Source organism: Homalodisca vitripennis, unplaced genomic scaffold (assembly GCF_021130785.1).
Source record: "Homalodisca vitripennis isolate AUS2020 unplaced genomic scaffold, UT_GWSS_2.1 ScUCBcl_928;HRSCAF=3893, whole genome shotgun sequence".
Taxonomy (NCBI): domain Eukaryota; kingdom Metazoa; phylum Arthropoda; class Insecta; order Hemiptera; family Cicadellidae; genus Homalodisca; species Homalodisca vitripennis.
Window position 1 is genome coordinate 198,315 of NW_025777113.1, and position 72,089 is coordinate 270,403.

Here is a 72,089-nt window from a genome sequence, read left to right on the forward strand (position 1 = left end):
AATTTCTAGTACACAAGCAGCTCTTTTCTCTTTCGTAAACAGTACCATTGAAGCCTTGGATGAGTCAAGTTACACTGCAGGAGTTTTCTGTGACTTATCTAAGGCTTTTGATTGTGTAAACCACACTTTTGCTGACAAAGTTAAGAAGAATGGGTGTTAAAGGCACAGCTCTTACACTATTATATTCTTATTTATTTAACCGTAAACAGAGGACAGTTTATTACTAATAAATCAGGAAAATATTATTCTAATTGGGGAGATGTAAAACATGGTGTACCCCAAGGGTCAATATTAGGCCCATTGTTATTCATTATCTATGTCAATGACCTGCCAAATTACCTTCCTAAAGAAGTTTTTAGCCTCTTTTTATATGCAGATGATACAACTGCTCTAATTAGACAGAAAATGTTAAGTGACTTAGAACTTTACACCAAAGATGTCATTGACAAACTTCACAAAATTTTCCTTACTCACGGTCTGTTGTTAAATCGAGACAAGACTAATACATTACGCTTTAAATTTAAGAAATGATAATTTTTGTTAGGGGTTTAGTAATAATACACACGTAGTAGTAAAATTTTTAGGCATACATTTAGACACTAAATTAAATTTTTCTGACCATATCAATATGTTAAATAAGAAACTTAATTCAACCAGATATGCTTTGAGTATACTAGTTCGAATAACATCTTTGGAAGTTGGTTTAGCTGTATATTATGCCCATGTACACTCGATGTTGAGTTATGGAATTACTTTGTGGGGTAACTGCTCAGATGTGCAAAAAACTCTTTATTAGTCAAAAGTCAAATTATTAGAACAATAGGTCATTGCAACTCAAGAACAACATGTAAACCGTTATTTAAAAAATTTAACATCCTTACTTTGCCATGTATATACATTTTTGAAAATGCTTAAATTAGTACATAAGAATCCTGATCAATTTGAAAAATACAAATTTAATCATAGATACCACACAAGAAATTGTAATTTGTTTCAATATCCGGCACATAAACTAAAAAAATTTGAAACTAGTCCTCTTTATCTAGGTTTGAAATTATATAATAATATTCCACAGGCATATAAAAAAACTTCCCTTATCTACATTTACTAAAAAATTAAAAGAAGTACTTTGTCAAAAACATATTATAGTATAAATGAATTCTTTGAAGATAGTTTATGATGATAACGAATAGTAAAAATATATCTTTAAAATATCTACAATAGGTTTAGCCTTAGATTTAATCAATGTTTCTTTTTTTATGTTTTATAGATCAATGTGTCAAAAGTTATTTTTTATAAGTATGAAAGTAATGTTTTAGAATAAGTTTTAGTTATGTAGTTTTTAATCATTGACTATGTACCAGTTTTTTATTACATTGTGATACCAGAAAACGTATTGTACAATAAATATTTGTCTATTGTCTTGTCTATTGTCACTAATTTTTAAGTTTTATAACCGTAAGTTTCTTATTTCGCTATTATAATATTTCCTTATATCTCATTATTTGCTTATTTATGTTATGTTTTATATATATATATGAACATATATATATATATATATATATATATATATATATATATTATACAATATAAAAAATGAAGAGTAAACACACTCCAGATTTATTTCATAAAAACCATTAAGCCTTACTATTTTTTGACAGGAAAATCTATGAACACATTTAAATCCAGAAATTTTATTTAAGAATGCAACCTTTATTATTTGATTCTCTCTATACATATGGTTTTTAAATTATTAATAATGTTTATTACAAAAAGTTATTAAAAGAAAACAAACAACAATAAGTACCTACTTTTCTGAGAATTTTAACAACTTAAAATGGCAATTAATATGAGGAAATTGTGCGAGATATCATTACTAAGTGCTGATATTTGTTTTTAGTGGCTGCAAGATGTGGGTTTGGCTCCTTGAAAACCCATCTTGTGATATCTGCAATAGTGAAATGAAAACTCGTGTCAGAGGAGCAAACATGGTAGTGTTTATGTGCCAAAAAAGAGGCAAAAATACTCATACTGTCACAAAAATGCTTTTGCCAACACGTTCTTTGAAGGTTCTAAGTTTTGGCATGAGAAATATAGTTACTCTCATGCACTGTTTCTCTATGAACCAGACAAAACTATGCCTTTTTGATGTTAGAATGCAGTGATGAAAAGTATGATGTTTCCAACAAAACTAGTTGTGACTTGCTTCTTTCTGTAGAGAAATATATTTCATTTAGCTAGATGATAAGTTTGACAGAGAGGAAAAGTTGGGTGGCACTGGGGTTGTAGTAGAAGTTGATGAATGTAAAATAGAGCAAAAGAAAGTACAACCATGGGAGATAAGTTGAAGGAATCTGGGTGTTAGGATTAATAGAAACTGTACCTGAAGACAATAGAAGAGGGCACTGATACAGACTAGAGATCTGTCCCTAACAACAAGAGAGACGCGGAAACTCTGATACCTTTGATATTGAAACACGTGAAACCAGAAACCATAATAGTTAGACTTGTGGGAGTCTTACTTTCATTTAACTGATCATGGATTTGTAACATTTACTGTAAACCATTCTAAAAACTTCATTGATTCATTAACCGGTGCAAATACCCAAACTATTGAAAGTTCTTGGCGAGCAGTAAAAAGAAGTTTAAGAAGTGGAATACCGGCAGACTGTCTAGCGGACCATTTCTGTGAATTTTTGTATTGCAGGGAAATACATCTGTCTGGGGAGAGTCCTTTCATTCATTTTATAAAAGCTCACTGCTATCTTGGGCAAGTAAATACTGTATTGTAAAGATTATCTAATATGTTTTGTTATGTTTTATGTTATTGTTAAATTTAAAAGTCGTATTATTTTTGTGGTTAATAAATTATAATTCTTGTTGCTTATACAGGCAAGTAAATACTATATTGTACAGATGTTTTTTAAAAGTTTTGTCATGTTGGATGTTATTGTTAAATTTAGTTTATTATAAGTCGTATTATTCTTGTGGTTAATGAATTATAATTCTTGTTGGTTACAATTAACGATAATATTGAAACGTTTGATCAAAACAACTGAATGACGAGTGTAGGTTGCTTATTAAAGTCTACCCTTTCTAGGCCTATGTTTGGCAGTCCTTAATTTAATTTTACTTTTTAAACTAACTATGTCATTGCTAATATTACAACTCAATATCCAATAAATTGAATTTTAATTAACTTTTGAAGACACGTTACTGTAAAAACACTAATTTTTACTACTTTGTATAATAAAAGAAAACTTAAAAACACTCTCTGTTGTTATTTTATGCATTAAGGTTAAATACGAGTATTATTAAATAAAACTTTACGTAACACTCTATACAGATGAATAAAGGAAAAATTATAAAAAAATCAGTTCGGTAACAGTATTTCTAAGTACACATACAAACTGGGGAATAAAACCAATTTTGTATTACTTTTTTTTAATTTCATAGAATGTAAAGAATATGTCATATAAGGTTTATTTCTATGTTGATTTTAGTAACACCCATTAAACCCCATTTTTGTGTATTATAGAGTAATTTGCCACTGGATTTTTAATGTTTTTTTCAAAACTTAGTTGACCCTTTATAGATTGCCTAAATTATGTTTAATTCCCTTAACGCTCACTGGTCAAAACATCGACCACTTGGAAAACTTCCTTGTGCACACCCAAAAATACATTGTTTCATTTACGCACAGTGGTTGATATTTCAACCACTTTCAATTAAGGTAAGTTTGGCTCATACGGATGGGTGAATATAGTCCTTGTCAGCACTAGCCATTCTTGGAATTCAACCTGACATGTTTGGGACATGAAATAAACGTGAACGGAACTTGTACTGCACTCTATCGAGATAAACAACAAAAAGTGGCCCATTCTGCAACCAGCGTGTGTCTAGCAATAGTGACATCAGAGAAAATCCTGTTTCCCATTACAGTTTTAACTGCAGTGAGTAAAGTTGAGTTTTTAATACATTTAAATTATTTAGCATTGGTCGTGATATATGAGACTTTACATTATGCTTTGTTTTGAAATTAGCCATATAGACTCTTGAAACAAATTAAATATTACACTAAAAGAATTTTATCCCAAATTATGGTAATTTTATAATAATTATAAAAGATTTATCTTTATAGATTTTGAATTGGTGTTATACACTTTTAATGTGGATATTCTCCTAGAAGACAAAACTATCAGATAAGACGAATATCTTTGGGCATGTAAGTTATAAACAAAAACTAATGACTTTGCTTAAAAATTTACATGACATATTTAGAGATAATTTTTTAGTATAAACATATTGTATAAATTTAATGTATGACTATTGACAAATATAGGACTGTGCTTTATTAGACATATTTTGTATATTTAGACTTTAAAAATCACCTGGTAGTTTGATCCTCTAATTACTGGACACTATTTTTGTATATATATATATATATATATATATATATATATATATATATATATATATATATTTACATACAATGGGTAAACTATAGCTGTATTATTACCGCTAAGGATAAAATGGTTTAAAACTTTACTATAAGTTATTTCAATAAAATGTTTAACAATATTTTTATTTCAAAATATGTCCTCATCCTCTGATGATGAAGCAGCGTACCGGAGAAAAAGAAGAAGGGAAAGAGAGTATCTGGCCGATTTATTTTACACTCTGTCAACTAGTCGCCAGGAAGACTTCATTCTCAACGTAACCGATGACTTGGGGACAAATTCAGAAATAGGTGGTGACAGTGAAGCTGATGACTATATAGATACTACTAGAACTCCATCTTTTCTTCGTACATCAACACCAATGAGTCTAATGAACGTGAGCCATCAACATCTTGTAATACAGGTAGGCCTCGATCTACTACCAATACTCAACAATTCCCAGGTAACAATGACTCAGATGATTTCGTCGACGATAACAATGTTGACCCTACGTACGCCCTAATCCTGATATCTGTAACCGTGTTATTAGACGGTTAAAAAACATGCAGCCTTGTAGGCGTTGTTTCATCCTCAAGCGACGAATTGCTGAGCCTTCAAAGCAAACTCCTAATGTAAACAAAAATACTAACACGGAAGCAGCACTTGACCACAACAATATGAACGAAAGAGGACAATTCGTCATCATTTGTCTATTTGTCTTCTCTAAGTTAAGACATGAACCAACATCCTTCCAACAGTTTAATTTTTCTCAGCCGATGGGGTCCAAACTAGACATTGACATTACAACTCCCCTAAACGTTTTTCTCGTTATCATTGGACCATTTTTAGATCACATTGTTCTAGAGTCCAATAAATTTGCAGTACAAAATCATCACTCTTTAAATCTATCTGAAGAAGAATTGTTGGCATTCTTTGGTATGTTAATAATTATGGGCTTTCATGAGTTGCCAAGTAAGAGGCTATATTGGTCAAGTAAAAGGTTTTTTAGAGTAGAAGCTATCGCCAATGTTATATCACTCCGTAGATTTTTTATCGATACTACGGTTTTTGCACTTAAATGACAACGATGCTATGCGTAAGAGAGGAGAGGCAAATTTGACAGGTTGTACAAACTGCGACCTATTATTACCTTTTTGAAAAAAACGATTCATGGGGATTTGTTTAATCCATCAAGATTTTTAAGTGTAGATGAGAGTATGGTTGCCTTTAAAGGTAGAAGCTCTCTAAAGCAATATATCCCAAACAAACCCATAAAAAGGGGTTTCAAAGTGTGGGCGATTGCCTATGCTGTAACTGGTTTTTTTATCAACTTTGAAATCTATGAAGGAAAAGATACTTTGAGAGCAAAAGAAGAGACTTTGGGAGAACATGTAGTTTTTAGGATTGGCAAAATCCTTTGAACATTTGGGTTATTGTATTTTTTTTTACAGATTTTTTATTAACCTCTTTTTACTTAAAAAGCTGTTGTCAAAAAAGTTTGGTTGTGGTACTATCCAAAGTGACCGTAAGTTTTTCCCAAATCACTTACTACTGAAAAGAGATAATCAACCAAAATTAGGAGACAGTGATTTTGCTGCTGATAATTAAATTTCGGTTGTCAAGTGGAAAGACAAGGGTAAAACATCTGTCAAAATTGCATCAAATATGCATGATCCTGAAAATTACACTGAAATAAACAGAAAAAAACTAAGAAGGTAATCCAATAAAAGTTAAAAAATCAAGAAAATGGTGGTTAAATATCTTTTATTTTCTTTTAGAATCTGTCATAGTCAAACTCATTTATTTTGAATAAGTATATTTCAACTGAAAATAGAAAAATCCAATGACACAACTACTTTTTAGTGAAAAACTAACAGCAGAACTCATTTGGAATTTCCGTAGTAGAAAACCAAAAGCTAATACCTCGTGCAGTAACTGCAAACAAAGTAACTGGTAGAAGGGTAACGAATTTAGATCTTATTAATGTTGGAGAATATTTTCCAATTCCCACTTCTTCTCGTAGATGTGCAAGATGTAATACGATGGAAAAAATGTAAGCGCACAAGTATTGCCTGTGAGAAATGTGATGTAGCCCTGTGTCTAGCCTGCTTCACCCCATTCCACAAGCCCTGAGCTATAATTTATATTCATTACTTCTTTTTTAATTAAGATATTTAAGATTTTAATTAGGTTAGATTAAATATATTTTTCATTTCCAAATGACTATGTATTGATTAGGCCTATAAATATTTTTTTTCTTCTGAATATGGTTAAATGAAAATATGTTTTGATTTAATATGTACAGTATAATTATTTGGAGTTGAGTATATTAAGTTTTTTCTATGATAGTTTATATTATTAGCCTATTAACTTGTAATTTTCTCTTAGCAAAAATTGTTAAAATGTAACATTGTTTTCATTTAAAATTTATAATTTTTACCATTGAATTAAATATTTTTTATTATAATAGTTAGTTTGAATTAAGCTGTTTATATATATCTTATATATATAAAAATCTTGAGTCACGATGTATGTTGCCAATAAACTCCAAAACGACTGAACCAATTTCAATCAAATTTCACATGTATCCGTAATTTAGTCTAACTTAGAAGATAGGATAGTTATTATCTGAATTATTCGCTTATGTCGTGAATATAAACGAATAAAATGAAGAAAAGTTTTCAAAGCGCCTGCACATTATAACCTGCAATTACGAGATAGATACGTATATTAAACAGTGAAACACTATTTGAAGGCGCTAAGTTATGATGTATAATTGTCTAAACTAAATTTTTGGTTGAACTTAAAGGTTGAGTGGTAGACCACTTTGTAATAAAATACATTATGCATGTACAATACATTTTTGACATATTTTCTTGATCAAGGTAAAATCTACATCGGGGTTGGAAATATAATTTACTTCAACCAGAAATGCTCATACGCGGGCAAAACTTACGAAAAGCGTGTGAAGCCGCGGGAAACAGCTAGTATATATATATTACTTTTTTGCTTTGAATAATTAAGGTTTTATGATAATTTTGGTTTATATTGGTTTGAATTACTGTTTTAGTTTAATAATTGGTGTTTTTTATAACAATGATGTTTAAAATGAAACTAAGTTTCTGTTTAATGTGATTAAGTTTTTGGGTTTAAATAAATATTATTATTCATTATAATTTGAACATTTTTAACCCTATCCATAAGTGGTTGAAATTGTAACCAGTGAGCATGAGGTATTATGCATATACCTGAAAGGTCACTGGTCGAAATATCAACCATATATCAAATAAAAGAAAGGATTTTTAAAATTATTTTTCCAAGTCTAGATACAACCCCAGTATTAAGTTAAATCAATCAAACCTGTTAAATAAGCAAATTTTAGGGGTGTGCACAGAAAGAATTTCGGTGTGGTTGAAATTTCAACCACCGTGCGTCTAAGGATTACAAGTAAAAATAAAGCGTGCACAGAGCAAATAATGAGGTGGTTGAAATATCGACCAGTGAGCGTTAAAGGGTTAATTATATATTTACACAGTCTGAAGTGTCTCCGAGGTAACACCCGTTACAATAGAAACAATGCAAAACTCAAGCTGTTAATTTGGTATGTAGGTTACCAATGTTTCTTCTCAATAGAACAGTTGCTCTTCATCTAACTTACCTGTTCTTTGCATCATATATGGAGGGAGACTTTAATAAGTGGCCTACACTCGTTATTCGATTGCTATTATCGAACAATTTGACATATTATCCAACTTCAATATGTAAAAATCGTATACAATAAGTTAAAATAAATTACTGTAACAAGAAGAATCTCGTACATTACAATTTAAATAAATAAATTTAACAATATATGGCCTAGACTTCAAAGATATCAAAGAAACATTACAATATTTATAACTTGCCCAGCTTGATATAAATGAGTAGCCGCTTTTGACATGGAGGAAAGAATTCTCCCCTTGTGTTACCAGAACCAAACCCACATATATAGGCCACTTAAACGAATTTCGTCACATCTTAGATATATCTTACATATTTTCCTCCTATTCAACACTGTTTTCAAAGTCTCAAAATATTGGTTACTTCTTGTTGTTTATTGTTTGCACTAAAATTACTATAACTAATAGTATAAGTTGAAGTCACATGCTAAGTTAATTGTAAAATCTAATTATTCCTTCGGATAAAGAAATATCGAACCACTTGATAATAGCAATGGAATAAGGAGTGTTGGCGGGTTATTAAAGTCTACCCTCATGTATTTGGGGAACATTGTAATGGAATAATATTACCACAAGCTAGGGTTATCATTCTACCCCATATAACACTAATAATTTTTTAATTTTAATAACAAAAAGAACTTGTTTCATCCAGAATTAGAAGATAAAATGAATTATAACATATATCAGAATACAAGAGATCCCAGCACCTACTGGATATTTACTATAATGTTAACCTTTTCTACACATAAGGATTTCTAGCCATCATAAACCATAACATCATAAATTCTGATGATGCCTTAACCAGCGAAAGCGCTTTAGAAATAAATTAAATGTGGAAGAATAAAAGTGTGTTTTGTATTAAAAACCTACTCACTTCCATCAAGAATACGATGCAGAAAAATCATAAACCATGTCAATTAAATTCAACACACATTTCAGTAGACAGTATAAAACAAACACACACACACACAATCTTACATAAAATATCATATTGCAGTGTTTATTTTTATAACACTGCACATTTTCAATCATAAACGTTTCTTTCCACCAAAAAGAAATACAGCGTCCTTGTTCTTGTTCCAGTTCCAGGTTCCATGAATATCACTCACTCGGACCTCTAAAAAACAAAAACTGAGGTCTTTGACGTTTAAATATGTATACGAGCTCCTCCGGTTTGTCTTCAATGGGGTGATCGTGACAGGCGGAGAGAAAAAGTGGGGATGGAGGGGCCCCTCCTGCCAACTAGAGATAGCCCGCGTATTAGAATAGTGGAATAAGCAGTCCGCGCGTTCTCGCTCTGTACTCCTCTGAATTTAATAGAGCCTGGTGGTGTAATATGTATATGTATGTATATGTATAAATGTAATATATATATTACATTTTCAAAGCTGGATGCTGCAGGATGCAGCGCAATTAAATTTATTTCATTGAACCGTGATTTTACAACGTAATTAATGGCAGGCAATTACTCTTGTCTACATACAAATAAACCAATACAACGGAGTATCGAAATACCAAAAAAGACGTAAGGAAGTCTAATGTAACAAAGTAACTTCGTTACATTCAGTGGCGTAGCTATAAAACATTCGAGGGTGGATTAAACATCCAGGAGGATTAAAAAGAGCCCTACTTAGCATAGTAGTTAAAGAATTTATCTTCAGGGTCTCCAAACACAAAATCAACAATTATGTTGAGTTTTTTAATTACATCTTTCGTATTAAAATGTAAACCAATAAAATTGTTTCGTAACATTATATTTGGTTCATTGCATTTTCCAACTGCCTTAATCAAATAAATAGTATAATTTGTAGGTTACATTACTATTAGTTAGAAATTATTCGATAATTTCCATGTACTATAGATCAGATCAGCAATATAATCGCGTACGCCAGACGACACAAAATGACACTTATCAGGCTTGGTCGAAGTTGCATGCACAATTTCAAGTCTATAGCTTATTTCTCATTCTCTATATATCCAACAAACAGACAGAGAAATATATTGCTATTGCTATAAGTTAAAACTTGATCGTAATAATTTGAGGTTATTAAAATATGAATACTTAACAAAGTGTTTCAAATACTAAAGTTCTCAAAAGAAAAATACGATAAGATATCAAAGGACATGCCACAGAAAGGAGATATGAGTCAACCAATACTGCAACCCATTGATTGATTTTGTCATATTTCTATAATTATGTTTTTGGTTAAGTAATTATTAATTTATTTACTACAAATTAAGGACTCCACATTATAATATGTTGCTTTTGTCCTATTAATTTGAATATATTCCAATATCACAAAAAGATAACTGGATATGGTTATAGTTTATATTTATGGCATTTTATGTATACTGAATTAGCTTTAGACTTTGAAAATTATATAATGTGTTTTTTATTCAAATTTGTTTTATTAAAGCTTAGTTTAAATGGGTAGATTTATCGTATTTGAATTTATTTGTTAATTTCATTTGCTTGAGTGTTGTTTTCTTTTGTTTTTCTAAGAAAGTTGGAGCCTCTACACAGGCAGTTCCTTGCCTTTTGAGGTCCTATTTTGTTTTCTTGAATTTTGTTTATTGATGTACCCTAGCTGTATTAAAATAAAAAAAGACATGTTCATATTTCTTTAATAAAAAGTAACATTGTTTTATTTTTTATTATCATGTCAATTGTGTCTACAACTAAGGAGCAATGTTTGTGTTTGTGCTTAAGGTATAAATGATGTTTATATAATTTTACTATTGTACATATTTTCAAGAAAATAAATAATTTTTCTATTCTATTCTAGATTATGACATTTTATTCGTTGTGCACCATCTCACATTTTGTAAAGTATCTTTGGAGTTATAAAGAAAGTTCAATATTAATATAATTAATTCGATATAATTTCTATGTTTTGCAGATATGTTCGGATATAAAACGACTCATTAATTCGGATATAAAACGACTCATTAATTCGTAAGATAATAGAAATCAGAACCGTTCCGAACTGAGGTCGCTATCAGCCGCATGTACAGGGTTTGTCAGGAATGTTCGGGATTTATCGGTACTGCTCGGCTCTGCCCCCACTCTTTCTCTCCGCCTGTCACGATCACCCCATTGAAGACAAACGGGAGGAGCTCGTAATATGTATGGCAGGTTGCAGCAAAAGCTAGTACCCAAAGAGGTAGACTTTACTATAATACTGTATAATGATTCGGCTTTTCCAACAGTTTTAGAAAATAATATGACACATTTTGGTGCCGTTTCTAGTTTATCTGTTCTACTAGTTCTTTTTTTCATGATAAAATCTTATAAAAGCGCTATGTTTACCTGAACCAATTTTGTATTTGTGTCAAAATAAGCGGAGCTATTAAATATCGGTTGGCTAACTTATGTCTGCTTTGATGTATGTACTCAACTAGTAGTAGGTAACCTCACAGAGTAGTTTGTGAGTCTTTTTTGTACAGTTTGTTAAGTTTTATATATATACATATGTACTATATATGGTTAATGTTTCAGTGATTATTGCAATGGATACATTCACTTTGGAAAACAATTCTGGACTCTGCTCTGGTTGAAGATTTCCAGGATGAAGATACTGCTAAGGTCACGGATATAGAAATTGACGATGAAAAGGAAGATACTACTAACAGATTTAATGAGGTATTTTGTCAACAATATCAAACCAATTAAAAAACAGAGGAGATATGATAATAATGAGAACTGATTGATCACTGTTTTTAATGAAGTGATTAAAGTATATTCTACAATCGACACCGATATTGTAGAAGTATTTAACACCAATGATACTTCTTTTAGACCAAGTACTATTGAGTAGGCCTGGAACAAGTTCTAAAGCAGTAGCCCTAGTCAGTTACTAAAAGAAACCATACCTTGCACTTAAAAGATGTTTGTTTATAATATAACAACAAACAAAGTCTAGGTCAAAGACATGTCTACAAAAAATACAAAGAATGGACACATCTTGAGAGCTCAAGGCAATAAAATATTCAACTGGAATGACAGCAAAATTGTATTTCTCTTCAAACTACCGCGAAAATAAAGTAACGACGCCCGACGGTGAGAAGGGCGGGATAACAGCTGACGTTCCGTGCCCGACTGTTCCAAAACTACAATTAAGGGATGGGTGATGTAGATCTTGCGGACCGCTACTCAGCAATATATTGTGTGAAAAGAAAATCCCGCAAATGGTGGCACAGGTTTCTTTTTAAGTTGGACATAGTATTTGTAAATGCATTCGTAGTGTAAATAAACTTTTTCGAGAAATCAGTCTCTTCGAACTTCGACGGAGTGTTGCCTTTGGCCTCCTTACTTTCAGCCCATACATGAAAGGATGAAAGGGCTAAAGCGTTAAAAGCACCAAATCATCCAGACAACAAAACAAGAGGAGAAAGGCAGACTACACAGTCTCTAAGGAAGTCCGCTTAGGGAACCGAGGTGTTCATTGCCCTAAGATTTATGAAACAAGAGGAAGGCGTTTTTCTTTTTAGTGCGAAGTTTGGAGGGAAAACAAATTTGAATCAATACCGTTCAGCAAGTGTGACTATTACCAGACTTATATGTGGTACAACTACAAAAGACTGCTTTTAGGCCATGTATTTTAGACCACAGAATAGAATTCAACACCTGACTTCATCAATACACTTCTGAAGTGTTTTCTGCAAAATCTTAAAACTCTTTACAGCTCTCACACCCAAACCATCAGCCACGCTACACAATGTGACCGAGACCCCTTTGCTTGACCACGAACCTATCCCATACAATCCAGATCCTTCTGAAAATATTATAAAAAGTCTGAGTACCACCATAGAAGTCTTAGAAGCGGAGGTTAATCTGTTGTGGCTTCAGATGAGCCTGCCAGTGAGACATCTCAGCTGAACCAATCATACTGGTTGGACTGGTTGTGGATGTCCTCTCCAGAGTTATCGTTCCTCTGAAGATCTCCTCTAAAGCTGCGGTACCGGACCATCATCAAGGAACACCAGCCTAGCCGCCTCAGCCTAACCCCAGCCGCTCCTGATCCTGACTCACGAAAGCTTTGCGAACGCCGTGAAAGACACCGGACTAGCCGCAACTGAACGAGAGACTGGCCCTAATGAAACAGTTTTGAAACTTGTATTTTAGAGATCCCATTTCACAGCAAAGGGCAAGATTTACAGACCCAAATTGGGAAAAGCAAACTAATTCAACATTTCAAGATCAAGGTTATCTTAGACTGCTCCGCCAAAACATCCAGTATGCATCTAACAAATTGGACAAAATTCAGCTCATGTGTAAAGAGCTGAAATCAGATATTCTCGTTGTAACCAAAAACGGTTTTAACAGCGAAAACCTTGACCTTGTAAAATTCCAAATTGTTAAGGGGGGGCGAAATCCCATTTACCTGTAATGCTAACATAAGGTACATTTTTTCAAAAACTACTAGGCCTATTGCTTTGAAATTTTTGCCAGTTGTTTATATGCCTTTCATACATAGCCTGAGTTTTTTTTAGGAAGTTCTATAAAAAAAAGTTATGATTTTTTCCCCGTAACACCTAAAATTTTTGGATTTTTTTGCAGATTTTATTTTTTTGTAACCAAATAAATTGACTTTGGACCACAAAAAAAAAACTCAGGGTATGTATAACTATTACCTAGATATTGTGTAAAAATTTGAACTCTCTATCTAAAGTATTTCCAGAGAAAATGTACCTTTTGTCCAAAAAATAAAGATTTTCGGAAAACGGCATATTAGTAAAAATATTTAATTTTTTGCCTACCTAATACATTCCACGATCATATGATGGGGTTTCTTCTAAATTTTCTTCAAGTTTTCTTTTCCTCAGCTTCTCCTGTCTTCTAGCATTCCTCAAAAAATCAGAAATAGCCACTTCAGCCCTACGGATGCGCTCATTGTCCAAAAATTCCATTACCGAAATCATCCGCCGACCTGGTTCAATTCCCAAAGACTTCAAAACTTTGCATTTTGTGATCATTGTAACTGGCAATTAGCTTCAAATACACCAAGTTCTAATGTTTTCAATGACACAAAGTTGTTTTTGGGTATTCTAGTCCATATAACACTGTTGACACTCTCATTCACATTTTGTGTCTTGCCGTGAATACATTTTTTGCCGGTTATATTATTGATCAGGACTGTTTATTGTTTTCACAGCTGACAGAAAGCACATTATGCAGTCGTGCCAACATAGAAAACAATAATTAAGAAGTATTAGAAGCAGGGGGAAAGCAAAGTAGTATATACAAAAATGTCACTGCGCGTGAGAAATGAAAAGAGGCCTCTGTATTCATTTGTTTCGATTTTTTTTAATAAATTGCCTAATAGTAATACCGTGTTATATATCACTATGTTCGTAAAAAAAATATCTTTCAACTAATAAAATTAAAAAAAAATGTCAAAAAGTTCAATTTTGACCTTACCGCCTCCCCTTAAATGCGTACTACCGCCAAGCCTCCAAAGGAGGAGCTGTTACAATTTTCTTGGGAGAAAATTTAATTTTCATAAAATTTCCAATCAAAGAAATATCTGCAAAATATTCTGAAGCCGTTGGGATCAAAGTCCAAACTGTCAGGTCAACATTAATAGTGTTAGGTATGTATAGGTCTACAGTGAAATCGTGCAGTATACTGTAGACACGACTCTGTTTCAGAGATAAATCACAAGATTGTTTGGAACAAAAACGTTTGTTTATCTCAACAACTGTGTTAAACACTTTAACAGCCTCGATCTTCAAATAAACTCACCTATACCCAACAATTTATCGTACAACAACAAGTCACCACAAACCTAAGTAATCTTAGGCCTATCGAGTTAAACAATTGTCTATTGAAGATACCCCTGAATGTTAATTGTAAATGTTAGCCCTACTCCAGCTGAAAATATCGAACTTTCTCATGATAATGAAGTTGTGTGTGAAACCCCTAATGTTAGGAAGACATGCTAAAATTACTAAACCTACAGATTCTGATCTTAGGTGGAGTAATGTGGATAATCAACCACAGCTTCCAGTATTTGATTAAATGAGTGGTGTTAGGGCTGCAATGGATGAAACATCGATATTTTTAAATTTTTTGTCTGACATGTTGATTCGTTTATTCAAGTCTGAGACTAACAAGTATGTCTAAATTGTAACTGATGAACTAAAACTTACACTTGAGTTGAAAAAAAAAAAAAAAAAAAAAAAAAAAAAAAAAAAAAAAAAAAAAAAAAAAAAAAAAAAAAAAAAAAAAAAAACAGTATGGGGAAAGTGGGCAATGTTGAAGTTACATGAATACGTACACTTTCTTTTCAATTGTATATGTTCATTGTAAAAAACCAAAACTGAGTGATTATTGGTCTACTGACACATTTATCAAATCAACTTATGCAGCCTCAGTAATGGGTAGAGAAAGTTATTTTGCTATTTTAGCAAATTTCCACATAAGTGACAACTCAACTTATGTCGCATACAAAAGCCTGGCCATGATCCCATGCACAAACTAAGACCATACATAGATCACTGATTTGCTACCTACTCTCAATCCTTTTATCCTGCAGAAAACTCGACTATCGATGAAGGAGTGTGTGGTTTTAGGGGTAGAGTGAGGTTTAGGGTTTACAATAAAAACAAACCGGAAAATATGTTGATAACTGGTACAGTAGTGTAGCTGTAGCCCATAGCCTAAATCGACATACTACTCATTTAGTTGGAACGCTAAGAAAGAACAGGAAAGGAACTCCAGTTTGTGTTACAAATGCAAAACTGAAAAAGGGAGGTGTTTTGGGGAAACAGAGCAATACCAATGTTGTCGTCCTTAAGTGGAAGGAGAAAAGAGACGTAATGATAATTACAACCCAACACACCGATGAATGTGTTGAAGTTCCCCTAAAGAGAGGAACCAAAACAAAAATGTGCAGTGAAATAAGGCTGTCTTTCATTGATTTATCTGACCAACTGGCTTCCTCCTTAAGTCCTCTGCGTCGCAGTGTGAAGTGGTACAAAAAATTTGTGTTTGAACTGCTTCTTAATACAGCTGTGGTCAACTCCCTTCTACTGCTTAATATTGTCAACGCACGACAAATGCAAATCACTCAATTTAGAGAGAAGAATTGTAGTGGAATTCGCTAATATGAAATTTGAGCTATTTAATGCAGCCAATATATATCTACCCCTAGTATATGTTTTTTACAGTTAAGAAATTGTGTGCATAGAAATTCCCACATGATATGGCGTTAACATTGTCATGTAAAAATAAATTGGTAGACCAAAAGTTCTTACTGATTCTGTTAACTTTAGGGCAATATATGTTGTTAAATTAAATTAAATGTTAGGTTTTTAATTTAAACCGCCATAATCTGTACAAATTGAGTAACGTTTATGTTAACGCACTCAAAGACACTAGCTTGTGAATTACTATCTTGTATACAATCATTTTAAGTAAGCCATGTTTCTTGTAGAACAGCACTATGTACTTTTTAGTTGTATAATAACTTAACAAATTCTGTCCACTTAGGTCGAAAAGACCTAGCATTCCATTGTATCATAATTATGCATTACTGTTAAACTGTAGTGGGATAAAACTACATTATGCCAGTCGGTGACTAGGCCTATTTACTTCACCACTATAGTATTGTTGCTTCTACATAAGTTTGCATTTTTGTCTGATAAGATTTTATTAATTTTGTTCTCTAGCTCTGTAAAAATGCTATCATTTAGGTGTCATTCATTTTTGAAGTGCCTGATGATGAATGGAATCATTGATTCCAAAAGACCTTGCAATAAAATAAATATTGAAAAATTTGTGTTTATTTACCAATAATAGTAATTTAAGTAAGTGTAAAAAAACGTGTTTATAGTTGGTCTCTTTAATATTACATTTAAGCTCTTTAATATTTGCTTTAACGTCTAAAAAATCCACTTCGCCATTCAGGGGCAGTAAAAATGTAGTGCTTTTAATTTTACTTTTTGTAGGTTTGTTACTAGGCTGGATATTAGGATAACTATATATGAATATGCTTTGCTTGGGTTTCCCCTATATTGCTTATTGTTATGTCTGTTTGGATATTTAACGAGACTTAGGTCTGTACTAATTATTAAATCATTATTAGCGTCCTCAGAAAGGTTGACAAACCTAATACTGATAGTATTCAGTTTTGCTGTTTAAATCCTTCCTTAACTGTAATGGTATAAGACTTTATAGGAACCCAACTGGATTCCTATGACCTGCTTTTATATTTAATAGGAAAAAAAACTTGCTAGCATTACAGTAACCTTCTCTGTGAACATTCATTTGTTCCTTAATATTAACCTGTCTCACGTATTCAGGACACTTTCTTGAGTTATTCCTATGTTCACCAAAGCAATGAATACACTCACCTTCATGGAAAGGGTCTGAGCAATTCCGACATATTCTGTAGTTCTTTCATGGAGTTGGCTACATAGCCATATATGAAACAGCGATAACGCTGTAACTGGTATATTGCAGGGTTTATACTTTCATTAAAATGTGATTAGGATTAATTTCTTTAGTTAGGGTTTGCGAGTCAAAAACTATTTTTATAAACTTAGTGTTGATTAACTTCTTGTTAAAAGTACGTTTGATTCTAAATGCTTCAAGTATGAGACTTTCACTTATCGCTTCAGATATCATGTCAGTTTCAGTACCTTCCCGGTCAACGAAAACTTCTCCAACAGAGTGTACTCTAAAGGTAGGTATAACAATTTTGTATTGTTTTATGTTTGACTTAAAACTAGGATATTTTATTGATTTTCAAGTTACTGTTATATTTGTACCAGAATTTTTAGTATGATCAATATCAGGGTTGACCTTAAGGATTTTACCAATTTGAAAGGAGCTGATTTGCTTTTTATCTAGGTGTTGAATAATAACCTCGAAGGGACCAAGTTTCCTGAGAATGTTTTACAGGAGCCATGTAAAGTTTCTTTTGATCAGGGGATCCTGTTTTGTTCGGAAATGATCAGGTTGGCTTCACACTTTCTTTTAAAGAGTCTGATTTACTTTTATAATATCTATTTCTTTAATATTGTTACCTACAGAAGTATCCATATTATTATTTTGTTTATTTAAATAGAGTTTATATCTTCAAGCTGTTTTGTTAGATATATTTGAAACTGATCTTGCAGCCCAGCCGCCTGCAAATGTTTGTTACTTTTTGAATTAAAAATATTTTTTATTTAACAGTAGCAAATACACAATAATACTGTAGGGTTAGTCACAAATTGGGATTAAACAAACTGTTGTAAATACATACTACACAACATATAAACAGAAAATTGTGATAACGGAATAGGTGCTGCCTATTCTATTCCTCAAAACTATATGTAACCAAGTTCTCATTGTATAAATATAAGTTATATGGTAGAATTGAAATGTATCAATGTTTTATTATTTAGACAATAATTATTCTGTTATGTTATTTTTACAGACACAAACTGCATTAATAGCTATTGAAAATAGTTATAAAGGTCTGGCAAATTATAGTATTGTGCTATCAATAGGTTTTGAATATCAAACAAAATTTAGTTTTATGATGGATACCAGGGCAAATAAGCATTATGGGTAATAAAAAATTTATAAGTTTGCCAAAGAAGCTATTTTAAAAGGTTATGAAAATGAAAAATATCACATTCCACTTGATGACCAGAGCATTGCAAAAAATAGTTTAACGCATACTATTAAGTCAAAATAAAGCTGGATTTTGCACAAAAATTGTTAACTCAATACCAAAATATTCTTGGCTTAACAATGTAAAATTGAAGATTTGAAATAATTAACATATGCAAAGCTAGATTCAGTCCTCCAAAAATAAATAGTAACCTTTTCAAAATAGCACAATATTTCACAACTTTGTCTTAAATATTATTTTAGGTCATGAGGAAACATTAGTACACACGTTTTTTACTTGTCCAGAATATGAATATGCAAATAAAATTTTTAAACAAATCAGAAACAATTTTGGAATCAAAGATCAGAAGTAAAGTAAAGATGTCTTATTTTACCAGGTGAAGTTAGGGCTAAGAAGCCCTCTCTAACACTTAACCTGGGAACCAATAGCTTAAAGGAAACGGTTTGAAAATTGATAAAAATTTTACAACTAAATGATTATCAAGCTTTGAAATAATTTAATAATCTTTTTAACTGAAGTTTTAAACTAAACAAAAAGAAGAATTATATGTATGTATCTTGGAAACTGTTCTTAATCCATCGTTTTCCTTTTTTGGATAGCAATGCTTGAAGGGGTCCCTGGCAAGAAGTAACCTCAAACTTTCAAAATATCTGTTGCCCCATCTATACTAAATTTACTTTATACTTTTTTTGAAGTAATTAACAACATAAAACAAATAGCAGAGGTGCATAGCTTAGAGGTATTTCCTTATGCTTTGGCACATACTCCACCTAGTCAAGAAGGTTTCATATCTTCAGACACAGATAAACAGCAGATTTCAGCTGTCACTGTGTTACAGCATACTCGGTTGAAGATTGAGCTTCACTCTCTTCGAGTACGATCCCAGCCAGTGTAGGAGACTATACTTGACTAGTAAACATTCCTGGCTAAGACTTACAACTTAGCCCATTTCATTATGAACTCTTACATGTTTAAAAGCTTTTTCTAGAATAAAGCGACTCACCTGTGGTTGAACACTTACTACCACCTGATTATGTCTATCCTGTCGAGGAATGACAGTAGATATCCAACCGATGCCAGGAATGCATATAGCATACAGTAGTTTCCTGCTAGTGGAAGGACACTACGAAAGATATGCAATCTGTGTTTACTAGAAAAGAAACATATACTACTGCACCTAAGTCCGGAACAGGCTGGTCTGTGCTTGGACACTCGTTTTTTTTTTTTCAATTTCAGTGCAAGATAAATAAATATGTAAACTTTTGTTAAACAACAATGCAGAACATATTCTAGTATTCAATGTATTCCAATTGCTTTTACACTAATAAAACAGTGAATTGTAGCAATGTGTCTTTCATTCATCCTGACAATCTATTATTAGCAAGGTTTTCAGTCATGAAACAGTGACAGTATGAAAAAGAAACAATAACTACGAACGATGATGACGACATCCGATATAGGTGGGGAAATGGCTAATCCTTTATACTCATAAAGCCATTTAGTGTGGTTGTTACTTATCTCTCCCTTGTCTCATGAAATCTCAGATAGTTGTCCTCTCAGCTCGCCGGGCAACATGTAGTGGACTGAAGAGTTAGCGTCTCCACTCAGCAACCATGCACATCAGTTTAACTAGTATTTAAATGGCAGAATTTGACTATTTAGTTCCCTATTAGGGCGAGAGTTCGCAACATTTTCCAGCTACAACTGGATAATGATTTAATTCGGGCTATATGTTATGGTCTTAAGGGCCGAATTGAATAGGGAGCTGAGGGACTGGACGTGCTCAAAAATCTTTGACATGAGTAGACAAAAAAGTGCAAAATGTTAACATTCAAAATTTGCCTTCAAAAGTGCTAAAGCTCATAACTAGTTATGTTAAGTGCCAGTACATGTAATTTAATGTACATAATCTTTCATGTAAGAGAAACATATTTTCAAAATAGTACTTTTTTCCAGACTGTCTGCCTCATACTCAACACAAATGGAAGAAATTGGTGACAGCAAACCCCACTAACTTCGTTTGTGTTTGTATGTGTGTGCGTCTGCACACCCATGTGTAAAATTCACGTAAAGCTAATTCTTAAAGTACATGAACTCATGGTATAAAAAAGGAAAACTCATATTAAAAAAATTATTTATATTTTATATGTTTCCAAAAATAATAATATAGTTAGGGTAAGCAAACAATGTGTTACACATCAATGCAAAACATAAGATTAAAAATATGCTTAACAATAACAATTTGCTCTTTGAAATGAAAAGTGGTTTTCACCAATTACATGTCTCCAAGATAAGAAAGAGTGTTGATTAACAAATTATTATTAACATTTTGAAAGTATCACCGGCTACGATTCTTTCACTTTCAGATGTTACTGTTGTTTGCATTCTGCTGGAGTGCCATTCTTTTTCGTTTTAGGTATTCTCGGGTCGTTGGGATCAAAATCGGGATCCTCTTCATCACCATCTTCATCCTCCTCATCCTCATCTCCATCCTCTTCTTCCTCAAAATCTTCTTCATCATCCAGTGCCTCTCCTAAAATTGAAAGTGTTATGAAGTGAAACCAGATAAATAATTCTAAATTAAGAGGATCGAACAATAAATCCCAATAAAACCACAAAAATCCCGAAATGTCTAATTTTTTTGCAAACAACAACGAATTATCCAATTCTATTTCAGGCTATGTGAAAAACATGTTAATTTATCAAATTTTTACCTATTTTTGTTGTCTAAATTATTACACTTGTTTTACGGGATGTTAAATCTGTGATAGAAGTAGGCTATTTAATTATAAGAAGTGACATTGACCATTATGTTGTCATAAATGCTTAAAGACAATTAAGATTTCTTGTTTATCACAAAGAAGTTCCAATAAACATGTGTTGGTTCTCAGCCTGTCTTTCTGTAGGTTATTTTCTTTACTTAAAAACTCAAAGCTCATATAAGTTTAGAGTTTGGTTCTCTGTATATTTATTTGTCTAGACCCAACTTAAGAGCCAAACATAAAGTATAAGGTTTAACTTATCTTTTGTCTGTGGTTTAAAATCTTGGGACATATAAACATGCAGTTTTAAAACAACCAGTATTTTGAAACTAATTAATAATTTTCTTTATTCTTAGCTCCAAGTCATTTTTGCCCCTAGAGGACTCAAGCCTGGCTAATAAAACACATACAGATACAGAAACAGTAAACTTATCATACCCTACTCATGGTTATTAACATATTTCGTTTTCCTTGAGAGAAAAAAAAAAAAAAAAAAAACCGGATAGTTAGTAAACACCCTGTAGCCTATACCAATAATTAACACATTCACTGATAAAAAAATACCTTATGATGAAATTCCAGGAACAGCAACAAAACAATTTTTAACATTAAATTCATAAAAATGTGACTTCATCGGTTAGGTCTCCGATCGGAGACAGCAATACCTGGAAATAGTATAGTTAATTCTCCGATCAGATGTGTTAACAGTGAATGTGTTAAGTTGTGATCTAAAAAAGAAAATATATAGTAGGTTACCACCTCACCTGTAAAATAGAGGACTGCTCTAGGAACAATTCTTTCTCGGATGTAGTGACCTATTTCAAAATCACTTGTCAGCAAAGACTGTGTGTCTTCATCAACATCTGCATCGGGATCTTCTGGCACTGTTGAAAAAAAATCATAATAAAATATAGGCACTCAATTACTTTTTACATTAAACCTAGTTTCAAATAAAATTGTATTTGCAAGTTCTAATTAGATCTCTTCAGTCTCAACCATGAATATAAAACTGACAAACAATCATGCATTTATATCTAACTTTGTTAATTCTAACCAAAAACTGAACATGATATTGGACTTCCTCAAAACTGATAAGATAAAAGAGTCCTGCCATGCAGCAGGTAATAAATCTAATACAGGTTTGAGCTTGTAAGGAAAGTTGTTGTTTATTGAAGTTATTTATCTTCTGAATGTGGATGTTAACACTTATTTATACCACTGCTTTTAAATTTGAATATAGACACATATAATTTAGCTTGACAGCAGTGGTTTGAAATACAACCATTATAAAACACATTCAATGTCACTATCATTTAAGACCATGCACTTTCTGTTTTTAAACGTATTATTGATGAAGTTTCCACAACTGTTTAGTGAATAAGGTGTACATACCATTTACAGTATTCCATGTAATTTTATATCTATGGGGAATTTAGTGCAATTCTTAGGAGTGGAAGCTCAAAAAATGAAAAATATTCTTCTCAGTTTCTTATCGAGATACAATAGAGAACTAGAGACCCACAAAACCAAATTGTTTAAATATTACTTTTCTTATGAATTTTGTTGTTTATAAATAAAAATGATTCCATATTTATGAATACCTGAGTTGGAAAGATAATACAAATCCATCCAGTAGAGCTACAATAAAATTTTAGCTTATTTATTTCTGCGTTTGGGCATATAAATAAACAATATATCCAGTTTTAATGTCAATAACAACGAATGAGATACTAGTTTTCAGCACTTTTCAACCAAACTGCAATTTTGAAAATTTGTAACTCGGAAACGAGTGATTCGATTCAGACCAGGTTATTAAACAAGGTGTACTGGTTTTGATTATCAGAAATATATATACATATATAAAACTATAATGAAATTATTTGACAAGCATGTGGCAAGGTATGAGCCATGACAAGTATAATACATGTTATGGCACTTTGGCTTGCATTGCTTTAGCATTGTAATTAACAGACTGGTAAGATACCTAGTCTAACTTAGTTTACAATGCTAATACCAATTTATTTGGTTAATAATTTATTGCTTATATTACAATATTAGAATTATATAAAAAAATTAGTAATAAATTACCATCTTACCTTTTATTCTAGACTGAGCAGTTCAAGACCTTGGTATGGGTTTTATTGTGGAGCTCTCAGTCATTATATCATGTGATTTTGTAAACCACTATTAAAATGTTTAATTTTTAAACACTTATGTAACTGACCAAGCTTTGTTTGTTTATTACGGCCGGCACCTGCTGGTAGGAATGTGCATACCATAGCAAACATCGCCCTATTGTTATTTAATTTAGTAGTATTTAACTGTATTTATTTTTAATGCAATTGTTATTGGGTACATATATTTTCAATTTAAGTTAAAGCAGAGCAAAAATAATATGGAATTATTCATTTAAATAGACCTCATCAGACAATTCTCGAAATCTGGAAACGCTTTTTAGCTGCGAATAAATCCAAAAGAGGTACTTTAACTAAAAAAATAGTATTCACGATAACTATTTTTCTAATATCAGAGTATCTAAAAAGCAATTTTGCTGCAAACACCAGCATATGAAACAAACATGTTTGTTCCAATTTTAATCTTGGCCTCCTTGCTGATTATAAGTAATGATTGACACCTTCACAAGGGCTCTATACAGTTATTGACAATGCTCACGAGACCACCCTACTGTAATGTGTGTACCGCAGTCAACGTGTTAACTATTATAATTATGCAATTTATAAAAAAATGTTACTTACTGACTGGAGGATTGAAGAAATTGAAAAAGGAATCATTTTGGATAGTTTTGGTGATTGTTCTGACCGATCCTCGAGATTTGTGCTTTTGTTTCTTCTTTATTGTTTTGACTGTGACATTTTTGTTTTTCTTCCAGTCTATAGTACAACCCTGTTTGGACAGAATTAATCAGTGATTATCAGGAATATATACATAATTATATATAGAAGTGAAACTATAATGAAATTATTTAACAAGCATGTGGCAAGATATGAGCCATGACAAATATAATACATGTTATGGCACTTTGGCTTGCATTGCTTTAGCATTGTTATTAACAGACTGGTTAGCTACTTAGTCTGACTTAGTTTACAATGCTATATCAATTTATTTGATTAATAATTTATTGCTTATATTACATTATCACGGCAGAATGAAATTAATAGACGATCATTATAACTTTTATATTAGTACATTAAATTTTTATCAAAATAACAGGACTAAACGGGATACAATTGTTTGCTGCAGTTGTAACATGTTATACATGAAATGGAATAGTTGAATGTTGAAAGTTTTAAAACCACAAGATCATGGTAACACCTGGTGGCAGTTACAACTTGCATTGATATAGCAACTAGATCGTAGGTGAGAACCAAAAGGTTTCACCTTGGCTTCGTTGCAACTGTACTAGATTTATACCAAGTTAATTCCAATAATGAGTTGTTATAATGAAATCACTAATGAACCAACATATTTTGAGGTTATTGTCAGTGGATAATGTATGAAGTTAACTAGATACAAGTTTCACGGAGATACATGTTTTGTAACATGTTATACATGAAAGGAAATAATTTAATGTTGAAAGGTTTAAAACCACAAGATCATGGTAACACCTGGTGGCAGTTACAACTTGCATTGATATAGCAACTAGATCGTAGGTGAGAACCAAAAGGTTTCACCTTGGCTTCGTTGCAACTGTACTAGATTTATACCAAGTTAATTCCAATAATGAGTTGTTATAATGAAATCACTAATGAACCAACATATTTTGAGGTTATTGTCAGTGGATTATGTATGAAGTTAACTAGATGCAAGTTTCACGGAGATAAATGTTTTGTAACATGTTGTACATGAAAGGAAATAGTTTAATGTTGAAAGGTTTAAAACCACAAGATCATGGTAACACCTGGTGGGAGTTACAACTTGCATTGATATAGCAACTAGATCGTAGGTGAGAACAAAAAGGTTTCACCTTGGCTTCGTTGCAACTGTACTAGATTTATTTTTTAGAAATATTTTGAGGTTAATATCAGTGGCTAATATACGAAGTTAACTAGATACAAGTTTCACGGAGATACATGTTTTGTAACATGTTATACATGAAAGGAAATAATTTAATGTTGAAAGGTTTAAAACCACAAGATCATGGTAACACCTGGTGGCAGTTACAACTTGCATTGATATAGCAACTAGATCGTAGGTGAGAACCAAAAGGTTTCACCTTGGCTTCGTTGCAACTGTACTAGATTTATTTTTTAGAAATATTTTGAGGTTATTATCAGTGGCTAATATACGAAGTTAACTAGATACAAGTTTCACGGAGATACATGTTTTGTAACATGTTATACATGAAAGGAAATAATTTAATGTTGAAAGGTTTAAAACCACAAGATCATGGTAACACCTGGTGGCAGTTACAACTTGCATTGATATAGCAACTAGATCGTAGGTGAGAACCAAAAGGTTTCACCTTGGCTTCGTTGCAACTGTACTAGATTTATTTTTTAGAAATATTTTGAGGTTATTATCAGTGGCTAATATACGAAGTTAACTAGATACAAGTTTCGCGGAGATACATGTTTTGTAACATGTTATACATGAAAGGAAATAATTTAATGTTGAAAGGTTTAAAACCACAAGATCATGGTAACACCTGGTGGCAGTTACAACTTGCATTGATATAGCAACTAGATCGTAGGTGAGAACCAAAAGGTTTCACCTTGGCTTCGTTGCAACTGTACTAGATTTATACCAAGTTAATTTCAATAATGAGTTGTTATAATGAAATCACTAATGAACCAACATATTTTGAGGTTATTGTGAGTGGATAATGTACGAAGTTAACTAGATACAAGTTTCACGGAGATAAATGTTTTGTAACATGTTGTACATGGAAGGAAATAGTTTAATGTTGAAAGTTTTAAAACCACAAGATCATGGTAACACCTGGTGGCAGTTACAACTTGCATTGATATAGCAACTAGATCGTAGGTGAGAACCAAAAGGTTTCACCTTGGCTTCGTTGCAACTGTACTAGATTTATACCAAGTTAATTTCAATAATGAGTTGTTATAATGAAATCACTAATGAACCAACATATTTTGAGGTTATTGTGAGTGGATAATGTACGAAGTTAACTAGATACAAGTTTCACGGAGATAAATGTTTTGTAACATGTTGTACATGGAAGGAAATAGTTTAATGTTGAAAGGTTTAAAACCACAAGATCATGGGAACACCTGGTGGCAGTTACAACTTGCACTGATATAGCAACTAGATCGTAGGTGAGAACCAAAAGGTTTCACCTTGGCTTCGTTGCAACTGTACTAGATTTATACCAAGTTAATTCCAATAATGAGTTGTTATAATGAAATCACTAATGAACCAACATATTTTGAGGTTATTGTCAGTGGATTATGTATGAAGTTAACTAGATGCAAGTTTCACGGAGATAAATGTTTTGTAACATGTTGTACATGAAAGGAAATAGTTTAATGTTGAAAGGTTTAAAACCACAAGATCATGGTAACACCTGGTGGCAGTTACAACTTGCATTGATATTGCAACTAGATCGTAGGTGAGAACCAAAAGGTTTCACCTTGGCTTCGTTGCAACTGTACTAGATTTATTTTTTAGAAATATTTTGAGGTTAATATCAGTGGCTAATATACGAAGTTAACTAAATACAAGTTTCACGGAGATACATGTTTTGTAACATGTTATACATGAAAGGAAATAATTTAATGTTGAAAGGTTTAAAACCACAAGATCATGGTAACACCTGGTGGCAGTTACAACTTGCATTGATATAGCAACTAGATCGTAGGTGAGAACCAAAAGGTTTCACCTTGGCTTCGTTGCAACTGTACTAGATTTATACCAAGTTAATTTCAATAATGAGTTGTTATAATGAAATCACTAATGAACCAACATATTTTGAGGTTATTGTGAGTGGATAATGTACGAAGTTAACTAGATACAAGTTTTCACGGAGATAAATGTTTTGTAACATGCTGTACAGGGAAGGAAATAGTTTAATGTTGAAAGTTTTAAAACCACAAGATCATGGTAACACCTGGTGGCAGTTACAACTTGCATTGATATAGCAACTAGATCGTAGGTGAGAACCAAAAGGTTTCACCTTGGCTTCGTTGCAACTGTGCTAGATTTATACCAAGTTAATTCCAATAACTGGATAAGGTACTAAATTAACTAGATACAAGTTTCACGGAGATAAATGTTTTCGTAACATGTTGTACATGAAAGGAAATAGTTTAATGTTGAAAGGTTTAAAACCACAAGATCATGGGAACACCTGGTGGCAGTTACAACTTGCACTGATATAGCAACTAGATCGTAGGTGAGAACCAAAAGATTTCACCTTGGCTTCGTTGCAACTGTACTAGATTTATACCAAGTTAATTTCAATAACTGGATAAGGTACTAAGCCAACTAGGGTACAAGTTTTATAGTTTCCATTCCCTCTCAATTTCTACAAAAATAATTCTGACAAACAAAACACTACATTGAATGGGTTCCTGATTATGAAATTTGTTGATGCACAAGTTAATATTGATAAAAGGACATGTCTCTCAGGTTATCGTCAATTGTATCAGTCCAAAAACACTACAAAAATTTATACAATCATCAAAGGAATTAGTAGGTCAAGTCAAACACTTTAATCAATTTCATTTCCCATCGAATCCAACAGAACAAAACAAAACACTAATATAAAAACTATTTATAGAAAATGTATCTAGTCTTACTGTAGCTAATCTATCTTCATTTAGAACTACTTAAAATGAATTGATTTTTCAGCTATGTATGCGTTGAATGATGAATAATCAATATATTCATCAGAGATTTAAAACTAGTATAGGCTTCAGTACTGCCAACTATATTGACAATTTAATAAAAATATAGCGAAAATAATTGTTAGTGCTAGGCACAACCAGTGATCGTAGAATTGATAAATTATCTATCTGAAACAACTAGAATTGAAAATGTTGCAAGATTTAAAACCACAAGAAGATAAAATCAACTGGTGGTAGTCATAACTTGCCTTGATATAGCAACTTGATCATATGTGAGAGCCAACAAGTTGCAAACGGTGAGAAGTTCCCTCCAATTCATATAATACTAGTAGTGAGTAACTTTAGAAATGAGAACGTTTAGGACAAGAATATTCTCAGATAAAATAACCATATTACGCCTGGAAATGATACCTGTAGGATCATTGGTAATAGCCTAAGCACTGCATGTGACAAAACAAAGATTAAACGGAGGCCTACCTAAGAGCTAAACTCCCTCCCCAAAATTCAAGTAGAATACAAAAAGCATATAGGATAGAAAAAAATGTAGCAAAAGATAAAATTGTTGTATCTAATGATAGTTTTAACTTGCATTAGTTTAGCAACATTATCATATGGGAAAGCAAAACCGCTTCTCGTTGGATTAATATTGCTGCTAACTAAACAATTTGAATTCAATATTACAATATCATAAACAATAAATTAAAAATGAAGTAGAACATTTTAATTTAAAAAGAACGGTTACAAGAGTGAATTAGGTATTCCTTCTTAGCAAGTAGCCTAAATTTTATGTTTTGACTAAAAAACAATTGGATCAAACTCATTTAATGCTAGTCTTCACTAAGATCATATCAATAAACCTTTTGTTGCAATGCGTATGAAGTTAAAACAAATAATGGGAATGAAGTTGAATGTCTTTATTTTGCATACTGTAGCCCTAATTATTATTTTAACTGAGTAAAAATTACATTAAGTTCTACATTACCTTCCTATTTCAGAAAATGAAGTTAATGTATATATAAATGTTCTAAAATAACCACCTACGAGGAAAGTCTTTCATTCATAAAACTGAGCGAACTGATAGTAATTTTTATATTATAATAGGTATATCAAATGACGATATATCAGGGCATCTTTCCTTTATTAATATTGGCTACATTGTTATGTCCAAGTGCATTGATGTGTAAGTTGCCATTTAGGAACAAGGGATTATGATAAATTATAGATTCTGTATTGTTTTAGTAATTCTGTCAATGATAATATCCCAATTCTGGGATGATAGAAGCACAAAGCAGGCAGCAATGATAATGCATATCAAGGTGACTTGAAGCTTTTGGCCAGGAGAGGGGTTAACCAAATTTAGTATCTAAAAATTATAACACTGTACCTTGCATTTGTAGATCTCCGGCCCTTCAAAACTGAAGGGGTCTGATTCTTCAGGAACACATTTCATTTCGTAGACCTTTGTTAAAACTGAGTTTGAGAAATATTCATTTGGTGAAAAATGGAACTCCAAAACAAAACCCTGGAACAAATAAAAAACCACAATCTCAATAGGTTCAATAGTACAGTTCTTAACAAAAGGCCTAACTTTCAAAATAATATCTATGTATAAAAACTTATTTATTTCGTATTACCAGGTAGTTTTATTGTACTTTACGCACCTTATGCATTATTGCAACAGTTATGATGAGGTACAGTATTTTACTATCAAACAGTCTGTTAGAGCTTAATGTATCTTAATTTTACAATGGACTTAGATCTTTATTTGCTCTTTTGCTCACTTGTCACAATAAAATTCTATGCAACAGAAATCTGTACTATTTTTTTTTTAACTTAACAATGTTGACAATTGTTTACATGGATAAAATATCACACTTACCATAGGGTTACTCTTTAAAAATATCACTTTTACGTCAATGAGGTGTTTCAGGATTGGCTCATCGTGTTCTTGGACCATTTCTGAGAGAATACCGACATTCTTGAAGATGGTCAACCAGAAGTCAGGAATTCCATTGGCATTTGCTTTGTTTTTCTCCTCACTGAACAATCCAAGTGTAAAAATATTAATTGATATTTATGCAATATATAATTATAATGTGATATATTAAAATATATCTAATAAGGATTATATAATAGGTCCGCTCACAATTTAGGACCAAATCTAAATCCAGGTTATCTAACAGACAAGGAAAAGGAGAAGGAAGTATTACTGTAATTTTCATATTTATTATGAATGCATTATATTGTGTACTTACGGCTTTAAACAATACATTAGATTTGAAAAGGAAATTCATCAACAATATTTATACATATAAGTCAAATTTTTACTGTAACTTATTTAACACCAACTTGACAAGGAACAGCTGGTTAATGGTTAGACAAAAATCTAATGGTTGAGCTTTCATTGTGTTTACTGCTAATGAATTAAGGAAACATTAAAATGTAAATTTTACAGTTAACTTTTGAAGATTTACATAGTTAACTTTTGAAGTTGAGCTGTAATACCATAGCTCTAGTTATCTGATCTGTTTAACCCTTAAACGTGGGGATTTCCAAGAACTCACCTTTAGCCTGTAGCCTGTGTTCTTCTTAACATCTCTTCTATGACGAAGAAGAGGAATAGTATCCCCTTTCTGCCTAGTAAAAGTAAGCCTGCTCTTCATACCATATTTAAATTCTTTGGTTATATTTATACTGGAATCTGTGCCAAATTGGGGAATGAGAAAAATCTGGTGATTCTTGTTTCTTAGTAGAAAAAATAACATAGGAATGTAAAGCAAGGCCACAATTTTGGCACCAATATAAAATTTTGTTTAAACTTACCCGTCAATAAACAACTCTTACAGCATTGCTAAAAAGAGTCATAAAAGCATTAGTTAAACTGAAAGTATGGTTGATGAGGACCTTTTTTATCAGGCAAATGTATCTTCTGAGAAATTGCTTATTATAACAGAAATAATCGAAAAGGCTTGGGGGCTTCTATCAAAATGATTAGAGCGTGTTAACAAGCACCAGGGGAAAAATTGGATAAAGCTCCATTACTCTGGAAAAGTATTTATTTACACCTCCTACAGCAAATTTTAAGATGCATCCACGGCATATCCTACCAGTTCCAGGACTGCCTGATAATGTTTGTGAACCATGACAATGTTCCCTCATTAATATTGAGATACATAATATTTTCAGGAGTCAAGTTCTGTGTAAACTATTAAGATTTTACTAGAAAAAAACGTATTGTAAAATTTTCAAAGAAAAGAGTATCAAAAGGTAAGAAATACACTGTCCCAACCATTATGAAAGTGGCTGATAAACAACTGAGAAACGTCTACTTACTCTGTGACTGGTTCCTTCGTTTCAGTGACATCCTCAATCTTGACTTTGGTTTTTATTTCATTGCTCAACTCCTCTTCTTTCTCGTCATCGGAAGGAAAATCAGCCTCCTCATCATTTGGTTCGTATAAACCTTGTATAATTGTAGATCTCTGGAAAGTAGCATAAATTATTTAGAAGCATGTATACTTTGATCAGAGAGCATATGTTAACACATTCAGCGCCATGTGTATCATAAATGATACACACCAGCACTAACGTTGTGGGCCATGTGTATCATTTATGATACACAAAGCTGTTTAGGCAGGGGCCGAGTTAAAATTTTCATTTTTACCGTCAGGGGCCAAGTGCGATTTAAGATCAATAGTGCTTTTAGAAACACAGTACTACAATTCTTTTTGAAATCAGACGAACAGTTTTGGCAGTATGTTAATTTTTCATGTCTGTGCAAAAATGATACACGTGGCCCAGACTGTGAAAATCAACTAAATTTTGTTGGTAGGGGCCATGTATATCATTTTTGCACACTTGATAATTTTTGTATTCTTATACTTGAATTTGATCCGGAATATCATCCAAGTGTGGACAGTGATTATAGTGACACTTGAAAACCACGATTCAGTCGACTATTTGAAAAACGATTTGAAAGACAAGGTGATCAAGACAATGTAGCAGGACCTTAGTAGATAGCCAGAGAGGATGTGAGTAGTGAAGATAGTGAATATGAAAAACTACTAAAAAAAGAAAGAAAGCTGTAAAAGGGGCAACTGAAAAAAAGAAAAATTCAAGCAAGAAGTAAGAAGAAACAAAGTTGACCACTACAATAAAAAAGAAAATTTATATGACTAAACAAAAATAATAACAGGAAAGTTACTGAGAACGAAACTGAACAAGACAAAGATGAAATAGACAAAACGGGTGACACTAGCGAGGAAGAAAATAAAGAGGGAGAGAATTATTGTGAAAAAGATGAAGATAATAATGGTGATAATGATTTTGAGGGAGATGACGATGACGAAGAAGAAAATTATCAAGAGTCAAACAGAAGGAAAGGGAAAAAATAAAGAGAAGAAAAGGAAGAGGACTGCAAGGGAGCATGAATATAAATTGACAGTTTTTGGAACAGAAAGGGACATCAAATGGGAAGAATGGCAAGGAAGGCAAAAAACATTCGCTTTTACTGGGCGGGCAGGAATAAATCCAGAGGTTAGTGCACAATTAGCAAATAAAAATCCAGTTGATTATTTTTTGTATTTTCTTGACGATGAAATAATCAATTTGATGGTTGACCAAACGAATCTTTATCTTTACACGGTATGTGACGCTTGCGAAGGAAATCCCTACATGTGCCGTACGTGTTTCAACAACAAACAATAAACAATTTGGAAAAAGTTGTGTTTTTATTAACATATAGTAATATTTAAACAAACACTAGTTTTTTAATTCACGAAAACTTACAGTTTTTATTTTAGCAGCTCAACTAATGATCTTTTATTTTATAGGTACCCAATTATATTTTACCAGTCGTATATAGACATTTGTATAATAAAAACATGTTTATAAATAGAGTGTATGTACTTCATTAGAAACCTGTGATCTAAGCAATAATCTGACGTCCTGGGCCGGAACTGGCCGGGTTCTGTGGTAGGCCTGGGCCACGAGATTCAGTATATAGTGTTAAAAGCATTGTAGAAGAGCTCAGTTTTGATACGTATGGCTCAAACTAGAAACTGACGTATGTATCAGAAATGATACACGCGGCCCACTTGGTAACATGGGGCGTGTATCATTTTTGATACACATGGCCCCGACCGTTAATATATGGAAAAACCTAATGGCCCGTGCTAAATGGATTGTGTCATATGCCCTGGCGCTGAATGTGTTAATAATGACTGGAAGCATGCATAACTTCAGCAGAATATCTAGAAGCAGTTATCATCACAACTGGACATGTTGGCAATTGGTAAGTCTTAGGAGCCGGCTATACTAGCAGCCATTTTGATTTTAGTCCATATAAAAAATGTTAAACCAAATGCACTTTATGACCTCATCTTTCATTGCAGAATAAGGGATTATGTCCTATTTTATAAGGTAGGTCCAATATCTCAAGATCGTTGTAGTTCAATAATTTAATTTGCCACTATCCCAAATTTATTATGCTTATGATGTGGTATTGTTTCACTCTTCACATGTAGGTCCAATATCTCAAGATCGTTGTAGTTCAATAATTTAATTTGCCACTATCCCAAATTTATTATGCTTATGATGTGGTATTGTTTCACTCTTCACATGTAGGTCCAATATCTCAAGATTGTCATGGTTCAATTATTTAATATGCCACTATCCCAAATTATGCTTATGATGTGGTATTGTTTCACTCTTCACATGTAGGTCCAATATCTCAAGATTGTCATAGTTCAATCATCTAATATGCCACTATCCCAAATTATGCTTATGATATGGTATTGTTTCACTCTTCACATGTAGGTCCAATATCTCAAGATTGTCATAGTTCAATCATCTAATATGCCACTATCACAAATTATGCTTATGATGTGGTATTGTTTCACTCTTCACATGTAGGTCCAATATCTCAAGATTGTCATAGTTCAATCATCTAATATGCCACTATCACAAATTATGCTTATGATATGGTATTGTTTCACTCTTCACATGTAGGTCCAATATCTCAAGATTGTCATAGTTCAATCATCTAATATGCCACTATCACAAATTATGCTTATGATGTGGTATTGTTTCACTCTTCACATGTAGGTCCAATATCTCAAGATTGTCATAGTTCAATCATCTAATATGCCACTATCCCAAATTATGCTTATGATGTGGTATTGTTTCACTCTTCACATGTAGGTCCAATATCTCAAGATTGTCATAGTTCAATCATCTAATATGCCACTATCCCAAATTATGCTTATGATGTGGTATTGTTTCACTCTTCACATGTAGGTCCAATATCTCAAGATTGTCATAGTTCAATCATCTAATATGCCACTATCACAAATTAATTAAAATCATAACGATAACTGAAAAGCTTTATCATTTTAATAAGTACGCCATCACTCTAAAACATCTCTAAAATAATCCCAAACTGTGCAACACTCTCAGCAACAATAACACTTCACACTTGAGCATGCCATATAGACACATTGAATATATAAACAATGCTATTTCATATGTACTTTCTTCATGTAAATATATTTTAACCCGTTATTAATACATACATCCCAAATATCTGTGGTATGGATATTTATTGTCTTACATTGGGCAGTTTATAAAATACAATGAATTTATATAATCATGACAACATAAACAAAAGATTCAAATCTGTCCAAAATTGTTTTTTATTTCTGTACGAATAAAAATACACAACTTATTCCACAATCCGTAAAACATCAACAGAACGAAATGACAGATCTTCTCTAAACAGGAGGATAGTTCAATGAGAAAAGAAAAGTGGTAATAAGAAAGATTATTCTATTATACTTCTGTTCTTATTAAAATTACTGATCGGTATGTCATGACAGCGTTTTCTATTCCTAAATTAGAATTTAAAACGGGTTACAAACCAATGTTATCAACGAAACATACAGCAAATACATGATGACCACTAAAAAGAATTTAACAAGAACACCATTGAGAGTGGCTCCTATAAGTATGTGCAATGATAATACAGAGAAACTATCAGAACTGTATGTGATGACCGTTGAGAGAAACTTCAAGATTTGCATTTGTGAAAATCTGGTCAAATGTCTGAATATAAATAAGCATTAGCCACAAAACTGACTAATTTTGAATTTTCAATAATTTTTAAATGTTAAACCCCAAACATCATGTGTTGTAAAAAAACCCAACAAAACAGTTCTATAAACTGCTTGATTTAGTTTAACAACCTACTTTGAAGAAATTTAGCAAAAAACTTTACTACACACACCTAATATATATATAAATTTTCTTAATTCTGAATAAGCCTATTTTTTTAAAAGTATGTTATTTAAATAAAACAAAACATTAATAAACTAGCGCCTAAAATTACCTGCATTTTGTACACAACCACACATTTCATAATATTTATAAATTGTGTTTCAATTGTTAATCATGCGTAGTTGTAGGACATTTATTTATTATAAATACGTATACATATTTTCATCGACTCAAAAATAATTACACAATTTACTATTTATCAAGTAAAACGAGATAACTGCTCAAAAACCTATCTGTATTTTTCTACCAATGCAGAGAAGAGGATAAAAGCTGCAGATGGAGAACAAAAATTCTCATAAGAATAATATTTCAACTTTGGAAGCATGTGGGGTGTGTATGAAATAGGGTAGTGCAAAATCCACAAGAGGCACATCGAGATTAAGAGCTTTCAACTGATATAAAATAAGTATATAAAACAATAATTTTAGATACGTAAAATCACCATACAAAAATCAATAATGTAGACTTCACAACAATTAATGTACGAGTTGTCTTTGGTTACTTAAAAAAAATAAAAAGAATCTGCAAAGTCAGAATCTCAAGTACTCGGTTAGGATCACATGAAAGATAATACTGATTGAGCACTTCCTTTATTAAACTCACTTAAGTTGATTACACAAGAACAGGCAGAATTACGCTTTTCTTTCAAATCTTGGAAGTAATTTATCTTTATTTTTGTTTTACCCAAGATATATTTAATTTTGTTTGGCATTTTTATTGACTGTACAAGATAAGATAGTTGAAATTTTGTTTTAGTTAAGCATTTCTTTAATGTTCTACAATGATCTAAAGCCTAATAAAAAATTTAAAAAGAAATCTAATAATTGGTATTACTTATTCATATGCCTCTCAGATAAACAAAAGTAAAAAATATTTAATTTTTGTGATGCATTATTTTGTTTTACTAATATTTTTCACATTCATTATAAATGTATATATTAGATACTGAATACTATAAAAATCTTATAAACTAATTGACAAATAATTGTTTAAAGTTTGTTCTGAAACAGTTATATAAGTCTTGGATTCCCTTACAGTACATTGTCGGATTTTGGTAGATATTTTTCTTAAACTGCTACTGGCTACTTTTGTTAACCGTACATGTTCACTAGTGGAGTTTCAATGGCATACAGAAAAAAAATCTACCATATGAGCTAATGTCACATTAAATTTTATTAATTACAATAATAAAAAGTTGTGAAAATCAATTCATGTTCAAGCATTCAAACAAACTTTTCAAAGAATGAAAAATCTTGTGTGTACATTTAAGAATAACTTTTTCAATAGAGGCTTAACTTGTAAAATAAGACAATAAATTGTATTTAGAAACAAGAATTATCGTTTGTGAAAGTCCCACACAACACATATGACAAGTAGGTGTGCATCTTATCAGACTTGTGATTGGCATTGTCTTCATAATTGACACTGCAAGGTTTCTATTTTTGCACAGCGTAAAAGTTTCAACTGCTCACATTCATGAAATTGAACTTTTTTATAAAATAAAATGCAAACTTCCTGAAGCAATGAAACTCTTGAAATCTCTATAAAAGTATGAATAGCAGAAATGTTGCAATAAAATTACGTTCACTTATAAAACTAGGCATACTTGACTACCTTATCAATCTAAATAATAATATTGAACTTTTTATACACTGTTAGCTTTAAAATGTGTGATAAAGTGTATTGACAGAAAATAATTCATGTGTACTGATAAACATATTTTGCAACATTTTACAAAACTTATCAACAATCAGGTGTACTTAAAAAATGTAATAACTTACTTTTTCATAGAGAGGTGTGTATAACAGGTGGTATTTGCATTCAAGCTCATGGACTTCTTCGTAGAACTTTGCTTCTGTATGTGTCGCCTCCAGTTGCAGTTTCTTCAGAGCTTTTATTCTACGCTTCACAGGTGCCGGGAGAGACTGCAACACACCCATATTCAATATAGCCTTTCATTTTAATTATATCATTCAGTTTCAATTTTAACACATACATAAAAAATAATATACAGAAACATATAATTTATCTGTTCAGTATTTTAAGTAATCTCTGAAAGTGCGCAAAGTTAAAATCAATCTTTTTGAGGATGAGTCAAAATTATTGAAGATTGCTATGATCGGATTGATACCGGATGTCAAACTAAAAAAACCAATACAAAATGTGTGCACTGTCAGGACTGAATAATGGCCTGGTATATAGGATACCTACCAACTGGACTGAGTTCCCTCTTGCAACAGTTTTCATTCTTTTAAGAGGGTGCTTAAAAAGCCTGTTAAAAGCCCCCTTCACTTTGTACTGAAAGTCCAGTTACGGCGTCTATTCAAATCTTAGTCTGGGTAATATCGTACATCATTGGCTATTTCAAACAATAAAGTTTTAATACTTTATAGTATGCAGTTGTCACTCTTATCTTGTCAATTTAGTTATGAAGCTGTCAATAATGTAGACTTCACAATAATTTGACATACAAGTTCTTATTTGTTACTTTACAAACATAAACAAATTTGCAAAGTCAGAACCTCAAGGACTTGGTTAGGATCACATGAAAGATAATTCTGATTGAGCATTTCCTGTATTAACTCACTTAAATTGATTACACCAGAACTTGGAATGATGCTTTCCAAAGATGTTTCAACATTGAAAAAAAACCACAATTTTTATACTTTTATTTGTACATTTTTTAATGATATTTTTTATTTAGAAATATGTCAGTATATGAGGGCTCATATATCACAGCTGCAGATACTGTGGCACGGTTTGTCCCAGGGGTCTATCCTGGAGCCATTATTGTTTTTGTTACATAGGAGGTTTGCCAGGAGTGATTAAGGGGTTGTATAGTGTTGTATGTCTGTGTGCTGATGATTCCAATGTTTCGCTTTCTGATCAGAGGCATGGGAATATTGATATTTTATCATATATTGATTGAAGTATGATTAAGAACTTTTTTAATAAATATAATCTTATATTCAATTCCTATTCAATATTTCATTTTCTATAAAAAATCCAGATAAAATTTCAACTGTGACTTTTTTCTAGACAATGACAGAGTTAAAACCACACAAAGTTTCTAGGAATTGTAACAGATAAGAATTTAGCTTGGGATAAACATGTACTCATGTTACTAATAATATGTCTACTGGCCTATAAACATTGCGACAAATAGCCAAACTTAATTTAAGCACACACCTAAATTAATATATTTCTCATTGATCCACTCACATTTAGCATTTATACTCACAGAATAAGCATTTATGAAGCATCAATGATAAGCAATTTAAATAGGTTATTGGTCCTACAAAATATCTTCAAGAGTAATAATGCATTTAATATATACAGATTCTATGAAAAATTTTTTCTTAACTTGGAATTCTGACAGTATGTAGTTTACAAATATTTGAATTAATAATATAAATCAATATTTGTGTCATATACTAATATACATACATATAATACTAGTTTTAATAGATATACCGATTAACACAATCTTGAATTTAAAAAATTACTGAAGTGTGAGATATTTACATAATTAACCAACAAAATTTGTAATGGGAAGAGATCTGTTAAAATTTACAAATCATGCAGCTAAGTTGTTTTTATATCTTTTTTTAATATGAGAAATTTTTTAAATATAAAAACCAATTAATTAATTTAGGAAGAACTTTAAGATAAATTGTTAAAAAGTAAGTTATCATTTAAATGAACTAATGTTACAATTTTCTATTAATATATTTAAATTAATTTTTTTAAATGCGTCTAGCATTTAGTTTTATTGGACGACGCTATTCTTTGTACCTTGACATATTATGGAATTAAGTGGTTTGACTGACTACTTCAATACATTTTTATTAAAACACTCAGTGAAGGTCACTGACATAGTTGGTTATTGATCAGAATCTATTAGCAAACCATATATAGTATTACAAATAACACCATAAGAATTGTTGTTAAGAGCTCTGCAATTTCGCTAAACACATTATGCGTATACAGGGGAACAACAGAGTTCTAGGGAAAAAGAGTTTCCACCTGATTTAAAAATAACAAAAGGGCACCATTATCATGTTCACCTGCACCGCTGTGAACATTACATTGAGATGGTATCAAAGAGCGTTCATTACTAGATAAATTGAACTTTATTCCCATATAATATATCTACTATAGCAATATGTTGCCTCGATGAAATCATATACCTTATAACACAATACTTGTTATAAAATTTCATGCAGATATGTTTTCAATACAGAACTAGCAAATTACATAATTTGCCAATACGATACACATTTACACAACACAAGTGATATCAAAACATGTCCTTGAACTTTGTGTTAAAAATGTGATGTAATATTACAAGTTTGGCAATGGAACACAATAATTGTATTTAAGTATAATTTACTAAACTGTGTATGATTAATAGTTACCATTACGCTATAATCATGATAATTTAATATATATATATTTGCTTGTGCATCATATCTGAGAAATAACAACTTACATGTTTGATTAAAAATGTTGTACTCACAGATTAATCTAATCTCAATCCTAAGATTTAAAATATTTGGGTGATTTAAATGTTTATCATTTGTTGGTCTACACTTTATTTCAAGGGAACTGCCCATAAAAAGAATGACTATATTTAAAAAGTTATTTAAACAATAAAAAAAATCATATTTTTTGCATACAAAATAGCTAGTGAGCAAAACTACTAAAGTTTTAACAATAGCAATATTTTCCAATGTTTACAAAAATTACTTAAATGTGAATAGTACTGTAACTTGTCAAAGTATTCACCAAATGCACAAACATTTGTGAACTACCTAAGTAGTTTCAATTACAACGTAATAACGAATCTATAAAATTACCCACCTGTAACATCTCTGCGTGCAGTCGCCCCTGGATGGCTGCCAACAGATCTGGCCTCCGCAGGATCTGTGACTTGAGGTCGGTGCCAGTGCCCGACTCCTCCTCGTCCTCCATCTCCTCTACCTCATCGGAGGCATCGCCAACTCGCTCAGGTTCTGCAGCCATCTGTGTCAACCAAGAAAATTGCCCTATAATCTCTTCCTTCGATGTCAGGTAATCTTTTAAAACCACTTACAAGTAACTGTCCAGCATTCACCATATTCCCATATTAATTGTTAGTACCGTCTTATGAACTGGCACAACAAAAACCTGAAATGGACTAGTTGTTTGATCAGCCAATTATGACATACATGAATTAATCGTATGAATCTCATTAAATTAAGAAATAAAATAAATTGATAAGATGTTAACACTTGAGTACATGTGTAATCAGTCTGCTACTGTCAAATAATGAAAGTGTTTATGCCATTAATTCTTTAAGTTAAAAAGTAAGAGATCTTTTTTGAGTAAGGTTCACTGTCTCTTGCACTTATGGTTCAGGCAAGCACTGTAACAAATGTGAGAGTCACCTGTCACGATCTCTTGCTAACAAGCATGTTCTATTTGCAATTCTGTAACCGACCTATATGCGACTTCATTGTGCGTTTAAAAATGTTTCAAGATTATTGAAACTCCCACTTCATGTGATCTATGGTCAGTGATACATATTTTAATGCTAGTAATATGTCAGCTGTAAGTATTCATTTCCAGCTTTTTTGTAGCATTTGTGATAATGTAGCTTTGCGAATCATGTCTGAAGCCAGGCACCGTTTACCACTAATTTTAAAGAATAGAATTCCAATACTGTAGTACATTTATATCTTGTTGTGTCTTACATTTATGAAGGGGAATAAATACAGAATAAGCGATTATTCAAATGTACACAGCCATGAAACCAAAAATCATTTTGGTACTTTGGGATTATACCGACCACACCCAGACATGAATCGTTATTTCACATTTCGTTTCTACTGATTACTAGATTAGCGTAGAACAATATTTCGTCAATATAAAACAGGAATTGTCTTATCGCAAACACCTCCCCATCCTCAGACAGAGGTCAAAGTCGAGCGTCTAGTAGATAACGTGATTGCAGAGTCTCGCCGCCCGTTCAGCTGGTGCATCGCTTTGTTGTACTTCCGTGTTTTACCTCTACATTTCTCCAAACACAAAAATTCAACAAAAACAAACATTTACCAAACTAAACTTTTTATTAAAAAAACACTCAAAACTTGTTTTTATTCTTGATCACATTCCGCCACCCAAAATGCGAGTGCCTCCGGCCATCAGCGCGGGCTTCGGCAGCACCTTCGGTGCTGCCCCGCGCTGATGTCGACGAAAGAAAAACATCCCTCGAGATAGTACCTATCAGTAAAATATCAAATTCTAGAGGGGCTAATCAGAAATATAAATTGAATTGTAATGGAAAGGCAATGATGTACCGTGCAAATCACGTGATGCCGCGCGGCCTGCCGTAATCAGGATTCTCGAGAAAGATAAGATAACAGCGACAACAATACCGATCACAATACCTGGAAATGCTTGTAAGTTTGTAATTTTGTAATTGAAGAGTTGTTTTTTCGTTCTATCATGTTTGTTTCTATAAATTTCTATTTTTGTGTTCTTCATACTGGTGTGGTCGGTATAATCCCAAAGTACCATCATTTCAAATTAAATATTTTTTTGGTCCATACAGCATCATACTCAAGTATTGATGGTAGTAGTATTAGATTTTGTAACTTTTACCTACAGAAATTAATTTTAAGAACTCCCTCTTCCTTTATTTAAAAGATACATTAAAAATAAACTAACGGAAAACTTTATACTTTATTGAAGACTTTTTTACATTAAGTTTTTAAATTTTATATGTTGATTGTTTTATGCATTGTTAACCAATGTTTATAAATTGTTTTTTCTATATTACAGAAAATGGATCCATGTCAAAACTTTAGTATTAGTATTTAGTATGAAAAGATAGTTTTAGTAAAATTACTATAACTATCTATAAGAAAAAAAACATGACAGATGGCTATAATGAAAAGTGTTTGGCAATAGATAGTTAGATTTGAATGCATTGAACAAAGATAAAATGTAATAATGGATGAGAGAGTTCAAGTGTGGGCTTCAAAATATTCATGAAGAAGGACATTCAGATTAACCATATGTAATCATGCTGTAAATGGGTAGCATTGACCTAAAACATTATTAGCAAAGGCAGACAATTTACAAAAAATAATTACTTCCAATGAATTTGGAAAATATTATATCAGAAAATCATAAAATCCAGAAAACTGGATTTTCAGTGAATAAACAAACTTTCTGTAGAAAACTACAAAAAGAGATTGGACATGTGATTCATTACAACAAAGAAGAAGAGGACGACATGCTCATTCAAATTATGACAAGCGATGAAAGTCTTCTTTACCAACCCTGAATCCATGACAATATTATATACTATTCCAATACATGTGAGTGGGGTATAAACACCTATTTAAGAAGTAGACAATATTATGTACTATTCCAATACATATGAGTAGAAGAAGTTTGCACCCCTTTTACAAAAAGAAGGAACTAAAAATTCACTTATCCAAAATATATATTTTGTAAAAATTCAATGTACTTTTAGCAAATATACACCCTTATTTACATACATGCAATATGGATAAATATATGTTCAGTAGTATCTCAAAATATAATCTCATTAACACAGTAAAAATATCACTTCTGGTTTTTAGTTGTAATGTTTTAGTTTTAATTGTGTAGCTAACATGTTAACTAATAACAATCATAATGATGACAACATGTGATGCAATAAACAGCTACCACTGACCAGTCACTGATTTTCTACAAATCACATGAACTAACCAAATACGATAAGCATCCATAGACAGTGCATTGCAGAAAGTTTGTAATCAGCTGTTTAAAATGATGTACATCATATTTCAGATGGAAAACACTTCTAATTACATCAATGTAAACAGAGGTCTACTAGTCAGATAAACTACTACTAACAATGGGATGGGTAATATTTGGAATACTAAAGGTAACTGAATGCAATAGTTACAAAAATTATAAAATTGCATTTCTAGTAGATACTTTATCTTTTAATATTTGCAAGAGATGACATTTTTATAAGCTTTGTTCCCTGATGTAGATTATCAGTTGCTATTTGCCAGATGGATTAAAGGTTGTGTTAATCAGCATTTATGTTTACTTGTTAAGTGTTTTAATTATGTGAAGCATAATCTTTGGATAATGAAACAAAAGTTTGTGTTACATACAAAATTTGTGCATAGCCAGTGAAAGAGTAATTTTCAATAATATACTGTGCCGAAATTTCTCTTACCATTACATATGAACTTTGTTATTATTTTTTTTTTACACTGTGAGTTGTCATACAAAAATATGTGGTGTGAACCGAAAGATTTGGATGTTCAATACAGTTTTTCATACTTTATTAGAAAATCAAGTATAGTATGAAATTCAACACCCCATGCTTTCATTCCATTTATTTAACATTATGCACAACATTTTTTAAATGAAATTTTAGGCAAACACGGTTCAAATGCTAAAGAACATTATAAAATGTGGGGAAAGCAGAAAAATGATCAGGTCAGTATTAGGAAGATATTGACATGTTGTGCAATGATTTTATATAATTTTATTCAATTACTATACTAATACTCTCTGAAAAAAAAACAATTTTTCATGTTTATTAATTAAGTAAAGTTTATTCATTAATTTTGTGTTTTTAGTATAATATTATACAATTTAAGTATGTAAGCCTAAAATTTAAACTTAAATCATTCTTATAATGTTGGCTGCACTGTAATAATTAAAAGCTAATATTCTCAGTTTTATAGAATAAAACGGAAATGGTAGAATTTAAGGCTCTATTATTTTAAAATAAGAAAAACAGTTGTGTTAATTTGTAGCTCAGGCCAAATGACATGAGTTGATTCTATTGATTAGTTTTGACAAACATATACAATAAAATAATTCTAATAAAATGTTTTTTGTTGTACTTTATAATGTCCAACAACCGAGGAATAACCTACTGACAATATTTTATTTTTAAAAGACCCGATATTGAATGCTGCCATTGAAAATATTACTAAACATCCAATAATGGATGTTCGCCAATTGCTGGATTAAATATTAATAAAAATAACAAGCAGTTACTTGCAACTTTGATTTCCTACTGTATAACTAGGATTAGTATTTACTGGCATACCCTATTTAAATTACATACTAAGCACTTCTGTTATAAGAGGTCACTAGGAGATATTCCAATTTCCTGATCCAATTTTGAATACTTGGGCTTTAGTTACAAGAGCAGTATTTTGAAACCCTGAAATCGGAGAGTGAAAGTTTTAGAATAAGCACCAATGATATAACAAATTTCTCTGTAACATTCCATAATATTTGACAGCATAATTTTAGTAAACTTGATACACTTTAGGTCAGTGTAAAGGAATAATAAAAGTCAAAGTCTGGCAGCATTTTATTTTAGGCTTGTGTTTGGAGCACAAGAGATCGAGTGACAATTCTAACTGACCAATTCCCTTACTGATCAATACATCTCTCCTCTATACATGAAATGGTTCTTGAAAGAATTTGTGGTTACCAAGACCTTTTTAAATTGTCACAATGTGCTCATAATGGATCATTATTTTTTATCATCATTAATTGCCTACAATGGAATCCATGTTTCCTCAGCTCAAAACAACTATTGGAAAATCCATTTCAACAGTTTATATATTAATTACAGTAATAATATTTACAGCCCCACAGTATGTTATTCAAAGGTATGAATATATATATAAACCTGATACAGTACACCTGTTTTCTTGGTTCAGTCTAGGTATTATTTACAAGTTTTTATATAGCTAATCATTATTGTATTGTATGTCCCCTCAGTACAAAAACTGGACCCATTGCCCCTCAATGGTTTCCTGCTGTATCAAATTACATGTCTGGTGCATTGCTTTATTCCATTTGGAATGGTCACAAGCTCACTGCACTACTTTGTTTTGTTGTTCCTTGAGTCGTATTAGTACCCGGGGCCTTCCATTTTTGTTCCTTCTGCTACTGTAAATATGCCGACCTACATAATGTCAAAGGGAACTAATTTTGTGTATCCAAAATATACTAAATAGTTTGGATTCGTAACTGCTGAAATCTATAATAAATGTTAGATAATACTACTGCCATTAACTATTTGGAGCACACTAAGAAAGATAGGCTATTTTGTATGTAAATAAATATTCTGGAATACGTAGCTCATAATGCTTGGAATTTCGGAATAAAAGCATGTTGATGTTTTTATTCTTGTAAGTAACATACAACCAACCATCATTCATTCTCCACAAACTTTCTATGATATTAATACAATTTAAATTTGATCAATTGAAGTTTTCTATAAAAAGTTATAAAACCCTTTTGTAAATATACAAAAACACATTTGAAAAATCACATATCAGAAATTTACTATGAACATACTACACACATTTGACTAGCAATATATGAAGACTGCAGTATATATCAAAGATTAGTTTACTGTAAAGCACATCAAAGAATTCTTTGTATTTGTTTTCTTCACAAATTTTTTAACCAATAAAAACAGGACAAACTGTTTATGGAAATACAGTAGAGTCCTGCTAATCCGAACTAATTGGGACCAAACACTGTTCAAAAAAATATTCTAACTCAAAAGATAGTTTTAACTCCATTATATTTAAATAACAACAAGCCTAATGTTTGAAACAGTAAATACACTTTATTCTACATTATTCAGTGCACTGTACTAATACATAGTATCTAACAAAACACAAAAAGTATTGGAGTTTACAATAAGAAAACCATTACTTGTAGATTATACAGATTCACTTTGAAGATTTATAGTGACAGTGATGGAGTGATGGTGAGGGAGGGGGTGTTATGCGTTAGTAGATGGGGGATGGGACACTGACAGACAGTGTCTGTGACAAAGCATGGATACATACCGATTGCTCATATTGCTAAATTCGCAATTTCAAATCAAACAAGTGCAGCGAACATTATGTGACTTAACAATCAGCCAAGGCCACAATCTGTAAAACTGTAGTGAAACATCTCTAGTAAGAACTGACAGATTTAAATGCTATACAACATATAACAATGCTACATGAACATGAAGAGCGGCATGAGACTTCATGATAGTAGCGAATCACGACGAGAACGATAATATGAAGGTAATTAAGAATCCAACAAGTGTGCAACCCACAGTCAGTCTATGAAATATCCCCTTTACCAACAATACCAGGTGAACATCCTATTGACTTTTTCCACTCATTGTTCGATGACGTCTTTTTAAACAATATTGTGAAATTTCCAAACAAAAATGAACATATTTTTTAAGACTTGCTACAAACAGTGCATAAAACTAAAACAGAATAATTAATAGAAGATGCAATTGATGTTTTCACTACCCTCGCCCAAACAATATAAGGGTAGATTCCTCTCAATCCTTTAATTAGTTTGTCCCTATCAAAGGACCGATGCAACGATGAGGAAAGCTATAAGAATAGGGGTGTTTAAAGTGCGAGATGTTAAACATTTAATCATAGAAATAGGATTCTGTCTTTTATCCCGGGAGGGATTTACCCCTACATAAATAAGCCCATGAGCTCATGGCAGAACAATTTCAATTCTCCCAGTGTATATTATATACATACCAAAATATATATACACACACACACACACACACACATATATATATATAAAATTTAGTACAGATAGATGATCTTGTATTGAAGTTCAATGTCTACAGTGGTAAGAATGATTTGACTCCAGTAAAAGTAGCAGGTAGCAAAAACTTGGGTGTTGACCACGCCCTACTTGCCGCCATTAGTCAAATACAAACACATGATTTACGTTGAATAAATTTGGAGTACAACTACGTTTTATGCTATTAAAATTGTATTATAGCGAAGCTATACTTTTAAATGTAAAAGAAATGTATTTGTGTAAGATTATATAAAAAAAAACTAACTTTACTTAAAGCATGTTTGAGCAACGTAGTACTTACAACTACTATAACCAATCTGACATGGTATTTCTGCAGGTACTGATGCCGTCTAAATTACATTATATTTTCAATATATGCACGATACAAAAATTTAGAATGTTCAAAAAGTCTTCTAACATGCATTTTTGCAACACTGTGTTTGTTCTGACTTTTCTTACAGCGAATACTATTTGATTTCCATATTTTATTCTAGTTTTCATCTCCTCACTACTAACTGGACACTTGGAATTTAAAGGAGCAAGGTCATTCATTATTTTAGAACATTTAAAACTTGTTTAATGTTTCAAAATACATTTTGAGACAGTAATTGCATGTTTATCACCATTGTTCTTGCCGATATCACTAGCCTACTTATTACGTAAATGAAATAACAAGAGCAGGTATTGATTAATTATAAATATCTATAGACCAACGTTTTCTTTAATGGTTTTAATGTTTCTAATTGATAAATCATGATTCGATTGTGTTGGTGGCCGCTTATTATAATGCAGCAGTTTTTATCCTATTCACTGTACAAGTGTTTAAGCATTTTCTGTATTTAGGTAGTAGCCGGCACCACACACTTCTGAAAAAAATTCCCTGCTAGGTCTAGTATTATATTCCAGGTCAGTCCATGTGAACGCTTGTAATTATTAACCTTTTCTATTTACAAGTACATATTTATTTATTTGTCTCAAATAGGCTGCAGTATAATAAGTTGCCACTGCCACAATCGAATCATGATTATCGATTTTAAATATCGATAGTACTATCAAATACAACATTACCCTACAGATATTCATAATTAATCATTGGCAGCGGTTTTTATTTTATTATGTACTGAGTGTGCCAGTGACTTCATTGCCAGCTGTTGTTATTTCAATTATATAATGTGCAAGTTAGTGACGAGAAGAACAATGGTAATAAATATGCAGATGTTGGTCCAAAAAGTATTTTTAACCCTTCCCACACCTTTGATGGATATATTAGAATCGTAGACTATGACCAAAACACCAAATACAGTTATATCCGATATTATAAAATCATGCCTGATGGAGTTTTCAGTATAAAAAAAGGCCTTCCAAATGACCGGTGCACGCTCGGTGCTTATCGCGGTTGCCAAGGAAGTATTTAAAAACAACCTTCACTCTACTGCAGGGGGAGGGAAGTGTCCTTCATCTTACGCTGACCACCTGCTTGTCAGTTCTGCGTCTCCTAAAGAGCCATGGCAAACATATCTGTGGCATGTATTATTGCTTTCTCGGTTGTCACAAGTGCACCGATACAACGTATCTCGTTATTATTCTTCATCGTGTGGTAGTGATGTGATTAGTTTGAAATATTTATCTTGTTTTATAGTGCTATGAGGTGTATTTTCATAGTAGAATTCTTTTAGAAAACAGTTTTATATATTATAATATATATATATATATTTAGTTATATATAAATTAGCAAGATTTAAAACCAGCTTTCAGTATTTTTAGATGCTTAGATGGTACTGTATATCGATGATTGAATATAATTCGATAATCATGATCCGAGTGTGGGGGTAGCCGCTTATCATACTGCAGCCCTCAAATGTAATAAAAGAACATTCAATTAATAATATATTATTTCAAGACCCTAGTACAAAAATTTTAGTTAATACAGTTATTGTGGAAAATTTATATTCCACTTTTCGGGTTCGATAAGCGGACCCGGTTTTTTATATTGAAATTGGCAAACGACCAGTACTTACTTGATATATACTTACTCATAACCATCGATATAGGCCTAATCAATCAATACTGATTAATTATTTTGAACAATTAACTTATATCATCTATATCAACAGCTGTAAACACTTTTAAATAATAGCCTACACGTAAGGTAATATTTCAATTTTACATAAGTGTTATTGAGGACTATAACTTAAGTAGATACTTTTATATCGATTGATAGTCTAGGATTTGAGACGTGAATATTAAGTTAGGTATCGATGATTACATTCTTCTATATAAAAAACCGGATCCCTTTATCGTACCCTACCCCACTTTTATCACAGACCTATGAGGTAGGTAAACTAAAAGTACAATATTTTGAAAATAATTACTTAAAGACTCTTATAAAAATATTAAATATAGCCTAAATGAAAAGTTACAGCTTTCTAAAATCAGAATGAAATTTTATACTACTTGTAGCAATTTTAGAATAAACAGATTAGAAATAACTTAAGTATTCTGAACATAACTTATGATATTTACATGTATAGGCCTATTACGGAAAAAGTGCTAGAATAAATTTCCTGTTGTTAATGGGCATAAAACAAGAAAATTATAATTATGCAATGATCTAAGATCACAAGGCCCACCTTGTTTTAAAAAGGCTTCAGACTACTACAACTAACGACTTAATTAGTAATAGCCCCAGTAAAATAAATAGCAACAGTTTCAAGATCTCAATTTGAGAGATGGTGACACTCAGTATTAAAGTTGAGAGAAAATGCAATCATGGTCACTCAGAGGGCTTGACCCAAACCGAGTTTAATTTTGCTTTATACGATTGTAAACATTTTTCCTTGTCTATTATATTGAGATTAGTTTTGTCTAAATACTAATAGAAGACATGCAAAGGATGCTACATAGAAAGTGAGCTGTCAAGTTTCTCTGATGCAAAGTCCATATAAAATTCAAATATACTCTGATAAAGCAGTTATTCTGCTACAGGATAAGTTTAAAAAACCAATAAGTACACTGGGATAAAAACCGGTGAGCTATTAACGCAAATAATTTCGTTAACATTGAAAAGAAAATTGAAAGACTGTATCCATGGGCACATGGGAAATGTCTGAAACGCATTTATTCACAAAGTTTTATATTCCTCTAGTAACATGGCTAGGTAAAATAAACTACATTTAGTATTACACTTTGAAGGTAGGTAATACAAGAACTCTAAATTGATCTAAATTAACATTAATTCAACACAAGTTCTTTGTTAGACATTACCTTTTTACCGCTTCTGATCTGATGGAAAGATGGAGGTTGAGCTGAAGGAAGACGTTCTCATCAACTTGCTAAGAGATCAGGGAGCCAACGGAATAAAGGAATGTGAAAGTAAAATTTACCTAAAAAAACTCAGTGCAATCATTTGAGTTTTAGCATTGTTATGAACGTGATTAAATCTCCATATGTATTTGTAAACTATTAATTTTCATTATAATTACAAACTAAGAATATATGCAAAGCAGTATAAGGTCTGTAACAAAAGTGTATACATACAATTACTTTGTAAATAATAAAAACAAATATATTTAGAATTTTAAAAAAGATAATCAAATCGTTTCAGATTAAATAACTGTTAACATTACCAGTGGTTAGTACAACAATTAACTAATTGTCAGTATAAAATTACATCATAGAAAAAAAACGTATAATTCGGGATATTTTGTTTCGCGGGAAATAGTGCGTTGAGGAGATGATCAACTACAATAGTGGGTTGGTGGGAAAATATTTAAGCATTTGGCATGAGATATTTACCAATAAATTATCGTACTATAATAAACATAAAAGTTGGTGTAAATGTAACTATTTAATGAAATAATATTTTTAAATGCTATACTTTTTTGTCTATAAGCATTCTGTAGACTGAGTTCCTAGATTAATACTAAGAAACAGCTGTTCGTTGTTGACAAATGTAAAAAGTATTGATGCTGGCTAACTGGTTATGTTATGTTCTTTGAATAGAAGTAGCCTATTGTATTTTGTAGCCATATCTTTTATATACCACCTTTAATATATCTTTATTCAACAGTACCTTCAATTAAAAAAAATGAAGGTAACTATATTTTTGAAATGTTAAAGAGCTATGTTCGTTGGTAAAAGTGTGTAAATTCTAAAATTTATTCTGATAACCAATGATTTGATATTGAACAAAACTAACAAAGATAAACCGATAAACAATGGAAATAAGGTTGCTAATCATGCATTCAGTCTCAATCTACCGCCTTCGGAAACATTCGATTTTCAACCTAATGGTCGTTGTCAGTGGAAATCGTTTATAAGGGTTCGACAGGGATGTTGCATTGGTAGTGTGGCAACAGAAGAAACACATAATTATGTTCTCATCCAGGCCGCTATTAGCTGTGGACATCTAGTTCCAAGTCAAGGGTTATGCGCTGTGTTACTGGAAGGAGAGGGAAACGAGAAAAAGTATATAGCCTACATTTCTCGAACTTTGACAACTCCTGAACAGAACTATGCTAATATTTAACGAGAAGCATGATCAAATACTTGGGGAAATGATCGTTAAAAAAACCCTTTTGATTAGAAAACATTATACAATTTTAACCAAGGATTTTGATCATTTGCCTCTAAAGCTCCAACGATTTAGAATGCGGATTAACCGATGATTATGAGAAGGAAAAATATTTGAATCACATACACTGTATCTCGGAAAACCATATCGTCTTAAGATGACAATGAATTAGAGGAAGGAGCAGATGCATTTGTACATCAACTATGTCTGGCTGATATACAAGCAACTGATTAAAATGTTGCAATAGTTGCTAACTCTCAAAGCAATAACCCCATTTTTATGAAATCAAAATTACTTGTCAAGAATCCCCAAATAATTCAAAACTGTCTAATGAAATTCAACAATTTTATTCAGTACATAAAGCAGGTGATGCAGATGGAAATTTCACTTAGAATAAGCATTTAGCAATACTTATGAACCTCGCCTGGTTATGCTGAAAAAGAAATCTAACGGTCGTCAGGTAATTACTAAGACTCGAAGAAGAGCTCAAAGGACTATGTAGCGCTCTTTTATTAACACAATGTCCAGATTATTCATGGAAAGTGGCATCACATGATGTATTCAAAGTTGCTGATCAGTGAACAGTGATATCTTGTGCTAAATAATAATACAAAAATTTCTAGAAATAAGTCATTTTCAAGGGATAAGATCGTTTGATATATAATCAAATTTTGCAGGAATGTGTTTTTACGAGATGCTATTCTACAACTTGCCTGTTTTCAAGGAATGGGGATTCTGAATATCAACGAGTAGACCATGGTATTAACAGGCAAATAGATCCGCTAAACCATCTATGAAAGTAGCCAGACATTTAATTAAGGAACAATATACTCAAATTGCACTCCTTGAGTATCATATAGCTTTGGGGATTGAATTTACATTGTAGTCCTGCTGAAACGTTGTATGACAGAAGGTTAAGATGTAACTTGCCCTTTACAGGATAAAAATTAGGTCTACTGTTTGGCTAAAAATAATATACCTATCCCACTCGCTATAAGAAAAACTGTGACAAAGGACTTGGTGTGAAAACTTAGGCCGTCTTCAATGTGGTGATTTTTTGTGGATCACTGATCTAAAGCGTCATGGCAAGATTATAAAAATACTAAAACCAAGATCTTAAAATTGTGAACACTGCAAAGAATACAATACGGAGTAACCAATTTCACATCATAACATATCTTCATACCTGAACCACATACCTAATAGCGTGAAACATACCAACACACCCACAACAGCAGTAGAAAGCGCAAGAACCTTTATCTGTATCAACAGGAAGATCTACACTAGAAACACAGCCAGACACACGAAAATAACACTGACCAAAAATATGGTAAATCGCCAACAGCAAAACAGGAACTAATGAACTGACTTACACCAGTGTTAAAAACAAGACTTCTTTCTGTCCTGTAGTTAAATATATATTTTTTTCAATAGTAGATTGAATAAGTTCTTTATGGATTCTCTAACAGTAAGGCCATTTACAGTATGACTATAGCAAATGTTGTTTGACGTGTGTATAATACACACCACTGGTAAGTTATATATATAAAAAAAAAACTAAACTTAAAGACAAATAAATGACACCTAATCTATAAAAACGACAACAAAAAATCCAACACACTATATTAATGAACTGTGTAATTAAGGTTTAAAAAAATAGTAGTTCTGCCTCAAAACTAAACATATGTATGAGTGTTTTTGTTTATTTGAACTGCAATGAAGGAAAGGGATATAGTTGAATGTGAACTCTATAGGCATTACTTCTGTTATACGGCGAAGTAGTTTTTTTTCGAAGCCAATGGGATTCAATCCCAAAAGGCCAATAAGGAAAGAAATGATGCTGTCTAGCTGTTGGAATTTAATGAGAGCACCATTTATTTTATAGTTCTTGCCTATCTGCGCTCTGCAAAATTGTTCTCTCAAAGAGATATGTAAGAGAAGGAAATTAAAACACACACAAGTTGTTACAGAACTTTCACTAAACACTTTAGGATATTGTACAATGCACAAAAAAAAGTAAAGAGTAAGTGCAAGAAGAGATCTATTTTTTATTTTACTGTCCACCTGAGTAAATTTAATCCCTACCTAACCAACCCTAACCGAATGAGACAAAGGATAAAGATGTCTTATTTTACCAGGTGAAGTTAGGACTAAGAAGCCCTCTCTATCACTTAACTAAAGAGTAAAGGGAAAGCCCAATCCATATGGATTAAAAAACTTTATGTTGGGCACACCAGATGGTTTTCCATCTGAATTTTGCTGTATGAAGGTAAAGGTAATACAACTTTATCTTTAAATAAAGATAATAATTCTTATATTGATATTGGAGTAAAAATTGTACTTAGATTATGTCAAAATATGCCACTAGCAAGCTCTATTTTATGGACAGATATTTAAATTAAATTTTTCTGCTAGACTAACTCTCAACAGGGGTTAGCAAGGAACGGTCACAACTAGATATATAACCGACTTCATGTTGATGTATCTCTGTACCTACTCTGATGCAATACTTCAAAGAGGTGCAAGAATCCCATACAGCAAAAACCTATCAAATGAATATACATTGTATGTGCACCGTGAATATCCACGATATACAATGGATATATAGTGGTGGTAATATGCATGTGTATGTATACATATTTATGGCTGTTATTTATTTGTTTTAGTTCCTCAAACGGATGTTATATCATTGTAATTTTATGAATAAATCTATTTGTTGCTTGTTATGTTCTAAGAACTTTATTGTTGTTATATATTTATTAGTTGTTGAGTATTTATTGGCTTTTTTTGTTACATTATGTATATAAATATCTATCTCATGTTAACAGATTATATAGTTACATTTTTTTCTTAACGAAATTGAAGTTTTATATGAAAATATTTAGCATCGTGAAGTCCATACTTATTATGCATGAAGTATAAAATTATAATAGTAAAGCTTATTGTATTACTTATATCTGCATTAACAATTGGAATGTAAAATCTTAGCCATCACTCAGACAAAGAGAAAAAGATAGGCTAAAATAAATTTCTTTCTAATTTCACACGTGGTTTGTGAAGCAGATGAAATGTATAAATGCATTTAATACAATTATTGAATAAAGACTTTTTTGAACTATCCACAGGATATATATATATATATATACAAGATATCTAAATGTTCCGATTCTGTGCATCCTGTAGCTCTTCTGTGGATATTCTATGTATATTTGATAAATACACCACATACATTGTATGTCCACCATGGATATCAACGATATAAGTGGTATCCACAGATATCACAAGATATCCAATTACTCGATTCTGTATATCCACCATGCATATCCTGTAGATTTTCACTGCGTATTCAATGTACATTCGATAAATCCACCCATGTACACTGTATAAACGCTAGATCATCTATAGATAACTGAAATATCTACCAGATGACCAGTATATTATATCTACTGCATCCTGTATGAATATTTAGAATACCCATCTGACATCTATTTAATGCACATTTACACATCCATTTTTATCTACAAGATATTTTCTGTACATCCATTAGTACTTATGGAAATAAGTATACATTTATTGAAAATAAAATATACTCCATTTATAAATTTACTACTGAAATCTTCACCAAATATACATTGAAATTTCCATCCACTGATGTATGAATCTTCAACAGCACTCTGGATACTTACCCAGCTATAAGATTCTTCATAATACATTAGAACTATCCACCATGTACATACTTAGAAATGGGTTTTCACAATAGTGTGATAGAGACAAAATTATATTACAGCACAAGCTATATAGATTACTTGTATATAGAATAAAACATATTATTTCAATTTTTATAATGTCTAAATGAACCAAAAATATTTAATATGTTTACACTCATAAATTTGTATAATAATTTCCATAGGTAGTTAAAATAAACACCAAATAAATTCTTTAACTTTTAACCTGATATTAAAACATTATACTTATTCTAAAATACAGAAATAATATAAATTAATTTTTGTTCATCCATATTTATGATATATATGATTTACAATTAAATACCCAATTGTGTAGAATACAAAATCCTCCATTTTGATATTAAAATTATCCACTACCTTACAGTAATTATTATGAGAAACTCTAAATAATTTATTTATTTCACAAAAAATAAGGATATTGAGATGACACAATATTATATTATTGTTTCATATCATGTGAAAGATAGTACTTTTATCATTATAAACACATAACAGATGGTTAAAAAACTATAATCTTCAAACCATAAAACTTTAACAGTAACTATTTGACTTATAATAATAAAAAAAGGTTACGCTTGGGATTACACATTGCACATTAATTATAAGGATAGGTTAAAAAAGTGACAATAAGCAGAAAATATTTTCATGGTATATTTAAAAATTATTTTTATATGTACATTTTCAAAAGAGAGTAGTATTTATGTTTTCTTCTGCTGCCAATCTTCCAAACGTTTCCTAAAACAGACAAAATCTTTGATCACTATTTAGAATGCTGTAGTTGAGATAAATACACTGTGTAATAAGTAATATATATTTTATGAATTTTTATATTTTAAATTTTATTATATAATGAACCCTAGAACTGGTCATCTATCAAATTGTTTAAACTACATTGATAAATGTTTTAGCTCTAAAGTGTATATTGTGGGGTTTTCAGGCTTAAAATGAAGAATGTTGTAATTTTAAATGAATGTCTCACACAAGAAAAATAAAAATTACTGATTATTGTCATATACTCCTTGTTCTAAAATTACTATGTTTCAAGTTCTTTGTTCCCTACCAAAGATATTTCTAGTATCAAATCAATATTTGTTAATAAGAACTTGTAAAACCTTTTATGAAAATTAAAATATGCTATTTTAAAACTTTGATTGATATTATTCTTTATAACATTTTCATTTTTACACATCTTTATAAAAGTCCAACTACTGTATCAACATTATTTGTAAATATTACGACTGTTAAGTCTTCAGAAATGTTTATAAAATTTAAACAAAAACCTGAAACTATCATAAAAAAGTACATGCTTATTGTACAATGTTTTATACAGGTCTAATAATAATAGTAATACTCCTAAAACAGATTTTGTATGGATGACAATACTTTGATGAAAATAGCCCCTTTTGTTATATTTAACCAATTTTATGAGTGTTAAAAAAAAGTGTTTGATCCTTTCAAACCTTTGAACAAAATAAAAATAAAATTGTAATAAGATAAATATTAAACATTAAAAACTTATTGTGGGACCAGTTATTACATGTAGTTCATATTTCAAATATGTTGACCCTGTTTAAAAAAAAAAACTTCACTATGTTATTAGAATTTCTTAAACATTATTTAGATGCATAACAATTATTTGAGCAAAACGATTAACTGGTTGTTCTTGTAGATATATAAGTGTGCAACATGAATAACAAGTTGTTGCACAATGAACTTCCTGAACAACATTCTCAACAGTCAAAAGATGTGGTTTGTTAGGTCGGAATAACTGTTAAATTCACGTACCGTAGTTAATATAGTAATATGGTAACGAGAATCTGTTACTAAATACGGAATGTTGTGGCTAAACATAAGTATTATTTGTTAATGGTGTGAGATGTTTTTCTTCAGTTAACCTATATTATCGATGTGCACTACAAAAATCTTTGGGTAGAGAGCTTAATTTACACAAAGAATTGATAACTCATTCCACAACCCAGTAATTACCCCGCTGCCATTACATGTAACAAAATAAATATTTTTTAACTTCCGGAAAACTACATTAACCTTCAGGAAAAACAACTTTTAAAACAAAATATTATCATGTCTAGATCAGTGAAGAGAGCAAGTACCTTTCTGCAATGCCTTTTGTTTACATGGCCAATGAGTTTCCTTTTAGTTGAGGTTATAAATTTGTACAATTGATCTCAATATTAACAAACCTAATCCTTAGTTCGTAGGTAACTAATTCTAAGTTTTCCTATTTGCATAACACACTGTGTCAAAACATTGCATACATAACTGCATTCTTGTAATATTTTGTTCTTACATCAAAAGGTATTACAATTGCATGTGCTGATAAATAATATAGATAATTTATCATAAAAAATATATGAAAATCTGTTTTTTGCTTCAAAACTATCAAAAACTTATATACTGCAAAATTTACTATTACACTAATGTACCTAAATGCACCAGTAGTTTTCATAAAAAATTGGTGTACCAAGCTTAATAGAATAGACTTTTTTCACACAAAGACTGATAATAAGATATTTTATAAGCCTTCATTTGAATAAAATGTAGACTTAACAAGATTTTTAAACAGGCCTCAAACTATGTTGTAACATTTCAGTATAGCGGTCCTTTGTAAACTTACAAGATTAAATGCTCTTATGCTACCAAAGAAACATAATCTCTCATATTTGTAGCCATAAAAAGCTGCTGCTGATGCTCTGATTACATAGCAGCCACTCTTGTTCCGAGAACACATCAATCTTTCTGGAGGAATGCAGACCAATTTGATGTTAATCTACACAAAATGGAAATAAAACTTCATAGTTAATAAAATTGTATTAATAATTGTTATAAACGTATTACAGTAAACATGACAAATGTACTTGTTTCGTTTAGTTACTTTTATCTGTATGATTTTAGTCAGTAGGCAATGAGGACAAGTAGAAATAGTATTGTCAGAAGTACAAGGACAAGTATTATCAGAAAGTAGGACAAGCAAAATGGAATCAGATTCCCCTTTTTTAAATTATACCAGACACAAAAGTGTATATCACTTACAGTAAAACTTAATAACTAACATAAATTAGAAACACTTCTCTGCTTGGTAATGACAAAAAAAAACAAAAAATTTTTCAATACAAGACAAATATAAAACTACTTTAAAAATGGCTGAAAGAATAAGTTGTTACAAATACATTACACCTAATTATTATGCATTTGTCTAGTGAGGGGAATCCAATGAATATGGATCACCCATTAAAAATAGTTGTAAAACAATAAATGGCAGTTGGAAATAATTCAATATTTTATGAGAAGGTACTCCCTAATTACAGGTTAAAAAAAGTTTAATGATAAAGCTAGAGAGCGTAAGAAAATAGAATTAAAAAGTACCTAATTTACATCATTCATAATAGTCTGTATGTGTATTGGAGTAGTTAAAATGTGTCAAAAATAATTACAGGCTGCATACTACTGAATTATGTTAACAAAAACAAATGCCTGTAAGATCAGTAAGTCTTTCATGTATACAGTAATACTTAAAAAAAAACTTTTGACTAGATTGAATGATATCTGAATCTAATAATTAATTAATAACTATTTACTTAATTCAAGAAGGATATTTATTTACTACTGTGTAGGCTAGCATTATATGATGATCTCTGCAATATTGTTTTAAGTGTGACGATATCAGTTTTAACATGTATTATAATTCTTGACTCGTACCATTATTATGTAATATCCGAAGTTGGATATTTATATTGAATGGCTTGATAATAACAATTGACTAACGAATGTAGGCCCTGCTTATTAAAGTCTTTCCCAACATTTTTCATTATATGTGCAAACTAATCAACGGTAATGGAGTTTAACTTAATATGAATTTTCACAGCTGTTCCACATCACTTCCCTTATTAAGTGTCCTCTAATAAGATTCAAGAAATTCAATTATCATCACCTGTAGGCCTATTGGAAGGAATGAAATTGGCAATATTGTGAACAGTAATAATTAAAAATGATACCCGACAACTGAGAGGTTGAAATGAAATAAATGTTACAATTGTTTACTTATTCCTGGAATTATGGGGGTAAGGTAAATCACCCAGTGTTTTGATAGGCCCAACATATTTTGGCTTCTGCTAAGCTCATATATTATTAAATTATCTTTTTGAGGTTTGAAAGTTTTTTTTTTTAACCTATCCAGCTGATTCTGTATTTGGAGGGAAGCAGTTTTGATGGGAATTGTTAAAGTAAGTTGTTATCAGCATGAAGAGCTTCGCTTAACAAAAAGACTAAGTGTTAAGTATTTCAAATATATTATATTTTTTTTAATTGATAATTAATTAAATTTTATATGATATACAGAAAGAATGAACATTAAATTCTCTTCAATTCTGTATAAAACACAATTATCTAACATTAATCTAAAAAAATAGGGAACTGAATCAATCCACTGTATTGTAAAAATTGTGTTCGTATCCAGTGTTTGAATATGACTATCAAAACACTCGATTACACGATTTCTCATGTTTCATAATTGGTTTGTGAAGCTTTTAAAAATTAAATATTTTATGTGAAAGTTAAAAATTTTAATTAATTGTAGTTAAAAATGTACTACGCCTAATGACAAGAACCTGAACAAATTTTATTTTTCCTTGATGCCGCCAAAAAAGAAACCAAAGTTTACCTACATAACACGAAGACCTACTTGCATTGGATGATGTTAAAAAAGGTGAAAGCATGCTGCCAGCAAGCACTTTTGGATCCCACAATCAACTCTATCATACAAGGTATCAGGTAAAACACCACTAGATAGAGAAAATGGGAACCACAGCCTCTTCTTGGGACTCAAGCTGAGGTAATGCTTTCTAATTGGTTATAAAGTTTAGCTGCTCGAGGATTTCCTGTCAACAAATTGGACCTTCTCACTTTCTGTGCAACAGATCACTAAAGATCCAATTCTTGAAAACACTGACTTCTACAAATGTTTGCCAGGGAGTCCATGTTCTAGTAAAAATCTTAGGTGGAGCACGGAAGAAAACTAATTATCAGTATGTTGCCGTATGTCAGAAATGATATCGAAGAAGATTGTGATATAAAAGTTATGTTTTCTTAATGTGATTGGAGAAAATGAATCATTTATTTAAAACTAATGATACTGATATTTCTTACATTTATTTTGACCAAATTATTGAGGTGCCTAGAATCAAAATCCGCCAAGTCCCATATTTTTTTCGAAATTTGAGTTTGATATTGTTTCTTATAGATTTTTTCCTAGCTGGATTCAATTCAACTGTTATTTTTTATCAAATCCCGCCAAATCCTAGTGTATTTTGAAGTCAAAAGTTGAGGCTTAGTTGCAATATCCGCCAAGTCCAAACGCAGTTTCACCATTTTTAGTTTCAAAATCCGCCAAGTCCACAATGGCCAATAGGAGCGCCTGGTTGTGTCATGTGACTACCCGGCGACTACCCATGATCCTCTGTGAGTTGTTTACTTGTCTTGTTTTTATTTTTCTTATTGTGAGTATCCTGTCTCTTGTGAAAACACATGGATTTTTGTGATTACAGTTTTGTTTTTATAATAATTAGTGTATTAAATAATATTTTATGATAGTTAATTAAATACTAATTATCACACCATATTATCGCTCTCATACTTTCGAAATGGAGGATGCTGTGGGCACTAACTTAGCAATCTGCCATGGTAAACTAGCTAGGAAGAAAACCTCTGACAAAAAGGAATGGAAACGGGAATAATTAAACGCCAAAATAATTTCTTCTTGTGTTTACAATCATCTGATGGAATGCATATATCCAGGGAAAACAAACGTAAAATGTTTTGCAGATGGGTGCGGGGGGCAAAAACACAATCCTCATTGCTATTGCTTTAAAATGGCTAATATCTGATGCTCCTGATCATGACACTTGTATTGAAATTACATTCCCTGTAGTTGGAACTCATTTTTTCCACCCGATAGGGTGTTTGGATTAAATTGAGAAGGATTTGAAAAGAAGGACACTATTCTTCAGCCAGAAAGAGTATGAGAAATCTGGGGAAACATGGAACCGTTCATCATGTTTGGAGGCACTATCCTGGTTAAAGACTGGAAGTCTGAATCTGGAAAAAAGTGCAAAAAACCCCGAACTTGTGGCATTTCAAGTTCAACCCTGGAAAAAAGGATCATGTTAAACCGAAACAAGAAGAAAAATAATATTCTGGTCCAGGGTGAAGTCTTTTATAGAACTGAAGGTTGTGCTGCAAAATCTGTCACAAAACCAAAATTTTGATATGTCTCACATACACCAAAAACAATCAATAAGGGGTTGGCCTTAAATCTCTGCAAAGGTAAAGGATGTTTCCAGAACTGCTCGCACAGCACTTTGGAGAGGACTGGAGAAGCCAAGAGATACTAAAATTTTATCACGATTTGGAAAACCAAGAAGCTGAAGGTCACAACAATGAAGAAGATGAAAAACTCATTGTTGATGAGGAAATTGATACAAGAAATAGTGTTAAAGTAAAACGATAAAGACTGTGTTTCCTTTAGAGAAAAAAAAAACATTAAAAAAACTTTGCAAAACAAAGTAAACTTTTACCATTAGTAAAGCTTTTAACAGCTTAACCCTTTTGCAGCCTTAGTTTTATTTTGGTATCAAATCCCCACCAAGTCCCAATCTTAGAATCAAAATCCGCCAGATCCAAATATTGATTATATATTGTACTAAAATTTTTATGAAACTATTGTAGGGATTTTGATCATACTTTGTCACTATATTAAAGTAAAAATTATGTAATTTTTGGTAACAAAAATTGGTTAGTTCTTATGGTTTAGTCTGTTTGTGACAGTTTTCTCCACTTTTCCGAAAATTGTTGAGATGGACTTGGGGGTTTTGATTCTAGGCACCTCAATTGGTGTATTGCCAAACCAAATATTAAACTCAAGGGGAATTGTATATTTTACAAATTTCCCTTCCAGTATTGATGTTTACGAAACAAGGCTAAAAATAATTAGCACGGACTGCATATGTTAATAAGACTAAATGTGTATTTGGATGTCTCATTCAATTTGATATTAAACATTTTTTTTCCACCCACTTGTAAAGTTCCTTCTTTCAGCCCAAGTCACTAACCACATGAGTTTTACTATTGATCATGAGTGTTTACCGCAAATCATGAGTGTTACTGATTACATTTAATTTTTTTTTAACAGCTTTAAATAAATATTAATATTGGTAACTTGCCTCAAATCATAATTTCAGTATTTACTTATACTTTATATAATTATCTCGCTTAAATTAAAAATGTTATTGTATTCAATATTATTAAATTAAGCAACCAAATTCTTGAAAAAGTAACACTCATGAGAAAAAAGGTGAAAATTATAGATAGTTTTCTTTCATAAAAACCATATAACGTGCAATTTTTATTTAAATAAAGAATGGTTTGTTTTTTCATTCAATCCAAAAAAATGTGTGTTTTAACTTTTCAGGATTTTTAGTAAATATTGGTTTTTTTTTTTTTTGTAACACTCATGAGATTTTTGAAAAGTTTCTACAGCAGTTGCCAATTAAAAATCAAAATAGGGTATATGAAAAAAACTCACAACATTTAAGTTTAAGTATAATCATAAATACCTAAGTAATGTATATCTGACATTTAAACTTCGTAAAGTGCATATAAAATTATTATATTATTTTTTTAAAATTTCAATGCTCAAAGGTAATTTTAGTTGACAATGACCGATTTAGAGCTTTTAAAGTTGGGGGTAGGGGCACGATAAGAGGACCCCGGGTTTTTTTATATCGAAATTAGCAAATTACTTAATCATAACCATCGATATAATCAATCGATACTGATTAATTATTTTGAAAAAATTAACTTATAATCTATATCAACAACTGTAAAACACTTTCAAATAATACTCGTAATGTAATATTTCAATTTTTATATAAGTAACATTTAATTATTAAGAAATGGCAGTCAATTTTAGAAAACTACATGACAATTGCTTTGAAAGACGATAAGACATGTTTTTTGTGACTTCAACATGTTGGACCCAAAAACCCCATTATGTGAAATTTGTGGGAAAGAAACAAACTGTAACTGTGAGAGGAGCAAAAATATGGTCGTCTTCAGTTTTACTAATTTTGGTTATAAAAATTTGTTTGATCAATATAAGTATTAAAATTTTATATTTTAATTTAAAACATATGATTGAGGACTATAGATACTTTTATATTGATTGATAGTCTAGGATTTGAGATGCTAATATTAGGTATCGATGATTACATTCTTCGATATAAAAAACCGGGTCCGCTTATCGTACCCCTACCCAAAAGTTGTACTATTTTTGTGGCAAATGAATTATAATTCTTGTTGCTTACAACTAAGAATGATATCGAATTTACAGTTACAATATATCAAAGTTTTAAACCATATCGAAACGTTCAATGAAAACAATCTATTGACGATGTGTAGGCCCCTTATTAAAGTCTACCCATAAGGGCTTGTGGTGAGATGGTTTCAACATCTGTTAACTAGAAAGTCAGCAAATATTATTACTTATTTATTGAAATAAATCCCTGTTAGTTTCCAAAGAAATATATTAATATTTGGGTATTGGGATTTATACCCGACCACCACCCAGACATGAATCTTATATATTTGGACATTTTGCTGCTTCTACTGATTACTAGATTAGCGGTGGCAACAATATGTTCGTACAATATAAGAGCAGGAATTGTCTTATCGCCAAACACTCCTCTCCCCCCCCTCAGACAGAAGCGTCAAAGTCCGAGGCGGTCTATTAGATAACGTGATTGCAGAGTTCTCGCCGACCCCGTTCAGGCTGGTGCGTCACTTTGTGTTGTACTTGTACGCTGTTTTTACCTCTACATTTCTTCAAACACACAAAATTCAACAAAAAACCTCAAACATTACCAAAATCAGGATGAAATGACCGCCCGTTTTTAGGGTGAAAGGTGAACGTGTAACTAAACCAATACTGCCCAACACCAACTCGGCTGGATCTTAAAGTAGACAAAAGAACCCCTTGAAAAAGGGGAAATTGATTTTATAAAATAATGGAGGGCTGAAGATGAAAGATATGTAACATATTGAACTTAAGTTGACTTTAATTAAATTAAATGTATAACTTCACTTTGTATCAATATTGATTTTATTTCCAAGAGTAATGTATTCCTTAAAAAGCTGATTACAGATAATTGTCGATCGATGTACAAACGAAGTGGCCAACAGTACTGGTCACTGATCTGAAAGAACAATAATTTTAAAAAGCCCAAATGGGGGGGAAGTACTTGTTAAAAAGAAGCCAAGTGGGGGTAAGTGTGCCTGAAGTAAAAAAACGGTAATATAAAACAAAATACTGATTTTCTGAGTTTATTTTTTATGTCAAAAATTTTCTAAATACATGGACAAATGACTACCAAAATATATTTTCAATCAAATAAAAAATTAAATTTTCTGCGGGGGTTAAAATACTTTAAAAACTTTTTTCTAAATAGTGAAAAGTGAACTTATCCCATTTTGGAAAATCTCAGGGCCCTTCAAAATTTACATTCCCCCAAAGATGATTTAAAACCCTCCCAAACGGAAAAAAAAATTCTGCAGCAAAAAAATGAACAGGAATACCAATTTAATTAAAAAAAGCGCAGGGGTATAAGCAAATTCAGCCCAAACGACTATTCAAAATTTAGGGGTATAGAAATTGCGGGACTTAAAAGGGGGGGGGGAAATGGTAAAAATATAATTTTAGATTAAGGTTTGGACAGGGCCAAAGGGGAAAAACGCAAAGACTATAATTTTAAAAAAATTTATTTCAACCTTTGGTCTAAGCTGCACTCAAGCTCAACGAAAAACCCACTAAAAACCATGAAATTTTTTAAAAACCCCACCCTACAAAATATGAAAGAGTTTCGTTGTTTTAAAGGGAATTAAAATTTTTTAAACTTTCAATATCTAAAAATTAATTTAAAACGTTTTTAAATTTGAAATTAAAAGCCACAAAAGTATATAAAGAAATAAATAAATTTCTCATGACCAAAAAACAAATACATTTAATAAAAAATTTAACAAACAAAAAAATTTTTGTACCCCGGGTTTTGGGGGCCCTTTATATCCTTGGCCCCATATTTCGGTTTTGGGAAGCCTAAAGGGAAACCCCTGGGGGGAAAAGAACCCCCCAAACCGGGAAATTTCCATCTATAGAATCCATAGTAATCCCCTATTTATTAACAAACAAAAAAACAGATAGGTACACAAAAATTTTATGTCCAAAAAATTTAAAAACCTTAAAACTAATAAAAAATAACTAATTTTTTCCCCAATTAAAATTTCCCCCACAGGGGTTTTTAACAACACAGTGAAAAAGGGACGCTGCAGGGGTTTATACCCGAGCCTTTATTAAAAAAATAAAAAAAAAAAAAGAGTCTAAAAAAAAAACAAAAACCAAAACACTTTTCAGACAAGGAAGCATCAGACAAAAAGAAGACTTTTTTAAATCTCAAAGGACGATATGGGGGAAAGGGGAAAATAAAAACCGATAAAGAAGAGGAAAAAATGAAAAAAAGAAAACCTATGTTAAAAAGATTAAACCCAACTTAAAACAAAAAGGCATCCACTAAATAGAAAAGGCGGGGAAAAAACAAATAAAAAGGCCCACAGGGGAAAGGGTTGATAAAAAAAACCCCTCAAAAAAAAGAAAAAGCATTCGGGCGCTAAAAAAAACCCCCAAAAAAATTTAAAATTGGGGGGGAATTTAAATCGGGCCCCTTCCCATTTTCACAAAAAAGTTTTGGGCTCAAATGTTTAATTTTCAAAAAAGAAAGGTTGTCAAAGGGCTTTCCGAAAATTTTTCCCGTTTGTTGATTTTTGGGTTTTAAAATATTTTATTTTAAAAAAGTTTTAATTTTTAAATAAAAAAAACTAAAAATGGATTTTTTTTAATTTAAATGGATTTAAAAAGGGAAAATTGGGTTACAATTTTTTTTATTTTTTAAAAAAATTTTTTGGTTTATTTTGGCCTTTATACCCTTTTTCCCCTGTGCATAAAAAATAAGTGCTTTTGAAATTTTCCCGTAAAAAAAAAAATAAAAATTGAAAAATATGTTTTTAAAAGTCTTTAAACTTTATATTTCTGATTTCAACAATAAATTTTTGATAAAATGTTTATTAAATTTTTTTTTTAATACGTTTAAAGCAAGTACTTAAGGAAACCCAAGGAAAAAATTTTAAATTTTTTTTTTTAATTTTTTTAAATCTTTTTGTCTTTAAAAAATTTTATGACAAGAAAAATTTTTTTTTTTAGAAAAAAAATTTTTTTCTGTGTTCTTTTAAAAAAAAAAATATGTTTAATATTTTAAAATTTGGGCATTAGTTAAAAGTAGTAATATAATTAGAAAATTTACCCCAAAACAGTTGGCCAAAAAAACACTTTTTCCCACTACAGAGAATTTAAAAATTGGCCACCTTGGGGTTTTAAACCCACATACTTCTTAAATACAGTGAAGAAAATTAAGAGAACCCCAGACTTGAGAAAAAAGAAATTCAACCCATTTTTAAAGAGCCAAAAACAAAACTAAAACGCCATCACTTTAACAATACATCAGAAGCCCAGGGGCCAATCATCTCTAAATTTAAAGCCGAAAAAACTCTGCTGGCTTTGATGAGATCCCCCCAAAAAATGTTTAAACACTGTGTGGACGAGCTTCCCTTTCCCCCCCTTGTCATTTTCTTTAAAAAAAATCTTTCAAAAAGGAAAAAGTTTCCCTCAAAACTGAAAATCTAAAAAATCTATCCCAATTTAAATGGTAAAAATTCAAAAATAAGAAATTTACAGCCCAAATTCGCTTTTTTAAAAACCTTTTCAAAAAAAGGCTCCCAAAAAAAATTGGGTTTGGGGAAGGGTTTGAAGAAAATCCTTTTGCCCCTTGTTTTGAACTCCCACAAACCCTTTGTCTAAAAGGTTTTCTTTTAAACAAAAAAAATTTTTGTATTTTTTTAAAAATAAAAACAAATAAAAAAAATTTATAAAATATAAAAACAGGCTTCTAAAACTAAAAAAAACGGTTTTCATGAACAAAGTTTTAATTAATTTCTGGGGGCCAAACCAAAAAAAAAACCAAATCTATAAAGGGCCCCGTACCTCCAAAAAACTTTGGGGGAAGATTTCGTTTAAAATTTTTATATACATTAATACATAGAGTCTTATTATTTTAAACTACCCCCATTCTTAGGCCTCCCCTTTTTTCGGAGATTTTTGTTTTTTTAAATGTTAGATACTAAAAAACAAAAATCTATGGAGGGCCCGTTCCCCCAAAAAACTTTTCGACCCGTTTTTGATCAAACTTTTTAAAACACAATTAAATAAAGGGGCCTATTATATACAATACCCCCCTTTTCTTGGGCCCGCGCCTATTTTTGGAGCCAAGCAGTTTTAAACAGGCTTGTGCTGAAAAAAACCAATCAAAGGGGAGGGCCCGAAATTAAAAAAGTACGAGCCGATTTTGATAAAAACTTTCTATATACATTGGGATACATGGTCTACGTTTATATTACTCCCCTCTTTCCCTAGGGGGCCCCCTATTTTCGGAGTTTTTGTCATTATACAGGGTTTAAATCGAAAAATTCTAATGTTCATGGTTCAGCCCCAAAAAGGTTGTAATCCCAAAACATAATTAAAAAACAATTTTAAAACCTATCCCTAATCAATTACAAAATTCTAAAGGTTTATAACTGTTCACCGATATTTTTCCTACGTTTTTTAAAATTCTTTTTCACATTCGTATACTTTTCTGTATAGAAAATTTTATACTATAAAGGGAAAACTTCTTTTGTTATTATTGTGGTTTTACCCCGTAAAAAAAAATTTTTAAAAATTTAATCAGTTGTGAAAAATTTTACCAAATTACGGGTTTTTTCAAAGAGTATTTTAAATTTTTCCCTTCTTTTCCCTCTTGTTTTGTTTAAATTGGAAAGCTTATTAAACTTTTTTGGGGTCGAAGTGAAAAAAAATTGATATACGAATTTTGGGTTTTTAAGCTCCTTTTCCCTCCCACTTAGTGCAGCGTTTTGATATCTGACTTTAAAAAAAAAATTTAAATCCGGGGAATCTGGAGGAAAATTATTATCATCTACATACTTGCTTTGGGATAGGGAGTATCATAATTTTTTTAAAACAAAACTGAAAAATAAAACTCGTACTTTTTTTTCTTTTGAACTAAAATCTATTTTTTTTGTAAAAAAACGGGGTTTCATTTAAACACAATTTTTCAGGGTTTGCATTACTTTTTTAATGGTAATTTTATTGTTTGTGCTTGTACCCTATCTGCAGGCATAATTTTATTAGGTACACTTTTTTAAAAAGGTTTTACGTATACGGTGTTTAAACGTGTATTCAAATTTGCCCATATAAATTGGCTAAAGGGTTGGACTCAAATTGGGGGCTGTTAAAAACTATAAACTTTGGGGGGACGAAAGGGTACCCAAAGTTTTTTTTTGTTTTATCCTTAAAAAAGGGTTTTTAAAAAAAAAAAAAAAAAAACCATATTTTTAAAAAAGAACATTTCCCCCCAATTAACCCCCCTTTCTGTTTATGAAATAAAAAAATTAAAAGCAAAAAAAATTTTTTTTTTGGTTTTTTTTTTAAATTAAAATGAAATTTTGGAGAAAAAGTTCCCTTGAAAAATAAAAAGGGGGGTAACCTTTTTTAATTTTTATATTACCCTTTAAAATTTTTTTTCTTTTTAAAAATTTTAAAAGTTTCCCCCCCCCCCAAATCGGAAAACTCCATTTTGGGTTTTTTAGGTTTTAATTTTTGTTAAATACCAAAAAATTTTATTGAATTTCGGAAATTTTAAGGTACCAAAAAATTGGTTGAAACCATTTTAAACTTACAAAAATTTTCCTTTGAGGTTTAAACCCATACACAAAAGGGGAAGAATAACCTAATTTGAAACGGCCTTTCCCTTATTTGTGGTTAAATTTTAATCTTTTAGGTTTAAAAAAAGGTTGGGGAAAAAAAAACCCAAAATTTGGTTTGTTAACCCTTAAAAGTTTGTTGTTATTGGTTGAAAAACCAAAAAAAACCCCCCCCCAGATTTCAGTTAATTTTGGGGATTTTAAACCCAATTTCTTAAAAAAGGGGTTTTCTTTACCCGGATTTTTTCTTAAAAACAATAAAAACTTTGGGGATGTTTATGTTACGAAAAAAATTTTTAAATTTTTGGTTTAAATTTGTTTCACTTCAAAACAAAATTTTAAAATTCTAAAATTTACTGTTAAGATTTAAACCAATTTTTAATTAACGATTTTTAGGTTGGAAAAACGAAATAAAAGAATACCAAAAATACCCCCCCAAAACCCCGTTTTGAGGGGTTTTACCCCCCCCGGGTTCCCAAAAAGGTCCCAAAAATTTAAATTTGGGAATTTACCCCATTTAAAATTTTGGGAAAAGGGGGTTTTTCCTTTTGTTTTAAAAAGGTTCATTTTAATCTTTAGAAAAAAACATTTTAAATTTTTTTAAAATTTAAAAAAAGAAACTTTTTAGAAAATCGAAAGGGAAAAATGGCCTTAAGGATTGTTTTTTATTTTTCTTGCCAAAAAACCGGGAAAAAGGGCCCAAACCTGTCTCCTTGTATTTAAATAAAGGGGTTTTGCCTTTTAATTTCCCTTTTCCTTTTTGGGGGGACTACTTCGTTACTGATTAAAAGGGGCCTTTTTAATTTTGGTTTTTTTTAAAATTTGGAAAAAAAATTTATACCCAAAATTCCCCCTTTCCAATTTTTAAAATTAAAAAGTTTTAAATTTTTAAAAAAAAACGTTTTAAAAAATTTTTAATTAAATTCCCCCTTTTTAAAAATTTAAAATTTTTTTAACTTGGAGGTAACTTAACAAAGGTTTTAAAGGAATTTACAAAAAATTTTTTTTTGGAAATTTAACCCTCAAAAAGTTTGTGGGGTTAGTTTAAAGGTTTATGTTGAAAAAAAAATGAAATATTTCCAATAAAATTTTTTCTTACTTTCAAAATTCCTTGGGGTTTATTGAGGGATATTTTTTCCTTTTTAAATTTTTTAAAAATTAAAAAAAAAAATTCCCTAAAAAAATTAAATTTTTATAACATTTTAAAATTTGGAAAAAAAATTTTAATTTCACTTAATTGATAATCCAAACTTGTAAAATATAATCCTTGGGGCCAAAAAAATTTTTTAAAAAATTTGTTTTTTTTTGGTTTCCCAAATTTTTAAATTTTTAAAACCCTCTCAAAAGAAAAAATTCCCCAATGGAAAAAAAATCCTTTTGGAAAAGGTTTTAAAAATTTCATTTTGGTTTTTCATTAAAATTTAAAAAATTTTTTAAAATCCCAAAAATGTTTTGATTTTTGGAAAAAAGTAAACTTTTGGGTTTTAAATTAATTTTTGGGTTGCCTTTTGAAAAATTTTTTTTTAAGGTTTACTTGCCCCCCCTTGGGCTTTTCAAAGATAAAAAGTAAAAATTTTTGGGAAAATTTTAATTTTTTTAACCCAGGAATTTTTTTTTCCCAAATTTTTAATTAATTAATTGGTTCAGTATTTTTTACCAAATTAAAAAAAACAACCGAAAATTTAGGGTATATTTTTCTTTAAAAATTAAGGCGGGTTTTAAAATTAGAATTGATTTTCCTTTCTTTTCATTTTTTTTAAATAGGGAAATAAAAAATTTAAAATTTAAAATTTAATTTAATGTATATTTTCAAATTCTTTTAAAAATAAGTTGTAAAAAATTAATTTGATTATTACTTTAAAAAATAAAAATATTTGTTTGGTTTTGGGGTTTTTTGAGATTAGTTTTTTGCCAATTTTTTTCTGGATGTTTTTTAAAACAAAAAAGGGGTTTGGGAACCCATAAAAATTTAAAACTTTCCCCTAATTTTTAACACTCAAATTACTTTAAATTTTTAACTTTTGGGGGGGAAACTCCCAAAAATTAGGACATTTTTTAAAAACAATGTTGAATTTCCAAAAAAAACAATAAAAATTTTTAAAAATATCAAAAAATTTTTTTGTTTTTTTCCAATTAAAAAAATTTCCGGTTAAACTTATTTTTTCCTAAAATAAAACCAAATTTTTTTTTAAAAAATTGGTAATAAAATTATTTTAAAAACTAAAAAGTTTAAAGGAACGGGGGGTTTGGGGGAAAAATTTGTTTCCCCCACAAAAAAATTTTTTTAATTTTTTAAATTTTTAAAGGGGGGCCTTTGCTTTTTTAAATTTGGGTAACCAAATTTCAATTTATCTATTTAAAAGGGGAACCTTTATTCCCTTTTTCAAAAATTTTGGAAACCAAAAGGAGAAAAAAAAACCCAATTTAAAAAAAGGGTTCAAAAATCTATAAATTTTTTTTTAAAAAT

At 31.1% G+C, this 72,089-nt stretch overlaps 1 protein-coding gene across 1 annotated transcript; it reads right to left on the reverse strand.

Moving 5' to 3' along the window:
- Positions 1 to 20,905: 20,905 nt before the first annotated feature.
- LOC124371147 (nucleosome assembly protein 1-like 1) lies at positions 20,906 to 50,782 on the reverse strand. The gene is made up of 9 exons (XM_046829461.1): positions 50,636 to 50,782; positions 40,568 to 40,729; positions 37,486 to 37,629; positions 31,706 to 31,854; positions 30,252 to 30,411; positions 29,757 to 29,894; positions 24,302 to 24,449; positions 22,310 to 22,429; positions 20,906 to 21,316 (listed from the first exon to the last, which is right to left on the reverse strand). Exons 2-9 carry the CDS (start codon positions 40,727 to 40,729, stop codon positions 21,153 to 21,155), a joined length of 1,185 nt encoding a protein of 394 aa, XP_046685417.1. The 5' UTR covers positions 50,636 to 50,782; the 3' UTR covers positions 20,906 to 21,152.
- Positions 50,783 to 72,089: the final 21,307 nt, after the last annotated feature.

What these genes read in the sequence shown, in the direction of transcription:
- LOC124371147 (XM_046829461.1), bottom strand. Translation starts at nt 40,729, where the DNA reads ATGGCTGCAGAACCTGAGCGAGTTGGCGATGCCTCCGATGAGGTAGAG. An exon ending in ACACACCTCTCTATGAAAAA is followed by an intron (nt 31,855 to 37,485) that starts GTAAGTTATTAC and finishes GCTACTTTCCAG; the next exon opens with AGATCTACAATTATACAAGG. An exon ending in CGGAGATCTACAAATGCAAG is followed by an intron (nt 24,450 to 29,756) that starts GTACAGTGTTAT and finishes CTGTCCAAACAG; the next exon opens with GGTTGTACTATAGACTGGAA.